Raw genomic sequence first — 61,811 nt, 5'->3', positions numbered from 1 at the left:
GGCCAGTGGGCGACCGTCGCGTGGTTAGGGGAGAGCTCTGAATTGGTTATTGACGCGTGCTGTGCGGGTTGCATTAACGCGCTCGCCGGAAGAATTGAAGGCGGTGGACGTTTCGTTTAGGAATTTATATTATGACATATTATGTTATTTTTACCGGATCCCGGCGACCTCTCTCACACACACTAAACATCTCACTTAAAACGTCTACCACATTAAAATATACCCCTTTATTACATCTGAAAAAGTTTGACGGCTTAGGTAGTATTAATCTATATATTATAGCGAAAGTGAGATATTTTAGATATGTTTATTGATTGTGATAATCAAAAATATGAAGAAAAACACAGTTTTCTTTTAAATTTAAGCTTTCTCCAATTTAACTCCTCCTAATTCAAAAATAATTACAGTTAAAAATATAATATATCATTTGTTGTATGTCTCTTAAAGAACGACATACTGATAATTCAGAGTTCTAAGTTAATAATTAAAGGCGTAACAAGTTTTTTGGGAAACTCATTAGACTTGTATTTATTTATAAATCATGCAATGCTTATTACTAATAGTCTTTACTTATGAGTGAGGGTGCAGAACAAGCGAGGTACACCGTAACTGTGCCGGAACCTTACTACATTATGGCTTAATGAAACACACATACCAACTTGCCCCGTGTGCCAAAATCACAAGATAAAATATCGACAGTTTTATTTTCACACAAACCACAACAGGAAAATGTTTAAATTAGGCTTGTATGATTATGGTAAATATATTAATTTAAGGAAAGGCAATTAAATTATCCATTTACCCAAAACAAACATTTAATTAAACTTATATTTGTAAATTCACTAACAGATAATTTGAGGGAAATTAATATTCCTCAAAGCGAAGCGGCCGAATACCTTCCATAATCCTATCACCATCGTCTTTGTTATCGGTGTTATATTTTCACTGTTTACCTCATGTTCACTGACACAGTCTTCCGACGAATGTCAGTCCCTCAGTCAAAATATTAGTAGTCTCTCTACAGCCTCCCCCAGCAATCATTCAGTGGTTCAAGCGTTATCAATAACTATTTTTGTATTCTCTACAACTTTCATCCAACAATCAGGCGTAGTCTTTTCCAAAGCTTCTTTACAAATTTTGTGATAGAATTAATAGTGAACGACTTATTATTTTTGCGATATGTAAATTAATTTAAGCCCGTATTAGTTCAATCGCGTGGAGCTTGACTGTCACTAGAAGTTCAACTTTTTCATGTCTAAACTAAAGTGACTCCTTTCTAGTAAACCATCCTGTAATTTCTGCCTTATATCTTTTGCTCATAGGTGCTTTAAATATTTATTTTGAATTATACAGTGTATTATACATAGCAATAACTACATCTTTCATTAATATAATCCACCCATAGGGGTAGAAATGGACTTGGAATTCTTAGAAGACCTTCCCTATGTCCATAAAATGTGGCACACACAAGCCTCATAACTTTCACAAAAAATCAATAGCGTCTTTATGAAGATTAACTACCATAGCGACTGAAATATCAAATTGCAAACCCTAGAAAAAGTATATTATAATTTTTCATTCTTTCCCGCTATCCGAAAAAAAGAATTAAGATTTTCAGCACACACACACACATACACACAACACACACACAGCGCACGCAACATGGCACGCAATCGCACACAACACACACACACACACACACACACACACACACACACACAGTTCTCGTCATATAAAAATTGGATTATACAAAAACGTATGTTAAAGAAGATAAACCTAGATTACTCGTTTTCCATGGAAGTAGTAACCCGCTATAAAAAAAAAAAAATAAAAAAAAACTAAGTTTTGCTTTTGTAATCTTCCCTCCCTTACATTCCTTGTAAACTATCCTTTGTAAACTCGGGGCAGGCCCATTGTCTTGATAATGTTTTTTTAGTCCTGCCTAGATCAAGGTTTTATTTCATGCAAACATCTTTATTTTTCTTTCTCGGATCGTAATGGGCTTATTTTAAATATTCAAAAGAATACTTTGTCTGAAGACAATCTAAAACCTTGCTAAATCCAAAAGTACAAAAGTGACACAATTTTATTTTAATTTTTCCAGAATCCCCTATTGATGATCTGACAAACCCTTTGTTTTCACATGATTGGAATGTCGTACTTAGTAATGGAAGAGTATTCCTCTACCCAAAAACTCGTTTCAACTGCCGCATATTTTTCTCCATTTCAGTTCATAAATAAACATTTTTACTCTACAGTGAAAAAACAACTTTCCACAGTTATTGAGATTAAAGATCGAAGTCAAAATTATTAGTATAGTGGGGAATTTGGACCAAAAATGAAAAGTGATTTTTGTTTTTGGAGAAATCGACAAAACTTTCTACTAGTGACAGGCTTCGTGATAACTATTTAAATCTCTAGAAATGTTTAATAAAAAGTCCGTAGAAAAGATTCGCGAACACCACAATTGTCGCAAAAATATAAAATAGCAGTAACCAAAATAAGGCCTGGGGAGATGTTTTTATAAAAACAAACGCCAATAAAAGAAGGCTTTTCCGGTGCAGCGATAAACGATAAATTACAAACATTTAAGGCCACCTCAATCGACATTATCAATAAATATCACTCCGGAGGTAACTAAAAGCCATATTGTTTTAATCAATTCGGTTTAACACCAAATAAAGGGTAGTATCAAAAAGCCCTCATGTTAAATAGAATGAACTTAATAAAAAATAACCATTTATTTTGAAAGAAAAACATTTATCCTTTGTAGAAGTCTCAATTGATGTGGTCATTAAGAGCTGTCAAAAGAAGTTAAAAACTCAGAAAGCAAAGACATTTGTAACAAATCTAATAATATATTTTAAAAAACGAATTTACCATAACGTTTTTTTTGAAACCCATTAATTAATGTATATCTGCCCGATTCTTAAGAAAGGGTCTAGGAGTTTCCCTGAGAGCTATTGGCCCTAGAGTATCCAGAAATTTAACCCTGTCCTGTAATAATAGAAAACTGGTTTTACCATGATGAACCTTTTGTGCGTATGTGGAAAATAACATCAATCTTAATTTAATTACAATAGAAGAGGTAAATACACCATTGATTTCAGTTTATTCACTAATTAGAGAGGTCCTTAAGAACACTTTTGAGATTAAAGCCTTTGCTCAGGTTATCATATTTTGACTTGAGCAGGGCCTTAAAAACTTAACTATTAATGGTATTAATGGGATCCCGGCTTTAAAAGAGTTCCTTTTAAAGACCAATTTATCCTAACCGCAGGGCGAAACAGTTTGTTTCTATTAATGGAAATCGGTCCAACAATTTGGTGATCGGTATTGTTGTAACCTAAGGGTCAGTCCTGGCCCCTATGTTTGTTTTCTATTCTATATAAATTAATTTCCTCCCGTTGTTAGGTTCAAATCTCTTTTATATGCTAACGACCAACAACTCTTTAAGAATATCAATACAACAAACTTTGAAAAACTAACAAGTTCCCCTTGTCCATTGAAATCAGTTTGAGAAAGCCTCAGTGTGGGTATAGATCAAATGGATCTTTACTAAATGAATTCAAAACTCAAAACATTTTGTTTACTTTAACGACAAACCCCAACAATTGACACACACAACCAAATTATTTCTTTTTCCCTTGTGCAAAATTTTCTAGGAATAGGAAGTAATTTTGGGAGAGTATTTTTTTTACTTAGACTGTATTATAATTGTGTGTTCCAGAAAAATAATTTAAATCTGCATACTATGGCCTATTTTTAAATCAATAACAAGGTATGTGGCCTAATACTATTGGGTAATTTAAGCACTAAGAATTTAATGAAATCGTTATCCTGAAAAACAAAGCTATCACAATAATAACAAAATCACAACCACTAGAAAACCCTGTGAAACCACTTTTTATTAAGCTTTGGTGGAAACTTTTATAAATTTATATATTTTTGACTCAGTATTGTATATTACAAAAACATGTCATCATTAATTTTGACTAGCAGCTTGCATAATTATAATAGCAGAAATAAATATAATATTGTTATTGAGCATTGCAGATTAAACAAAAATCAAAATAGGCATGTTATAATTACTCAGAAGACAAATTGCAATATTTGTTGTATTTTTCACGAGGCACTCCTGCTGCGTGCCTCGTAACTGTGCAGTGTGCCTGATTCAAAGGTCTACACATGTGGTCTTTCCTTGTGCCTTGTGCCAGTGCACCGAGTGCTGAGACACACTGCATGGTTGCCAGGTTAATCTCCAATGCCCGTTATGTAGGCAAGTGAGCCAGGCAATAATTAGAGTTTATTTCTGATAATTATAATTTTTATATACAATAAAAAACCGAGATTGAAAGCCTATTTTTGTTCTATATTATAAAATTTAATTTCGTTCCTATGTAATACATCCTGTATAAATATATTACAATGAAATGGATATGTTATTAATAGTATCATATGGAACATTTTAAGAGGTATTGAGATTGCGTCCTAAACAATTAATAACTTTGATCCTCAAAAATCAGGAAGATTAACTTTAACAAAAATCAGTCTACAAGTAGACTGCGGCAAACTTCTTACGACGCAGTGGGAGGACTGAGAGTAGTCGATCTCACTTATACCAGCGACAAAAGTGTTAATATACGTTTTGATATTGTCGTCTTGCACTGTATGTCATGTTATATGGGTCTTCTGAAGCCTTACTGTATACTTGTTCTCAGTTTTTTCAAGTAATGTTCTAATAGTCCTTATCTAAAAATACATAATAGAAATAAAATTTACCTCCCAGTGCACCTCAAGCCGCGCGTGCGGGAGTTCAGTTGAATCATAATTACAATTATTTTAGTGTTCATTGTCCAATTCATATTTCCATAACATTGTCTTTACTTAAACTAAATTCATAAACTAGCCAAAAGCAGTGTAAATCTAATAAATGGTATACCACGAGATTATTATAATATTACTTAGAATAAAGCAGCATTAACAATATATACAAAAAAATGTAATTATAAGCATTAAAAATTTATAAGCAATAATAAATAGAAAAAAATTGTATGGGCTCCTTAAATTCACCCATTTGTTTCTTAAAAGTAATATCATATTTTTCAAATTGAGCCTTAACGGTATCCTCCATTTTGACAAAACTTCTTCTTGCAATTTGACCAAAATGTCCTTAGTAATTGTTTATTTTTGCTATTTACTCTTACCTGAGCAGCAGTTCTTACACTTCCATGATTCACGACGTACTTGTCCCATGCGATTCCATGTGCTTTCTAAAATATCAGCACAAACGAAGAGTAGATTTGTTTTACATTGAGAACAAACAGGCACTCACATCAGGCAGAAGATCGTCGCAAACGGCACAATCACTCATCTTGATAACACGGAGAACACCATTGAGTTAAATATTAAAAACTAATATAATCCATTTTTGTACAGTTTGATTTTTTACTATAAAAAGCTCAGGTTAGTTTCGTTATTTTATGGAATGAATTATAGAAATTGCAGTTTGATTTATAATTTTTATATAGTAATTATAAAATAAATATATTTTCCAATGCAATGTAAAGAACCGCCTATTTATTAACGCTTTATGAAGAATCGAAAGGCTTTATTGAAATGGTTTGTTGTGCGTCCGTCTGTGCGATAACTCCTATTATAAAGGCCTATTATTGGTCTAAATAAGAACTCTATTGGTTTTAAGATAAAGAAGAATCGTCTGTGCGCTACCACTTATGTTACACTCTGTCGAGTCTTTCAATGCTTCTAACATCGTTCGGGTTATTTTAAGTAATCTCGTATTTGGTTCACAAAAACATCATATATGTATAGTACTTGTATTCATTATAACACTTATCTAGCAGTTTGGCACGAAATAGCTAGATTTTTCGGCTGAAATTATAAAACTCGTGAGTCAAATTTCACTGTTATAGAACATTGGGAGGTTAAAAAGCTAAACTATAGTTCTTCTAATGGTTGAAATTCCCTATGGATGTTACATTTTAATCCAAATAAATTTGCTTTTTATGTAAGTCATGATACTTACGTGTATAAAATATTTACTTTGTCTGACGTATGGAAATTGCAGAATAAGTGATGAATGATTTAAGGCTTTGCCTATTTTTATATAGATTTGAATGCAAATTATTACCGGTTTTCAGTGCACGGAATATAGATTTGTAATAATGTGTTGTTTTTCTGATCAGAGTAAAATGATTGCATAAATCACGGCACTGTAAAACTAAATGGTACACTGAACTCTTAGTGAAATGCCTGAATAACGCTATCTACTTTCATATCAGGTTTCGAGTCACCTGTGATTTAAACCATCTTTGTGATGTTTTGTGACCTTTAATTGAAATCAGACGCTAACGCAACAACAATGTTCTCTAGTACAAACATAGAACACCACTCTTAAACCGGACTCCTCGGCGTCAAACCATGGCGACGAGAGGCCACAAAGCAAACCGAGTGATTCATCGACACAAGGTCACACAACTCGAAACAGGCCTATTTTTGGGACAGGTTTAGACAATGCCTGCTTCAGGTTTGAGGCATGCTGTGATTCCTCGGAACGGTAATACATACAGTAGCATACATACTAGTCTAGGTTGACGAGTTTTGAAGTTGTGCCAGTTTTAGTGTTGTGTTTGGAGGGTTTTTACAATGTTCGACAAGATGTACTTATGGTGCTGAACTTATAAACTGCTTCTACCTACAAATATACATTCTTTGTTTGGGGGAAAGGAAAGTTCGAGGCCTCCTATGGATTATAAACTTACTAACAGAGAATGATGTTAAGTTACACTCCGCCTCTTATGCACACAAATGCGTGCAGGATCACACAACCCAGCTCCTCAAGCCTTAGCTTCAGCTCCCACTTTTGGTCATTGGGAGAATCCCAGATAACCGAGCGCAGCTGTTTATAAACGTAATATGCTATCAATAGCTTCTTGTGTGTTTTAATCGTGGCCCCAGGCATGTGCTAGCCAGCTTATAGGATGGCGCCCAACTATACTTTAAAGACTTGGCTTCACGTGCAATGAGTTTAGTATCTAGAAAGTAAAAAAATATTTGAAAGCGAACGGTAAATTTACCTTGAAAAGCAGCTATTGTCTAATCCTTAGACATAATTCTCGGGTATCACACCCACCATGATCTTGAATGTGAAGAACGGGCCCCCTTCATTAAAATAAATTGGTGTTCCTTTCCAGGGTGAACACGTCACAACGTCTCATTCGAAACCTAATTTGACGCATAGGTAGTCATTCGATTAGAAATGCCTTAAAACGGAGAGCGTCATCCGGGCGAAAACTTGTTTTCCAGAAATTTCAATAGCGGGGATAGTCTGGACTCCCGGGAATGGAACTTATATCATCAATGATGTTATAGGGCTCAACTCTAAATACTTTAAGGATGTTATATACTACATGGGTCGCCAAAGACAGCGTATGAGAAGAGGAATGCCTAGTCACAACGTTCATTAATATCTTGCCCGAAAAAAGCTCAGTGGCCCAGACATAGAAATAACAGCCCCCCCCCCCCCCCCCCCCATGGTTGCTAACCCTAGCTGAGAAGATGAAAAATGAACAAGCCCATTTTAATAATTGAAGGCAAGAAAAAGACCCAACACGACTCTCCTACCTCTTAACGAACTTAACGAAAATAGGTCGAGTACTAGTCGATGATCGCATCTTAAAGAAAAAATGTAAAATAAATGATATGGGTGACACAAGTGACCACCGACCTTGAAAAAGGATTTGTTTCAGTAACGATCAAAAATCGTTTAGAAAAAAGTCGTTAGAGGAGGCAATGTGACACAAGCATGTCCAGAGGACTCAGATCTCATGACGATTCAAGCAGAAAAAATTAGTTACGTAGAGGTAGAAAAAAAGCACTTTTAAAGGTTTGACAGCGACCAATTTGCTATATTGAGCGAAGCTAACCTGTCCGACTAGCGTGTATGATATGTGATGTGATCGTTCATTAAAGTATGGCGGCATTCATAGAAAGACTATGTGAGGAACGAAATCAAACACAACGAATGAAACCTTAACCATACTTACTTTTAGGGCATATTCCTATTACCGGATATCTTTAATGCCCCCCCACCCCCCACCGAGCCCTCTACTGTTTCTTGTTTCCCTCGCTGGCCTAGAAAAATTTTGACCATACATTTTCGGTAGACAATAATGCTTAAGATTTTTTACTTTTTATATCCTATTTCTCTTATACAATGTATGCTCCTAACAGTCCATTTACTCTGTTGTATAATATTTACTATTAATCAACTTTATACATATTATGTTTCATTATGTATTCTATCTCATGGGCCACCTTTTTACTTTTTGAAACTATTTAAAAGTTAATTAGGAGGTTTTTCAGTAAAATTATACCTTTTGAAATTAGATTAAAACATATTTTCTAGGTTTTACGCTCTTTACCGTATAGTTCCATTACGTACGCTTGTTGGTTACGCATATTACAAGCTTATATCAATTAAGGTTCATGTTCCCGATCGGATTAACCGGCCAAAACCGCTTTTTCTGACCCGAGCGGTTTTAGTACTCCTGTAACTGGTCCGGCGTTAAATCCAGGGCGCGTTCTACTGTATCACGGCTTACCTAAAGATTAATACTTACACGTCATAAGCCTTTGGAAGAATTTGTTTTACCGCTATTTATTACTCCTCCAAACAGATTTCAAGAGAACAAATCATGTTTTTTGCCTCTGGATGTATGACACATTTATAAAAAACCTAAGTTACCCTCTCAAAAAAAAAATTAATGCGTTTTTTTGTCAATTTGAGGAAAATCAAGAGAGGTTTTTTCACACTCAAAAGCAATAAAAAAGAAGTTTTGAATTCCAAATCCATTGCATTGCAATGATCTGTCAGGATTGTTGGACTCCCAATGTTTTGTCAAGCTAGAGAACCAAACAAAAGCCTTGAGTTAGGCACAAGGAACACTTGTCGAGTATCTAATGAACCCCTTGGATCAAGCTTCATATTTTAAATTTAATGCTGATAGATTAAACTGTGAGCACAGCGAATATTGTACCTATCCTCAGCCTTTTGTCTTTAAAAAAAATTCAGATCGCCAAGCCTACCATTATACGAGAAGTCAAATATGGAAACTCCATTAGGAGAAATCGCAAGCTACTAGAATTATCATTATAAAAAGTCAGTTTTATTTACAGTTGAGATAGTTTGGGTAGAAGCCTGTGGAACAGAGTTCATTGCGTGGCCGTAGGCCTTCTCAGCAAGGCGCTAGACTGAAAGCCGAAACAGAGAGGTTTTGGACGGGAACCCGATAGCATCTCCTCCAAACATTTCTCTAGCCACTCTGCTCGGGTCCCCTTCCTGCCAACATTGTCTCACCACTGAAGTTCTTGGTGCTTTAAGACTTAAGGGAAGTATAAATGATAAACTATATTTTCAAAAATTATTTAAACTTTTGTTATTAATATAAAAATAACATGTACAATGCGATTTTTAGGTCAATTCTAAGTGGACTGCCCTTTGCCTAATACTGAAAACGTATTTTATAAAATAATATGCCATTGGAAAAAAAATATTAATGTAGCTCGGCTTTATGAAATGTTCTCCTAGTTATCCTGATCTCGACAGTTTTAGGTGCACAACGGTATATATAGCAAAGGGATTTAGGTTGTGGTTTTAGTATGTTGGGTAGTCCTTACTATGATCTACAAGGCTACACGAGCAACAGTTTTATTTCATGAAGAAGCTTACTTATTTCACGTATACTCTACATGTAAGATAACTGGGTATATCCCCGCACAGGGCTCAATTCCCTGGGGCCTCAGTATGCTTATTTTTTAAGTGTACTTTCGATCTACTACAAGACTTACACATCTAGTTTAATTATGAGAAAGCTACTTCATCCAACTATAGCTTACATGTGAAGAACATGCGTATCCCACCAGGGCTCAATTCCTTCCGGGCCCAGTAATTATGAGGTTTTTTTTATATGTAAATGATTGAAGTGATTATTACCTGGCGTGTAATATTGATACCTAACACGTGTTGAGCTCTACTCTTGTTTGCAGATGGACCTGGCATGTACAAGTTTTCAAAAATGTTAATAAATATTTTCGTTTGCCCCCACTGACTTATGTCGCCTGTGCTAACCTATTGAATTTGAGGAGCTGGACAGCTTGGCCGAATTCCACTCTGTCTTCAATTAAGAGATATGATAAATCCCAGAACTCGTAGAATTTTTGGTTTTAATGCCTCACTAGGCTAACTATCGGAATGGTTGGAGCTATGTTAAATTATTTCTTAGGAGGTCATTCTTCAGAGCTAAACATCAAATGGAGGATATTGCCCCACGATTGAAATGTTATTGCACATAGAAAGTCGCGTAGCTCAAAAGGTATTGTTTGTATATTTAATTAGACTAACCATTTAACCTGTAACTATAGACAATTCCTTCATTACTGTCTACTTAAATTGCTTCCATAACCTTCACAGTTTCTTAATATTCTTAACGGGACAAATGATTGTAACAATCCCAAAAAATAAAAAACTGTTAATAATTTACTAAAAAACATGTCATTCAAATACTTAGATAGCTAATGTAAAACATACGAGGATTCAACTGAAAACCTTTACTTAAAAAAGGTATGGTAGTTTCTCTTAACAGCACTCGGCTCTGAACGTATATATTTCTAGATCTATCTATTTGTATATCAAATAAGAAAATTTACATTGCCCGCATACTTACAAATAGATCCTAGTTCCTATAACTAATATGACTAATAAAACCTCATAACTTCCTCTGTAGAATATATTCTCAAGTGGAATCTTATAAAACACTCTTTGAAAATTGTTTTTAACTTAAACCAGGCATGACATAAGTCTCTCCTCATCTTTCCTTCTCTAATCTTTAAGGATCGTCTTTATAAATTGAAAAATGTTTCAGAAAAAATCGTAAAAAAGATTATTAATCAAGCCCGATATTGTTGAAGGGGGGGGTGGTCATCAACTGATTATTTGTTTTGTTTTCTGCCATAATTGAGGATAAGGACACTTGCATTAGGCCTAGGCGATGTATATCATAAGATAGGTTGTTATGCTGAAATTTGTTTCTGACCATCTGCATTAATACATAGTAGAAGATTTTCTGGCAATTAATGGAATTTGAATTTGAGAAGTACCTTTGGGGAGATGTTATTATGCTACTGTATGATTGATAATGTGTTATATCACCCTAATCTTTTTAATGCTTAGAAAGGTTCTAAATGCTGTGTGAAGTATCAACAATTAAGAGATTGTGTTTGTTGCAGTAACATTTCAACTATAAGTTGCTCTCTTCTTATTCAGCCAAATTATTATTTAACACTCTCACGGTGTTACTTAATATTAAGAATGATTTGATCTATAAATAAGATTTTCTAATCTTTTCAGCTAACCTGAAATTCCAACTTATTGAATTATTGTATGGTTGCAATGATTGGTAAACCCAATCTGTCAGCCATCTCTATAATTCTTTACTCATGTATAGACCTAAAATATTATTATCTATTTGCATCAGAGTTGCTATGCTGGAAATAAAACGAGATAACCACAGACTTTAGTTATTAGATTGTCAGAAAGTGTTGGTCAAAAATGTGGTAGCTTTCACGCACTTAATCTTTAAGTGCCATGAAGTCATTTAACAGTGTATGCCACTTTCCCACTGATACAGTGCCAATGTACTTTTCCAAAAAATTACTAAAGAGTGTTGGGCACTTCACAATACACTTTATTAAAAAATAAGCTGGTACTTAGGGAGAATTAAGTTACATACTGGATACAGTGTGAGAACATTGTTTGTGTGACTTAGTTGACTTCAAAGAAGATAGCATCTTTCATGGACATATGTTACCATAATTAGGCACAATAAGTATAGTTAATGCATAAGAACCACGAAAAATAAAACTTTTTTAATGGAATGTTATTAACACTCAATAATTAAACAACTTTGTGAGGTCCTATAAGCTGAAAACTGAAGATTAAAAGGTGAGAAACACAAGACCCGGAAATATCATGAGACCTGTGTATGACAAATATCCAATTTCATTATTTTGCAATTAACTTTACAAAAAAAAAATATTGGTTGGGTTGAAGATAAAAAAGAAGAGATGAATTTATTCTTATTTTGTTTTCTAGATGCGGCGCCAAATGTTCATGCAATTTTAAATACACAAATAAAAACAACATAACATATTTGGGAGAACCCACTTGGAAAATTATTGTTAACCTTTAGAACAAAATATTTAACTATAAAAATAAAATTCAGAAACTACACAGTACTGAATTTACCTTACTCAAAATAATTGGGTAAGAACTCTCTCCTTGCAACCACAGAGGACTTGCCCTTGAGGAGGTGCATAACATCCTTGGACCTTGAAATTGCTATCCTTGGCTAGGCTCCCGTAAATAAAGGCTGCTAGTGGTTTCCTGTTCGAAAAGATTGAGGAGCCTTCTGCATGCTTGATTATATGCAACACTCAGCGAGTTCTGTCACCAACAAAATCCTTGATTAGTTAACAAGCTAGCTGTACCAAGAAAAACGATTTTGAGTTCTAAACCCGATAAGAAACATGTTAACTTCAATACTGAAGTTTAGTAAGCACTATTTCCCATAAAAATTTTTTAGTTTTTTCTTTGTAAATATTGTTGTTAGGCCTACTTTTTTAATATTTAAATCGTGTAAAGCCATGTTGTGATTTATTTTAACTGAATAAACTATTAAAAATTCATAAAATACATTTACGTGTATAGCCGTATTAGTAATATCTTTAAAAATGAGACATCTATTTTTTGCAGCTAAAATGAGGACATAAAAGTAAAGTTTAGCATTACATTTATGCGTTTCAAATCAAGATGGTCACCAGTACAGACAGCAAGCAGCTGTTAAGTCCATATCTCAACAGAAACAGCTTGACCGGCTACATGTTGTTTTTTTTGGACAGAAGATTTAGTAAGTAGAGGAGTAAAATAAGGGTTGTTTTAATGCTTTCTCATTTTTGAAGTAGGCTACATAAAGACATAATCTTAGTTTGGTGCATCATTTTTGTAGCATTATCAGGGAAAGCAGACTGAATGACAATCTCCAAAGAACCATTTTACTTGATTTTTTTAAAGTAATTTAAACTGTAGCATAAAATAAAATCATGAAATATTAAGCAAAGCATGAATTTCCCCACCAATTTTGGCTTTAAAAAGGGAAGATTCAATACTTGATCTGGTTTACAAAGGCTTTGGACATATGACATGAAACATTTTTTTTATCTGTCCACAGCCTTGTACAGTGTAAACCATCAACTAACTAAGGTAGACAGCCCGAGTCAACTTTTAATGGGAAATCACAATTATTTTTTAGATGTAATTTAATAATGCTTATGGATTTGAAACTATATTTTTTACCAATTAAACATTTTTATCATATGACAATTCTTGGAATATTGGAAATATTTTCATTTAACCCTTTTTACTGCCGACGTCCGACATATCGGACGTCGGCATTTTTGCCGAAAACGCCAACGTCCGATATGTCGGACGTCTGTTTTTTTTATCGTTACTGGCTACTGTTATGTTCAAATGCCAAAATATTCGTATTTTGGTTGTTTAGGAGCAAAGGATAATGAAAGAAGCCATTTGAAGAACTTTGGATATTCTATTTTTGTCGTCTTTGACTAGAAATTGACGAACTACCTAGACAGCTGTCAAAACCAGATGATCGGATTATGTTACTGAAATCTTCGTTCATTGTTGCTTGTTTTACAATGTTATCGAAAGTTTTTTGAAGTGTTACTTTTGTTGATCAAGGATAAAATGATAAAAGAGTTACATCTAACTCTCCTGTGAGTGAGGGAACAATAAGTAAGTGCAAGACGAACTAAGTGACGATTTCCTTACTGAATTTGTCAGATTCAGATGCCGAGAACGAATCTGATTATTATTGTTAGGGCTATTGATGACAATCAAAGTGATGTGGATGACACTGATGACGATTCCTGACTGTATCTTACCATCAGATAATGAGGAGTTTATTAGATAGTGAGGGGGATGTGGCACAGATAAGTTTACACCTTCAAATTCCACTGGTAGGCTAGAGGAGTCCTACCAGTTTTGGGAAAATCCCTCATAGTGCAGTTATGTTTCAAGGTAGCACCTTCAAATTTGGTATATGTTCTAAGCAATGCTCTAGTTTTATAATGATATCATGCTCATAATTTTAGTATAATTTTAAAAATAAATTATCAGATGCCAAACACAATTTTTATTTTTTTTATTTATTTTTTTATTTATATCATTTTTAAAAAATAAATAATGTGTTTGTTTCAAATTAAAATGTCTTTTTATTATTTAAAAAACAGCATTTAAATACGAGTAAATAAAATAAAAAATTCATGCAAATCTAATAATGAAAAATAAAAAAAGATACAGCATTTTTTGTAAATGAATGCACAACAGTGATTTTCCCTCCTTGGCAATTTTGACTGGTACAATAAAAAAATGGCCCGGGCAGTAAAAGGGGTTAATATCACTAGTGAATTACAACACATATTCCAACAATTATTAGAATATATATTGTAATTTCACTAGTGTGTCTTAAATTATTATCACCAAATTCATGTATGGTTTCACATGAAAAATTGACAATGTTAGTTAATACTTTTCCTTATTGCTTAGGAACTAATTACTAAAACAACAAATTACATTTTGTAGCCCTTAAGGTAATAGCTAACGCTCAGCCAACAATTTTGATACTGTCAAGTAATCTAACAGTAAAAACTATACTAGAAGCAATATTTTCTTTTTTAAGCTACACAAAAATACTCAAAACTCTATGGTAATATACTGCAATGAAAATAACAGGGATATGAATTGTGTAGAAAGTATTTTGTCACTTGTTTCCTGGAGATTTTTTCCCCCTTTTACTATTTATTTGACATGATGAAGAAGAAAATTAATTTAACAATGGATTTTTTTAATATCAAAACTTATTTGCAAACAACGTGAAATTTTTCCTCATGTTAGTGCATTTTAATTGTACTTGTAATTATTTTTAAATATTTGCTGCATGTCTAATGCGTAGGTTGTATTTTTTTACATATTAAACAATGGGATAGTTTGGGATTACCCTTTAGTTAGATTTTGGTATTCAATGAATTATATTATTCACAAGAATCAGGAATTACAACTTTATTTTTGTTAAGTTTAGATTAGATGAAAGTATCATTTTATTTTTTGGACATATTATCTCATAAATTGAATTAATTATTTGCTTAAAAATAATTACTTGCCCCGTCACATTTCCAAAATTCAATGTGAATTTTAGATGTTTTAAAGATGTAAAAAAGAATTTTTTGTTATTTATAGAAGTTCTTCTTAGGTATGAATAAAAAACAAGATGAATGATAAATGGCCAAAATACCACTCATAATTTATCTATGCTAAAAAACATCCATGGCCCACACCGGAAGTTTAAAGTAAAACAATATTTTGGCCTGAATAGATAAAAAAGAAAATGGTTTCATTGTATTTATTTATAATACTTATCAAAAAACTTAATATTTACGTTAGGTTGTGAGAATTTCCTAAAAAAATAGTTACTCATGACAAAACTCAAACTTATGGTTGCTCATGGGGTTTTTTTTTAAGGAAAAAGTTAAAACTTAAAAAATGGAAATGCATAGGGTGTGTTAGTATTCCATGAAGAATAAAATAGTTTTTACATGATTCATGGTAACATTGAATTGAACATTATTCTCTTATAATTCTTTTTTTGAAGTTTAAATATTTTTTTTTGGAATCAATAGAATTTCCCCAAAAAGTTAGCCTATATCACAAATGCGTAAGTATGTAGGCAAAATAAATAGTCTAGAACAGTATTTAGCCTTGTTACGAGTGGAAGTATATGGAATGCAAAACAAGTTGAAATAACGTTTATCCCAAAAATTTGATATATGTTTTTTCTAATTAAGACTTGATCAATAGTGACTAAATCCTTGCTGAAGTTATTGATACTATGCTCTTATTAGCTAATTCCAGAATGTTAATAAAATATTTAGTGGAAAAAATACAAAAGTTTACTTTTTTAAACTGTTTAGCTTTTTTAAACTGTCCATTGGAAATGAAACCATGAGCTCGCTATGATTATTTGAGTTGTCAGGAACCATTTTTAGATTGGTTTCTATTTTCTCTTAAAACATTAAGTGTAATATTGTAAGTAAAAAGAACAAAATGATGCCCCTCCTAAAATTTTGATTGGAGGTAATTTACATAAAGAAGAAGGAGCAATAGATCTACAACAGATACTTGTGATACCCCTTTATTATTAGGTTTCCAACAAGAATAATGTTTAACAGAAGAAACCGTCAGTGTAAACAACCTGCTATTTCCTATTCATTAAATATGACTAAGGGATTATTAATAGATCCTGTATTTAGGTTAGTACTTCAATCAATTGATTAGGCTTACATCAGTTTTTAAATGTTAAATAAATATTGTATTTTTACCAGTGTTTTCAAGTTTAATGTACTGATTTTTTCTGTAGTATTGAAAAAAAACTATTAAATAAATTTCAACAGACAACAGGTCATATTTATTCGATCAAGACTGTTGGTAAAAGAAATAAACTGCATTATACAGCTAATTAAGACCAATTTTATTATTTTAGATATAAAATACAAAAGATTTCCTTTAAAATGTAGTTTGAACTGTTTTTTTTTTTAAACTATTTTTGGGCACCTGATGAACATTTTTTGAAATAGTTACTTAAAAAACATGTTGACATACTTGTAATTATGATTTTAAATCTTTGCTTGTTTGATTCATTCTTAAAGTAGCCTTGCAATTAAAAAAAATAAAATTAGATTGAAACAAAAATTTTGAATACAAAAGTTTTTAAACCTTCCAGTTTTCTGAAACCTCCCGGATATTCAATCCCCCTCCTCAAAGTTTTACATGGTGACACTACTAATATTACAGAACTGCTGAAAAGATTAAAAACAGATACTGCAAAGGATCTTCATTATCATATTTTTTGCCATTGTTGACTGCGGCAGTCGCATTACGGTGCTGAGGTCAGAGCGAGAGTGTCCAAAATTGCTCAGTATAGATCCACAGTGAAGGCGTTATAGTTAGGCCTTTATTGTACAGTAGTGTAACACGTTGACTGCAACAGAGTCAGTAATGAGAGTTACTCAAGAATACTCAGACTAGCGCCATAGTGAAGGTGTTATATTAGACCTCTATTGTATGGTAGTGTAACACGCTGACTGCAACAGAGTCAGAATGAGAGTACTCAAGAATATTCAGACTAGCGCCATAGTGAAGGTGTTATATTAGACCTCTATTGTATGGTAGTGTAACACGCTGACTGCAACAGAGTCAGAATGAGAGTACTCAAGAATACTCAGACTAGCGCCATAGTGAAGGTGTTATATTAGACCTCTATTGTATGGTAGTGTATGTAACACCCTGACTGCAACAGAGTCAGAATGAATGAGAGTACTCAAGAATACTCAGACTAGCGCCCATAGTGAAGGTGTTATATTAGACCTTTATTGTACAGTAGTGTAACACGTTGACTGCAACAGAGTCAGAATGGAAGTACTCAAGAATACTCAGACTAGCGCCATAGTGAAGGTGGTTATGTTTACAAACTTTAATTAATGACTTAATTTCTCTTTAAAAAGTATTTGAATTAATTTGATTTTCTAATTAGTAAAGTTTGAATTAGCTAGATTCTACTGTATTTTGTTAATGTTACCTGCTTGCTTGTCATCAACAGTAGCGGGGGGTTGGCCGGACCCACAGGTAGGAGAATTTAGGCTCCACCAACTGGCTGAGGCGAGTTACACGTTTCTGACTCCACAACAATACGGAACGAATATAGTTTTCATCTAAGTCAAGTGTCTCCAACCTATTATGGATGAGAAAAAATATATATGATCAATGAATTAGTCACTACCTAAAAAGCCGCAAATTTACTTCCCATGCCTTATATGTTACTCCCATGGAGAAGCAAGGTTTTGTGATTTATATTGCAAAACAAATGTTTAGTAGTAAACTGTCATACCAGTACTAAGCAGAATTGGGAATATACAGATTTTGCATATAAAACCCTCAGACTCCAATCTGCTGTTTCCTTGAAAATTCTAACATTAAAATACACCAGATTGTTTTGGAACCCTGACTTCCAGCCCTATTACACCATTGGGAATAACTATTTTGCCAATAATCATACTTGATAGTATATAGAATAGAAATATCAGCATTGGGAGTGGCCACTCTATCCTGTACGATCCATTAAGGCATTGAAAACACACCACGAACCATGTCTTGACAGTGTCATTCCATTCCTGAATTGAGAATATTAATACTCCATCAACATAATATAATTTCTATAGTCAACTCTCGATTATCCATGGTAATCAAGGGCAAACCTCTCACTGTTAGCCCAAAGTCACAGTTTAAAAGGAAGGGAGCCATTAACAATGTTAAACTAGTAATTAATTGCTAAATAAAATGGTTTTCGGTTAAAACTGACCTAACAAGGGTATTTTTAATCCATTAATATCATATCTTAAGTTGATAATACAAACAAGTTACACAATACCGAAAAAAATTTATAAATAATGTAAAATATTTACAATTTAATTAATGAGTAATAATGACTTATTATTTAATTGGAAGAAATCGAGCATTGTTTATTGTAAAAATAGTACTAAATGTTAATAAAACAATACTTTTTCCAATATGGTTTATATTTTGGAAAGCCCTTTAAAAACCAAAGGGTTCATCATCAGGCGACTCCACAAATACACATAAAAGATCCCTATTTGTATTTGTACAAATATTTGTGGAGTCACCTGATGATGAACCCTTTGGTTTCGACAGTCCTCATTCAAAAAGGAAACCATATTGGAAAAATATTGTTTTATTAACATTTAGTACTATTTTTAATTTTTTTCCAATTGCTCAAAGAGCCCTTCAATTGTTTATTGTGTTTCTGTAGCAGCTTCCTTATTATTGTCGAACATAATTCCGCAAATGGAAAAGACATTTTTATACTTCCACATTAAATGTATTCCATACAAAAATTAAAAAAAAAAAAATTTAATGTGGAAGTATAAAAAAATGTCTTTTCCATTAAAACCTACTCACTTCCACCAAGAATACAAAGCAGATAATTCCGCAAAACCAGTTTGTCACAAAGCAAACTGTCTTCCTGCCCCTCTCAAAATATACTCAAACGTGATATTTTGCTGCTCTATGCGTGACCTTGGGCTCAGCTGGTAAACTCTCTCCCCCCCCTCCTAAAACAAAGGGGGGGAGTCTAAAAAATAGCCGCAATCAAAACATTTTACTATTATATAGTGAACAGGGAGATGGACACAGCGGACCCATGTCATCATAGTAAGGCTACATGTGTGATCTACATGTTCTTACTATGGTAAAGTCTACCAGAATTCCAAAATTAAAGATTTGGGCAATAGTAACCAAGTATCAATGAATTAAGTCTATAAATATAATTATTGAATGTTACTGCTAAATTTATTTTTTAAATGGGGCAGTCTGGTATATAACGCATCAAGTTTTGCATCAAGTTTATAACGTAACAAGTAAAAGGAAATTGTAAATTGTTAGATATAATTTTGAGTCATAAGTTTTACTTTTATATTTCACGGTTCTATTTTAGTATTTACATCATATGTAAATGGAATATTCATGCCTTAGTATTTGAAACCTTTCAAATCCTTTTGAAAATCATCTATCAAATATCTCAGCAACAGGATCTACTAATAATCCTAAGCCCATTAATGTGGCTCCACTTTTTGTAGGGCATTCACTTGTACCGTTATTTAGTTGTATTATACAGGGCCTTACTTCGCTTTCGTGTAGCTCCGGGTAAAATTGTCCAAAAAACCGGTCTAAGTACAAACCTAATAAACACATATATATATATTTTTGCAACCCTGTTACTCGTTACTGGTCATTATTATTTTTTCTGATGTACTTGGAACTAAATTATTAGCGGAATGATGACCTAATTGACATGCATAGTAATATTTTCTCTCTTGAAGACTGTCATAATAAATCAGTATTATCAGCCCTGAAAGGTCAAGATTGATTTATTAGTGTATAATCCCCTTTACTACAGTACAAATCATCATACAAGCGAGATTTGTAATGTGTGCCTCATGAATTATTGAAAGTAGCAATGGTAATTAAGTGAGGGATTCCAATTTAATTATGAATGAATACAGAAAAAAGTAAATAAAGAAGCTTGCCTGTCTTTATATGTCTCAATCACCAAGGATTGGAACTTGGAAATCAAAATTTGTCATTTCTGATTCATTGGCCATCTGACGGACAAGCTCTTCATGGTTAAAGTCATCCAGGGCGGTCGAGAGATACTCGACACGATGCAACACCTATTAATCCTGCGTCAAACTGTAATTTAAAATTTCACATACAAAAATTATGAATACAAATTTACTTCACCCATGTGCAATATAAATTCAATTCTCTAAAATATGTTTTTTTAAAAGAAAATTTATAGACTATCATAAAATATACATTGACTTCTGAACTAAAATTAATTATTATTTTGCTTTACTTTACCCATTCTTTATTAACCAGTTATGAACTGTTATATGAGAAATGGTTTCTAAACTTCAGGTCAGTAACAGGATCAACTCAATGATCGACATCTGTCTTGACATCTGTAACAGCCTAGTGGTCAATTTTGATTTTAATATGATCTTGACCAAGATGATAGGTCAATTCCCATCATCTAGGGTAAATCAACCATTCTGCTGATTTAGCTATGCAACATAGTGGATTTAAAAAGTAACAGACAAGTTAAGTTTCAAAATTTTGCTTGAAAGTATAAGAAATGTGATAGCTGTCCTACACTTCTGCTGTCAATGAAAGAGTTAAATTATACAAACAAAAATTTTCATAGAAAAGGACTTTGATGTTTTATATATTACGACCACTGATCAATCCATGCTTATTTGAATATTATTATGTTTCCAGTTTACGGTTCAGATTTAGAAAATTAATTTTTATGTTCTACTCCTTAAGATATGAGCAGTTAAGCATATTTAAAAAGTATTTATAACTAGCAGCACCGTCTACGTATATTACAAAAACTAACAAGGATTTTAGCATTGATTTGTAGCTAACTATTTTAAATTTTATCTACATATTGCACAGATAAAAACACATTGAAACAGATTATGAAAAAATATATGGAATAGCAAGTAGATATCTATGAAGAGTTTCTTGATTTTTGAACAGTGATTTTACATACCTAAAACAATTATTTTATATGATTATTTGATATCACTCAAAGGCTCTTAAAAACTCTAGATATGCCTTTTGTGGATATTTGAAATCCAAAGCCCACGGGGTTCTAAGGTTCCAACATTAAACTTATGAGAGTATTTTTTTTTTAGTTTAAAACTACTGATTACTAAAACATGCAATTATTTCTCATCGACTAACAAACTTAATATCAGCACATTGGTTATTAGCATGATAAATAAATCAAATATTGCACAACAAAAACCCAGTTAATAATTTAGTAAAAAGAATAACATATTTTACATAAGAAATTAATCAGTATTTTAAGATAAGTAATAGGAAAATATGATTTCACAATAATATATTTACAGGTGAATATTGTTTTTAAAAACTTGTGATTAACTTTCCTCTCAAAATAAAGGATTTGGAAACCAAAATGTGTGAAAAGGGAATTTTAAAGATCAATGTCAAAGGAGGAAGAGAGGTATTACACTAAGTGGCTCACCTGTACAATGTAAAATTATCAATACATCAGATATATACAACATTTTATTTAGTTTTTAACATATTAAATAGGTGCAAGTAAGTAGTAGTTCAATTTAAATACTATTAAAAAAAATTAGAGATGCCTACCTCAGATGCTAGCTGGTCCATACTGAGGCTTCGCACTTGGTCACTGTTGTCGCGATGGAAGCCCCCGCCTGAGAAGGTGACAAAATTCATGAGTGCTCGTGGGAACACCCCAGAGGACTTGTAATACTTGACAGTAACATCCCCTTGGCGCTTGGAGAGCTTGGTGCCATCAGAGTTGAGAAGAAGAGGTAAGTGGGCAAACACGGGTGGTTCCCATCCAAAACCCCTATAATAAATCATCCCCTCACTTAAAAGTTCAATGTGGTGAAATTAATTCTTTGCATTTTTAATAAGTACTGAATATTACTATTCTTGGTTTACTCATATTACAACAGCAAAAGTGGTAACTGACTTACTGATATAAAAGATTTCATTATTTCCCAGCAAAAACCAAAAAGAACTAAACTGGAGATAATAGGAAAATTCATACTTTGAAATAAAAATGAATAACCTTATCTTCACCCTTTTCTGTGTATGCCTGATATTAGAATGCTCCTAAGCACTACCTTTTATTTATATAATTCTTTATTGAATGATCAAAATATTTAAAGAGTTTTCTTAAAGTGATTATATCTTTTTTTTAAACTTCAAGGAAATATTTACCCAACTGAAAACCGACTGTACGACCTTCTAGATAAGGCATTAAAAGCACTTTTCAATGCCTGGTGAATTTTGGCGATTGCAGTGAATAAAAAATATTGTATGGTTTGTAAATTATGAAAATTGAATCTGTTTAGCTGATTCAGGGTTTTTTCAGTTTGCTACAACCATACCAACACAAGGCTACACAAATAATGTTATTAAAAGTGAACTTTTACTGTAAGGTAACACTTAGTTCCTACAAATAAAACATTAATAAAAAATGTAGTTGTTCATATCAAGTTCTCACATATGTATGGTATGATTGTATAAAACGTCAGTATTACTATACAGGTACAGAGTATACATGTACAGAGTATACATGTACAGGAAGATTGTTGTAATGAATTGACATGAACTGACAGTACTAAGAGCATGTAAATACTAACTTATACAGCATGATATGTTTAGGGGTGGAAGACTGCCACTCGACTCCCCTCAACACGTGGCTTATCCTCATGTAATGGTCGTCTACAACATTAGCCAGGTGATAGGTAGGGTAGCCATCTGACTTCAGTATAACTGGGTCTCCTCCTTCACTTGCCACTACATCATGTGTTATGTCGCCATACACGAGATCATGAAATCTCTCACAACCAGGGATCAACTGGAAACAATAAACACACCTACTATCTGTGTAAGCAAGTAAGTTAGATGTTGTGTTTTTGTAAGAAAGTCTTAAAAGTGTAATTGTGTTTAGTTATGTCTAGTATTGTGTGTGGCACCTTGCTACAAAATGTTTTACATTCCAACAATTATTAAAACCAGTATTCTGGGTTAGTGTCTGTATAATATGTACAATATTTTTTATAAAGCATTTATAGTTTAGTACTTAATAGTTTGAAACATGTGGTAAACAAAACCATTCTCAACCATTAAAAAAACAACATTTTTCTTTTTACTAACCTAAAAGTATGATTTTTCCAGTTCTTTGCCTTAATATTTGTAATAAACCAAATAAACACTTTTGTTAATTTTAGGTCATTACAAAAATTGTTAAAGGGTTTAAAGATAATTTATCCCTTATGTAATTTATCCTTTACGTGACCCATTACCGACTCACCAAAACACAGACAACTGACCCCTTCCAAATTGGATTACAACTGGAAAATATTCGGTTAGAAGAGGAACTTTATTGTGTGTCAGACTTCAAAAACACAAAACTAATGAATACTGACAACTCAAAACCAATTTTCAAACACTTCAATATCAACTTGTTGTTTAAAATTGAATTGACGATTGTACTGCTTTTGACTTAATAAATAAAAAACTATTCCATTTCTCTCTTATATAGACTACTATTATTGAGTTACTACATAAAATCTTTAATGTAAAAAACCAGAAATTGTATTTTAATACATATAACAAAAATATTCCTTAAAGTATGTGAATTACATGAGCTACTAAGACTGCAAGACAGAAAATACAATTAGATCAGCTCATTTGTCAAAACATGGCACTGACTTTGCTAACAGCTCTTCCTGTCTTGGCAACTGCAAGGTGGCATTGTGCAAATACAAGATTTACTAAAAAAATAGGAGTTTGGATAAATTTTATAATTCTAGTTAAAACCTAACAAGTTTTAATAAGAATAAACTAATAATAATAGTAAATTAAAAATGAAAATAATTATTGCTAATTGCTAATAATTTATGTAGATTTTTAACAATATTGAATTAATCAATGATTCTGTAAAGATGTGCAAAAGTACGTGCATGGTGCCTTGACAAGATTTTTAGACAAAATTATCATGTCACATACCAAAAAAAACCCGAGTTTATTATGAAAGTAAATATGAAAAACACTTTTCAACTTCACGTATGCAGTAAATATGGTATTTACATGAAACTCAATATTTCACAGAGTTTTAACTATAATTACTTAAGTTTCATTTTTACCAAAATTATTGGCTTAGAAAGACCTTTAAAACGTGTGTGTGTACGTGCATGTAAAAATAAACATGTATACTTGAAAAAAGCTATGAAGCATACTTTGAGGATTTTTTAGATTACGTATTACAAAATATTTGAAACAACCATTAAAACTCTTAGATTTTAAGAATTTTTTTGAAAGGATACTTTTATCTGAAATATAAAGTTTTAGAATAAACCAAATTCAAATGCCATTAAAAATAACTTACTTTTACTATCATTTTTATTGGGCCTGTGGTGTTATTAATGGCCACAACACATCATTCTGTTTCATTTTAAAATATTAATTTAAAATTTATAACCAATTTATCTAATGATCCTCTAATAGAAACTTACCTATTACTGGCACTGATTCTTACAAATTCAAAACTAAAATTGTAACATGTATATCACAAACAGAATATTTGATTATACCTTTAATCTGACACACCGCTCCAAACCTGATGCCAGTTTCTCTTGAATCTCCTCCTCAGTTAGATTTCGACACCTATTATCATATCTAGGAATTTGGCGTCTACGAGTTGCATCTTTTCTCAATAATTCAAGTCTATGCCCAGTGCAGAAACAGTAGTAAGCAGCACCATTTTCTATCAGCTTATCCACCGAAGATCTAAAAATTAAAAAACAGCGACTTTATGCTCAGAGTCTTTCTCATGGAAGCGAAAGATTGAATAACTATATTTGTTCAATTAAGAAACCTAATAGAGACTGAGAGGTTTATTTTATTAAAACAATATTCAAGATTCAGCTCCTTCTGTAAAAAGTCCTTAATTTAACATTGAAAATAAAACCGTAAATATATCGGTTTATATAGGTCTCATTATGCACCTATTGATTTTGAAAACGGTTTCCTAAAATAAAAAATATGACCACAGAAGTTGAAAATGATGGTGAATTAAGAGATACTTTAAAGGCATGGCAAGGCATTCTACAACAAAGGCATAATAAGTCTTTCTCTAAATGAAAAGTGCCTTCTTGTAGATATTTTGCATTATTTACAATAAAAGCAAACTCTTGAATTCTACCACAGAGATGACCTTCAGTGATGTGAGAGGTATAATAATGTAATATATTTATTAATGTCTTGTTATGTTGCATTTAACAATATATCTTATCAGACTCATCAGTCTGGCACTGATAATAAATTTCATTGGCAATAAAACTAGTATTAATGTTATGAGGACTTTCTTTCTGTTTTATCTATCACCACATAAATATAATTTATGAAATTCAACTTTTTTGTTAAATAACTTTATTAAACCCTGTAATGTATTAAGGTTAACAAATAAACAACAAAAACACAATTTTAAAAATAAATATAATTCATTAATAAAGGATTAAGTTAATTTTTATAAATCTGATATAGAAATAAACAATAAATATACAGTATATAAATTTTAATTTACTTGCGAAGTTCATAGTTTAATGATGTAAAAAATTAAAGACATTTTCAAAGGTCAAAGATATGGGGATTAAACTGTACCAAAATTATATATATATATATATTATATATATATAAGTAGATAGTAATATGGGGTTCCTGGCGCACTTTCGGAGCCGACCGAAAAGCAATGTAAAATACTGTTCAATGTACCATAAAGGAAGCTGAGAAATAACACAGCAAATCTCAATGAAAAATTAACCGAATCTACAGTCGTTCGTCTCCAAAAGCGATCGGTACATTACTATCTACTCTGTGGAATGAAAAATTAACCAAATCTACAGCTGTTTGCTTCTACTTTCTTAAGCTGTGCTTTGTAAAATGTTGTCAAATCTGCTACGAATAAAGGATTTATCTTAATAAAATTTAATCAATTTAAAACATTTTTACTAAAAACATACTGTACTTTAATAAAAAACTTTTCTACTAAATAAACAACATGAACTCACCAAGCTCTCTTCAGTTTCTAGCATTAAAACAGTGCAACAAAGATGAATTCAACGAATTACCAAAACATTTTAAAGAACAGTTGATACTTTCCTTAAATGATACAGAATTCAAAGAACTTGTAAAGTCTTTTGCAGAAAAAACGTCTAATGGAGTGTTTTACTATCGGCAAAAAACTAAAAAAGTAAGGGATTACATATTTAATATAATTACGAAAGATATTGAAAAGAAAGTAAAAAAAAAATAAAACAAACAGAGAGTTTTCATCGTTTTTTTATGACATTTTTCCCATATTATACGTTCTTTCAAGATAATCAAGACTTAATTGATGAATTTCTTAGGAATTTTTGTGAGTATCAAGATTTATCAACACAATTCATTAAAGAGCATTATAGAATTTTTCTTATAGAATATAGCCACATTTTGTGTGAAACAAAAGGTATTACTGTAGATAATATTCCATGTGATTCCTATGAAGAAAGACACCAACTATGGTTATCAAAACAGTACTATGACGTGGGGAGGGACTGCAAGTTTTAGAGTTAAGACTTTATTCTACAAAGTTAATTGTTATAATTTCTTTATCTTTTATAGTCTTCTTTCCAGTAACAATCAAGTGTAATTTTTCATTTTTGTTTAATTCTTTAATCTTTTTTTCATCCAAAACAGTCAAAAATCTGTTCGGCAAGTGTGTACTTTACAATCTTCCAACTCGGCAATTATTGTAAACCCGAATTTATCTTTCATTTTCTCCAAATTCAAGATTCTATGTTTCTTCCTTTCTTCCAATTCATTTAACTTCTTATACTTCTTTAAACTTACATTCTCCAATATCATTTAACTCTTTCAAGAACTCCATTTAAATAGAAAAAATTCAAAGTCAAAAAGTGCAAAAACCATTTCTCGGTCGACCTTTTCTCCTCCCTCTGTCTCTTTCTCTCTCCCTCTCTTTTTATGCCTATGACACGATCACTTCTGCCGTTTATAGGCTAGGATCTATATTCAGGCTAGAGAGAGAGAGAAGAGCGAGATACGGATAGAGAAATGGTTCCGGAATACGATCTGAATACTTCTGAACTTGGTGTTTCTTCTCCGCTATGGCCACTCGCATTGAAACAGTTCAGAAGTAAACTTCCTAACCGACCAAACCGAATTCGCGGACATATATACTCAGCAACACAATACAACATCCAATCGAGAAGTAAAAATTTAAGAAATTAATTTAAAATATAATTTGAAAATTACAAGTAACAAAATGTACGCATATTTAAAATAGGTAAAATTATCTAACATTTTGAAAAAGAAAATGTTATAATAGTAAACGGGAACACAATTTTTATTCTTAAAAGCAAATCTGCATTACCGACATTTTAGTTCCGAAAGATTGCGCTGTGTGTATCAATGACAGTCGAGGTGTGCTACTACAGACCGACCATCACGATAATCGCTTCGCCTGCGTCATATCCGTAGTGATATCACGCCGTGAGAGGCGCAATCGTTGGTTTACAAGCACCATTTAGTTAAATAAATTTTTCTATCTAAATGGAGCGCGAAAAAATATCATGTCCGTTCTGCAAAAAAGAAATTTTAAGAAAAAACTATGATCGCCATTATAATTCTAAAAGTCACGAAAAAAAACAAGCAAATTTACGATAATGAACTAAATTATTTAAGACAGTGGGCTAGAGAAAATAAAATTGCCGATCACGAAAACATGTTTAATATTGAGAAATTACGTGAATTAAAGAGAAATTTCAAAGTTGAAAAGAAAAATCTCGACCTATTTAATGATGAAAAACTTCATTCAATAGCTGAAAAAGTTGGCTATCGGTTACTAACGATAAAACCAAGTCTGAAATGATCGAAGAAATTGATAAAACTCTTAAAGTAAAAATCCGAAAATATCATTGATGTAGAAGTTTTATCCTCAATACACGGTCTTTTCAAGCAATACATTTTAACAAACTTGAACGACAATTCCATGTCAATTTACAAATATCTTTCAATTATGCTGTCAGAAATTAAAAGTTTAATCGAGAAATTTCAAGAAAATGTTAAAAATATGAAGGGCTATCTCTCTTTGGAATGTGAATACGAACGAACTTTAGTGAATTGGTGAACCGCAAACATGTCTAATGTATTTTACTATCAAAGCAGACGAAATCTTTGACGTAAACGACTTTATTACTAAGCAATTTAATAAATTAACACATCGAGGGAAACAAAACGAATAATCCAAATAAAGGTTCCGGATGGACATTTAAAAGTTGTAAACAACTAGTTTTGAGCCTTAACAAACACGAAATGATGAATGCAGGATCATACATCGATTTACCAAAGAATATCAAAGATAAAAAAGCTTGTATAAATATAAAAAATAGAGATGATTTTTGCTTTATTTACTCAATAAGATGTGCTATTGAAAAACCAGAAAGAGACTGTGAACGTGTAAAGAGCAATACGAAAAATTTGTGAATGACGAAATATTTTCAGGTTTTGAGTATCCAATGTCTCTGAAAGATATACAAATATTTGAAAAACGAAGCTACAATTCCAAGTATAAGTATCCAACAATGTCTATCAATGTCTACAGTTTTGATGAAAATATTAACATTGTTCCGTTACAAATTTCTGAAAAATATGACGCTGAAACAAACATTGATTTATTGTATGTTAAACAAGATGATAAATCTCATTATGTTTTGATAACCGATTTAAATAAGCTTGTTTCTTCGCAGTTGTCTAAACATAAAGAAAGAAAATTTTTGTGTAGAAGATGTTTAAGCCATTTTTACAAATCTGGAGATTTAACAGATCACTTAGAAATTTGTAAAAATCATGAAGTTTGTAAGCCAATTATGCCATTTCCAGGTCAAACAACTAAATTTACTAATTATCAAAAGAAATTTAACCATCCGTACGTAATTTATATGGACTTTGAGAGCATATTAGAAAAAATTCCGACATGCAAGAACAATCCACAAAGATCGACTACAACCAAGATTCAGAGGCACATTCCTTATGGTTTTACTCTATATTTAGTGTCGAATGTGACCAATCGCATGTACAAACCGATATGTTATCGTGCCAAAAATGAAGAAGATTTGAAAAAACGTCCCGACAAAATTGTTTGAAGAACTCAATAAATTATCGAAATACATAGCGAAAAAATATAATTCTAAGAACATGAAACCTATGAAATTGACAGAAGAAGAAGAAATTTCGTATCAAAATTCAAACGTTTGTCATATCTGTGAATGGTCTGCTTATGATGTTGGGTCAATTCAGTATGGTTTTACTCCTGATAGTTGGAAAGATAAGAGTTATAATAAAGTGAGAGATCATTGTCATTTAACCGGCAAGTTTCGAGGCGCAGCTCATGCATGTTGCAATCTAAATTTGAAATTTCCTCAGAATATTCCCGTTTTCTGTCACAATATGTCAAATTACGATACTCATTTGTACATAAAAGAATTGGCTAAACAATATGGAAATGTTGATTTGATTGCAAACACCGATGAAAAAATATATAAATTATTCTGTAAATTCTGGATATGGCTATGAATTCGAAGGTGATAAGCCAAGAAAATTCATCAAGTTTTTCGTTCGTAGACACGTTCAGATTCATGGCCTCGTCTATAGAAAAGTTAGCTAAAAATCTAAAGAAAGAAGACTTCAAACATACAAATCATTTTATACAAGATGGACTGAATGAGATAATAGAAAGACAGCCAAATGACGACGACGAGATTTTTAAAAATTCTATCTGGAAAAGGAATATTTCCCTATGAATTTATCGACAGTATTGAAAAACTTGATTACACAGAAGAATTGAGAATTCAAGATTTTCTATTCACTTTTGACAGATGAGAGCATATCTGAGAAAGATTTTCAACACTACTTAAATGTTTGGAACAAATTAAAAGAGAAAAATCTAGGAAATTACTCTGATCTCTATAACATTCAAGATGTTCTATTGCTCGCTGATATCTTTGAAAATTTTAGGAATATTTGTTTGAATTGCTATAAACTTGATCCAGCACACTATCTAACAGCTCCCAGTCTTGCATGGGATGCTATGTTAAAATTAACGAAGATAGAATTACAATTAATTAGTGATTATAATATGTATTTGATGATCGAAAAAGGTATTCGCGGAGGCATTTCTCAGTGTATTAAACGATATGTGAAAGCAAATAACAAATATTTAAAAGATTTTGATAAGACAAAGCCCGAAAAACTATTTGTTGTACGTCGATGCAAACAACCTTTATGGGTATGGTCTTATGCAAAAAAACTGCCGTTTAGTGATATCAAGTGGATGGATCCTAAAACGTATACAAAAGAAGAGTGGCAAGAAACAATTTTAGAACTCACTGGCGACGAAGATTATGGCTATATTCTCGAAGTCGATCTTGGATATCCAACAAATTTACACGAACATCACAAGGATTTACCTCTTGCTCCAGAACATTTTAAAAACAAACTTTGCACAACTCTACTGGATAAAACTGAATACGTTGTTCATTCGAGAAATTTGAAGTTCTATTTGGAACAAGGTATGATTTTGAAACATGTGAATAGAGTTATTGCATTCGATCAGAAGCCTTTTATGAAAGAATACATTGATTTTAACACAAACATGAGAACCAAAGCTACAAGCGACTTTGAAAAGGACTTTTATAAGCTGATGAACAACTCAGTGTTTGGAAAATCTATGGAAAATGTGAGAAGAAACCAGATGTGATATTAAGCTTGGAAATGAAGAATTTTCAATGAAACAAGCTAAGAAAACAAATTTCAAATGCTTTAACATCTTTGACGACAACTGTATAGCGAGTCACATGTACAAACAAAAGGTTAAATTTAACAAAAACCGATTTTACATAGGATTTTCAGTTCTCGACCTCTCAAAATTGCTAATGTACGAGTTTTTATTACAACAAATTAAAGAAGTTTGATCCAGATTTGAATCTGTGTTACATGGATACAGACAGTTATTTTCTAGAATTGAAACGAGATCCTTTTAAAATTATTAAAGAAAATATAGATGACTTTGATACAAGTGATTATCCAAAAGATCATGAATGTTTCACTACTAAAAATAAGAAGGTAATAGGGAAATTCAAAGATGAGTTAAATAGCGAAGTTTTAGAAGAATTTTGTGGTTTAAGGTCTAAGATGTACTCGTACAAATATCTAGATAAAAACCCAGTTAGGTGTAAAGGAATTAAGAGAAGCGTTGTAAATAAAACAATAAATATCGAAAACTTGAAGAGATGTTTGTTCGAAGATAAAGAAGAATTTAGGGAGATGACAGTCATCAAAAGTTATAAACATGAGTTGTACACTGTTACCATAAACAAGCTGGCACTGAACGCTAAAGATGATAAGAGAATTGTCCTAGAAAATAAGATCGATACAGTACCGTATGGCTATGAAGCAAAATCTGATATATTAGACGAATTAAATAAACTTGGAAACTTTGATATGTAAATGGAAGACGATTTAATTCACTGTCACAAGTGTAAAAAGAAAACGAAAAATATAGATTCTAAAATTGTTCAAACTCAAAATGGATTGTATAGAATTGCTGCAAAATGTTCAAAATGTAAGACAAACAAGAGTAAGTTTATAAAGAATCCAAATCCAAAACCTGTTAAGCAAGAATTGAAGACTAAAGATGAGATAGAGATTGAAGCTCGAGAAATTCATGCACCAGTACGAAAAAAGTTTAAAAAGAGAAAAATTATAACATTAGGAATTGACGATTTATGGGCAGCAGATTTTAGTTATAATGTCTAACTATTCGGATCAAAATGATGGATTCAAGTATATGTTAAATGTTATTGATACTTTCTCAAAATATGCTTGGTCAAGAGCTATCAAAAGAAAAAAACGGCAAGGATATTTCAAAAGCTTTCGAAGATATAGTAAAAGATGCCATAAGGATCAATCACAAACCTCCAAACCTACTTCATACAGATAAGGGTTTAGAGTTTAAAAATAAAGAATTTAACGATGTTTTGAGGAAATATAACATTAAGATTTATCATACTGAAAACGAAGAGAAATCAAGTATTGTAGAGAGATATAACAGAACTCAAAATGAGAGAATGAAAGTAATTTTTTGAGATTAATAAAAACTTTAAATGGATCGATATTCTTCAAAAAATCGTAAACAATTATAACGATACAGTTCACAGCACAATAAAAATGAAACCGAAAGACGTAGATAAAGATGCAGAAAAGGAGTTATTAGAGACCGTTTTCAAGTATATTCCACCAGAAATTCACACAAAAACTAAATTTTAAAGTCAATGATCATGTAAGAATTGTTAGTAAAAAACAAAACATTTTCAAACAAATATAAGAACAATTGGTCAAGAGAAATTTTTGTGATTTATCAAATTAATAACACAGATCCTGTAACTTATAGTATAAAAGATTTAAATAATGAAGAAATAACCGGAAAGTTTTATGAATATGAATTGAAGAAGTCAAAACTGTAATATAAATTTTCTATATATAAATGGCGCATCAAAAGAAATGTACAAAGTGCAAAGAATTTAAAGATTTAAATGAATTTTATAAAGATAAAAAATAGGAAAGATGGAATGCATTATAATTGCAAAGATTGTGAAAGGGAATATCATAAAGAATTATATGATAAAATAGAAAAATTAACTTTGGAAGATAAAGAATGTCTTAAATGTAAAGAAACTAAAAAAATTTCAGAGTTTAATAGTGATCACTATAGTAGAGATAAGAAAGACTCATATTGTAAAGATTGTGTAAAGAAGAATCTTCATAGATTATATTATGAAGATACTCAATGTGAATGTGGAAGAACTATAAAATGGTTAAATAATTATCAAAAACATTTACAAACCAAATATCATAAGTTAAGAGTTTAACATTTTCATTGTGTAATAATTTTTTCTATTTAAATGGAGTCTCAAAAGAAATGTACAAAGTGTCAAGAAGAGAATAGAAAAGACTGTTATTGTAAGGAATTATATGATAAAATGAACAAATTAACTTTAGAAGAGAAAAAGTGTTACTTTTGTAAAGAAATTAAAAATATTTCTGAATTTAATAACTGGCAGTATAGTAAAGATAGAAAAGATGCTTTTTGCAAAGATTGTGCTAAAAAAATTTTCAGCGAAAGTTATAAAAACGAAATGCCTTGTGAATATGAAAAAAAAATTCTACGATGGTTACCTAGTTATGCTAAACATTTACAAACAAAATATAATAAATCGAGAGTTTTTAGTAAAATTTAGAAACATTTTTCATCGTGTAATTTAGATATTCTATAAATCAGTCGAGATTCTGCCATATTTGTAGTAAAATGATTTCCGTTGTATAAAATATTCAAAGATTCTTTCATTTGGTTGTAGAGATTTATACTATTTGGATCTCCTTGTCTTAATAAAATTTCCATTTCTGGGTAATCAATTTCAAGTTCTTTCAATCTTTTCGGTATTTCTCTCTTTTGAGCTCTGATAACGTAATAAGGATATTCCCACATGTGATTCTTCTTAATTAATACAAAAACATGGTGTTTTTTCTTAGCAAAATCTTTACAAACAAGGTCTGGTTTCATTAAGTCAATTTTTACACTTTGTTTTGCGATTATTTCCGTTTTTATTTCATCTTTAATTTGCAAGTGTTTAACTTCGTCCTCTAAATATTTAATCTTGTTTTCAAGTTTGTACTCACCAAATTTACGAATACTTGGCAAAACTTCTTTTGTAACCCACTTTTTAAACAATTTCGATTCTGGCTTATTAGATCTCAAAATTAAAGAATATAAACCAGATTCATTAACGAAAATAGTATGTTTTTTGAATATTTTCTCGGGGTCTATGGGATAGACTCCTGTAATTTATACATTCAAAAGTTGTTTTATCGTCATTATCGACATTATTTATGATAGCTTGTCTCGTATTTTCATATTCTAATACTTCTGCAACATCTTTAGCCTTAAACCAGATCTCATTATTTTCGTCAACAATCGTTACAATGTCTTTATTATTGAATGTAAGTTGATTATTGAGTAGGTCTACAACTGACCTTCCTCCATTTAGATAGAAAAGAAATTTAACTAGTAATTTTTATTTTGAGTGTAAAGTCCAGATTCATTGATAAAAACAGTGTTTTTTTGAAAGTTTGAAGGCGGGGGCGAATCACCCCTACCTTCAGAATGTATGTTTTCGAAGCTTTTTTTATATTTTTCTTTGACATGTTCTTTAATTGCTTTCTTCGTATCTTTATATTCTAAAATTTCTGCAACATCTTTTGCTTTGAACCAAATTTCGTTATTTTCGTCAACAATTGTAAAAATTTCTGTATTATTGAATTTGAGTTGATTATTTATTAGATCTACAACTGTCTCCATTTAGATAGAAACATTTTTATTTCGAGAATAAAGGCCAGATTTATTGATAAAAACGGTGTTTTTTTGAAAGTTTGAAGGTAAGAACGATTCGTTCCCCCCTTGATTCATCATTCTTTCGACAATCTTAAATATATTGTTGTTTTACTCTCATTATTTAATAAATTTCCCTCAGAGTCTTGTATAGTTAGAACGATTTTTTGAATTCTTTTAATATTTTTTCTAATAGGAATATAATCGATTTCATTTGGTTTTTCACTGATTTTTGATCCATAAGCAACATTTGGGAAAAAAGTGTACAAAATTTCAGACTCTTTGTGAAGATGTTCGGTATGATTTTCAAAACTAGGTTCAACGAGATTACAATGTACTTCAATTACATCAAACGGTCTAAATTTTGGCATTTTATTTCCTAAATATACCTGATTTGGCTCAATAGTTTCTTGAACAAACCCTAATAAATGTACTATAATTGCTGAAAACATTATTCTTACTGGTGATTTTTATTTGAATTTTATTAGAGAGATAATTTTTTTGCATTTCAAACTTGTTTTCGTCAAAGTTTAAAGATTTATCTGATTGTTTGAATGTTTTCAGATAATTTTTAAGGGAATTTTTTATTTGATCGAAAGTATAATATCCTTTGTTTAAACCATAATATTTTGTTACGTTCTTCTCACTAAATCCTATACAATAAGGAGAACTTTCACTAATATTTATTACAAAATTATCAGAATAAAAGCCGCTTAAACCGATAAAATAATTTGATTCTTCCTCTAAGTGTATAGGATGTTCCAAGTTTAAAACTAATTTAGAGCTTTCTGAAGTCAACTTGAACAGCTTCATTTTCGCAAGCGTTGCTTCAAGATGAAAATCTTCTATTTAAATGGAGAAATTTTTAAAGCAAAAAGATCAGATAAAACTTCAAACGTTTGAAGAAAATAAGAAAGATCAACCAATCAGATTGTTAATTGTTGGTTCAAGTGGATGTGGAAAAACAACTTTATTATTGAATTTTATCTACAATAGGTTGATTCCTTATTCCAATTTGTATGTTTTTAGTAAATCTTTAGAACAAGACGCCTATAAAAAATTACAAGAAAGATTTGAAAATATTGAGAAAAACTTAAACAAAAAAATATCACATTTTTATAATGCTTCTGAGGACATAGTTCCGTTAAGCGAATGTAAACCCAATTCGTTAATCGTTTTTGATGATTGTATTTTGGAAAATCAGGACGTTATTAAGGAATATTTCGTAATGTCCCGTCACAAAAACATATCTTGTATCTATCTTTCCCAATGCTTTTCAAAGGTTGATAAACAAGTTATAAGAAATAACCTGAATATGTTGTGTATTTTTAAACAAGATGATCACTATTCGAGAAAGATTTATAACAATTATGTGGGATCTGATATGAGTTTTAACCACTTTATTGAGTTATGTGATAAAATTTGGAAGGAAAAGACTACGGGATTTTTAAACAATTAATCTAACTTTGAAGCCTAAAAATGGTAAATATCTGAATAAATTTTCTAATATAAATGCTGCTCAGTGGTCTGACAAATCTACTTGATAAAATATTTGTTACAATTATTTTTATATTATCTTTAATTTTTATTTACATTATGAAAATAACAGAAAAACGGTAAATCTGTTCACGTTCCACGTTCACGTTCATGTTTCACGTTCGTGTTTCACGGTCACGTTTTACGTTCCGTGTTCACGTTCCACGTTCACGTTTTACGGTCCGTGTTCACGTTTCGTGTTCACGTTTCCACGTTCCACGTTTACGTTTCAAAATTTTCCTAAATAAATGGCGAACGTAACTTCTGAAGAAGCGAAAAAACTTGATCAAATCGAAAAGAAATTAATCAAAGAATTTAAAGAACAGATTCGAATGGATGAAGAAGAACAAGAACTTATTCAAAAAATTAATCAACCTGTAACTTCTGCAATAAAAAATGTTGAGGGCAAAATTGAAAATGTTTTAAGCGATAATCAAAATTTGATGAATTTGGTTCCAGTTGTACGACAATTTGCCGATATTTCGATACCAGAATCTGAGTTTGAATTGCCAAAATTACCATCTTCAACACCATTTAGACCTCGAATCATTGAAGACTCTACCATAGTTGAACCAATAAGTCCTGGAACAACGGATATAATAATTGGTGAAATTGGTAAAAAATTTCTTCCTAGAGCAAAGGATGATAAATTTGGTTTGTATTGGGACAGAAAAAAGAAAAGTTTTATGATTGGAAATTTGCCCGTGAATTTTGAGCATAATGATATCATTATTAATGAAAAAAACATATGAAGGAACTCAAGGTTTATGGAGATTATTAACAGGCACTGATGTTCCAAAAGACGGTTTATATTCTGAAGAAGACTTGAAAAAGTATACAGAAATTTTATGGAAATCTGATTCAATTTACAAAAATAATGATCCATCAACTAAGAAACCAAAGTCAAGTAAAGGTAAAAAATATCTCAATTTGATTAAACCAATTTGGGAAAAAAGAATCGAAGGATCAGGTGTGAGAAAATACAGTGATAATAAGATTGAATACAGATATATCGACGATTTGACAAAACTCGATGGAATTATTAATTATATTTATGCTCAAGAAAAGGCTGGAAACAACAATTTTTTGAACGAAAAGAAAGCGATTAAAGATTTTATTTCGAACAAACTTGATGAAATGATTGAAAAACCTGATGGAATTAAATATTTTAAAACGAGTTTTGCCGGCAATAAGTTCATCTATGATTGAGGGTAGCGGACTTTTGAATGATTTTATCAACAATTTACCTTTTGAATTACACGTACCAACTTATCAGTATCTGGGGCCTGGCACAAAACTCGAAAAAAGACTAAAAAGAGGAGATCCTGGTATAAATAAATTAGATCAAGCTGCTATGGAACACGATATTTTTTATGCAAAACATAGAGACACAAATTCCAGACATATCGCAGATAAAGTTTTGCAAGATAAGGCAATGGATAGATTTTTATCAAAAGATGCTAGTTTAGGTGAAAGATTTGTTGCGCTTCCAACAGCTGGAGCAATGTTTTTGAAGAGAAAACTAGGAATGGGAATCGAAGAGAACTTGAAATTTTAACTATATAAATGGAGGTGAATGTAAATTTCAGCAAAAATCAGAAAGAAAAAATAAAATCCGCTTTTAAGAAGAAAATATCCGTTAGTATTCAATTTAAAATAGATCAACTAAAAAATGGCGAAGATAAGATATTTTTAACAAATAGACAATACAATAAACTCGAAAAACATAAGAAAAACAATAAAGGAACCAGAATAGAATTTTCTTATAATCAGTTGAAAGAACTCAAAAATGGTGGACTTTTGAAAGATTTATTAGATTTTGGAGAAAATATTCCAGTTGTTAAAAATGTTGTTCCTTATGTTCGTAAAGCTGCTCCAATCGTTAAAAAGGATGTGATTCCTATTGTTCGAAACATTTTAAATTGGTTAGATAAAGAGTTGGAAGATGTTACAGGATCTGGATTAGATGAAAAAACTTTGAATTACGTGAAATCAAACATCGGAAAAAAAATTTGAACCCTTAACATTCGGAGAATTGGAAGAAATCTGCAAAAACATTAAACATTTTAGAGGAATTTTTATGCGCGATACATTACCTGAAAAAGTTAAGAAATTTGAATGTGGAATTGTGAATTTAGACTCGATTATGGGAAGTGGAACGCATTGGGTTTGTTATTATAAGAATGATAAGAATGCCTGTTATTTTGATTCGTATGGAAGAATTGAGGACAAACCGCCGATAGAATTGATCAAATATTTGAAAAAATCAAGCGACGACTACTACAATGACTCTCAGATTCAAGACTATAACGATCCCCCAATTTGTGGACATTTGTGTATTTTTGTTTTGAATGAACTGAGTAATGGTAAAGATTTTAAAGAAGTTGTTAACAAATTATTGCTTAATAAATATGGATTCACAAAATATTTTTGACGTATTTGGAACACAAATTATTCAAAATGTAGATAATAGTTTGAATTTTGATAGTTTGAGAAATGAGTTTGATAACAAGTTAGAAAATTTATTACAAAACCTTCCAGATTCAGATACGTTTGCTGTCGAGATTGAAGATTTTAAAGCAGAATATGATAACAAACTTGCAAATTTCATGAGTTCAAATGAAGTTGCTGATAAAATAAAAACATTGGAAAAAGAAGTTGATGATGGTGTAAAAAAATTATTTACCAATTTAATGTCTCATATCGAAAAAGCTGATAAAATTACTGAAGCGATCAAAGTTGAAAAGAATTATGTTAGTTTGGCTAATAAGAAAAGAATTGTCGGTGTTCGACCTGGTATTGACAAACATGATGTTGTTGTTAAAGAACAAATTTTAAAACCTCTAAAATTATCAGAAAACATCGATATTGTTGATTTACATGATCCGAATGTTAAAAATGCCTTAGATTTTAAAGGAAAAAGAATTAGCGGTGTTAGTAAAGGAATTAATCCATTTGATGTTGTTGTAATGATTCAATTAGAAGATCCTATTAAAATGTTTAATGAACTAAAACAAAATTATGAGAATCATAAACAGCATGTTAAAGATTTTACAACAGAAGTCTATGAAAAACTTGAAGCGAGAAGTAAAAGATCTATAGAAAATTGTGATGAAAAATTTACAAATTTTGAGGAAAATTTCAATCTATATAAAGGCGATCTTTATGGAAAAATAACAAACTTTTTGGAACATTTCGCTAAATTTCAAGAGGGTTTTAATGAAACCGATAGAAAAAATGGTGAAGTTTTTAAAAGAGTAGTTACTAATCAATCTTTACTTCATGATAAATTAATTAAACTAGAAGAAAACTTTGGCGAAATTAATGAAAAAGTTATAAAAAATAAGCAGTCTTTTGATAAGTTTAGTTTAGATGCCACAAAAACTTTTGAGAATATTGATCATAAACTCGTTGAATACAACGATTTATATCTCGATAAAGTAAATAAACTAGAAGAAAACTTTAATAAATTTAAAGAAGATGTTAATAAAACTTTTGAAAATATTGATAACAGATTTAATGGATTAGGCGGCTATGATGACTAATTTTCCTTATATAAATGGCGCTCATATATTGTGTGAGATGTAAAGAAAAAACTGCAACAAATGATATAAAATACTATGCAAACATCAATGGAGTTAAGAGAATTTCTGGAAAATGTGCTGAATGTAACGCAAAAAAGAGTCAATTTATAAAAACTTGATTTTGAAATTTTTTCCTAATAAATAGAGATGGCGGGACATTACAGTGCTTTCGATCTTTTTATCATGCAACACGAAAGAGATTTGAAAAAAGAACATTGGGATGACATTTCTCAAAAATATGAATTATCCGAAGATATGATGAGATTATACGTAAACAAATTGAATTGGTATAACATTGCTAAATATCAAACTTTATCATCAGAGTTCATTCAAGAAAATATACATTATCAATTAAAAGATCATATGTCTGTTCTTTGTCTCTATCAACACTTGAGTATAAAGTTTTTGGATGAAAATAAAGATACAGTTGATTGGAACAATATTATAGATAGCGGTTACTATCCTGTGCAGATTTTATTGAAATATGTGACCGAGATCGCAAAATTTAAGGAAGAGAATCCTGAATATGACGAAGTAGATCATTAAAAATGACTCTAATCTTTTTAATTATTTTACTAAAATTTATATCTTTTCTTATAAAAACGTACATTAGATCGATGAAAAAATGATACACGATGTTTAAAATTTCTAAATTTTCTCTTATTAAATGGCGGACTACAGAAAATATGCTAGTGATATTGAAAGGGCGGCGTTTAAAAATTTCTATCCAATTAGTAAACAACATTTGAATGAACCGAATAAAAGAACTGAGTTTAATATTGATTTTGGAGATAACTTTTGCTCGTCTAACTTCCAGTTTTATATTCCTGGAACTTTAACAAAACAAGATGGTCAAGCATATCTTGGAACTGATAATGTTAGATTAATCGATAATTTTATACCGTTTTTATTTTCTAAGATTGAAGTAAGAAAACACAATAAATTGATAGAAGAAGTCGAAAACTGTGGCCAATTAAGCACGATTAAAGGAACTATTTCGTATTCAAAAAGTGATGTTATTTCTCAAACTTCTAATGGCTTTGAATCAGATTTTAAATTTTGGTGTTTTTGAAGCAGCTGGAAATTTATATCATTTTGGATTAGGATTTTTTGAAAATGTTACTATTCCGATCTATAAAGGAGGATTTTATCTAAGTTTTATAAGAGCAGAAGACGATGATGTGATTCTGAAGACTGCAACTGGAAATGTTTATGCCTGTTGATGGAAAAAATAACAATTACAGATTTTTTTATTAGAGTTCCAATGATTGATTATAAAACCACGAGTAAAATTAGGTTGATTGATGAAATTACAAAAAGTCAAAACATTATGTTTAATTTTCTAGATTGGCAATGTATTGAACAAAAAGGTATTTCCGGAACAACTTATTCGTTCGATATCACAAATATTTATAGAAATATCTTCAATCCCAAGTTCGTTATCATCGGTTTTCAAACAGATAGACAGAATAATCAAGAAAAAAATCCTTCAAAGTTTGATAGTTTGGATGTAAAAAATATCAGAGTAAAATTGAACGGTTCTTATTATCCAGATGAATTACAAAATTTAAACATTTCCGGAGGTCTTTTCAGAATCATGTATCAGATGTATCAAGATTTTAAGAAAGTTTACTGTAATAATAAGGAAATGTATTACAATCCTAAAGAATTTTTAGCGAATAGACCTATTTATGTCATTGATACAACAAAGAGTATGACAAATATTTCTGGTTCAAAGAACGATATAATTATCAATATGGATTTTCAAAAAGCTGTTACAAACTCGACATGTTATGTGGTTGTGGTTTCTGAGAAATTTTTAGCCTATGATGTGATTAAGAACGATATTAGAGAAATTCAGTAGTTAATGATGTTCATATTATTCTCTTTCATTCCTTCTAATATTTCAAAAATATACTCTTTCGCCACTGAAAAATCCCGATTTCTCCCGTAATAATCTTTATAATCGTACACATAATATCCTAAATAGTTTGTACAATAGAATGAAATTATTTCTATTTATCTCTGTTGTAGAAATGTAAACACAAACATTTGCGTTGAAAAATTTATATCTCTGCAGACTTAGTTCCATAATCTCCATTTAAACAAAAAATCTTTCTGTTTAAATGGAAGAGTATAATGCCAACTGTTACAAGTGTTCTAATAGAGGAGAAATTATCGATAAAAGATATTTAGTTTGTAGAGGTTGTAATTTAATTTTGTACAAAAGACCTAAACCTAAGAAATTTCGAAATAAACTAACACATTTGAATAATCTGCTTATGAAATTACAATACGGAGACAAGAAGCAAACAAAATTTGTTACAGAATTTAGAAAACAGAATAAAAATTTTTACTTATCTCTTGGAACCATTGACAAAATTATTTTCCTTTTCAAAGAATACATTAGGTTTGTAGGTATCGATACACACGTTTATTATGAAAAGATTTTACCTATAATCTTTCACTATTTGGATATTGAATTTGATTACGATTTTAAGCCTGAAATCTTTGATGATTTTATAGTACATTTGGAGAAATTAAACGAAGAACCTCGTGAAAAGAATGCGGTTTTTACTCACATTCTCCCCGACTTCTCGAGTGATTGTTAGCAAATTTCATTTTTTCCGTCTTTAAAATTTTTTCTATTTAAATGGAGTTCTTGAAAGAGTTAAATGATATTGGAGAATGTAAGTTTAAAGAGTATAAGAAGTTAAATGAATTGGAAGAAAGGAAGAAACATAGAATCTTGAATTTGGAGAAAATGAAAGATAAATTCGGGTTTACAATAATTGCCGAGTTGGAAGATTGTAAAGTACACTTGCCGAACAGATTTTTGACTGTTTTGGATGAAAAAAAGATTAAAGAATTAAACAAAAAATGAAAAATTACACTTGATTGTTACTGGAAAGAAGACTATAAAAGATAAAGAAATTATAACAATTAACTTTGTAGAATAAAGTCTTAACTCTAAAACTTGCAGTCCCTCCCCACGTCATAGTACTGTTTTGATAACCATAGTTGGTGTCTTTCTTCATAGGAATCACATGGAATATTATCTACAGTAATACCTTTTGTTTCACACAAAATGTGGCTATATTCTATAAGAAAAATTCTATAATGCTCTTTAATGAATTGTGTTGATAAATCTTGATACTCACAAAAATTCCTAAGAAATTCATCAATTAAGTCTTGATTATCTTGAAAGAACGTATAATATGGGAAAAATGTCATAAAAAAAACGATGAAAACTCTCTGTTTGTTTATTTTTTACTTTCTTTTCAATATCTTTCATAATTATATTAAATATGTAATCCCTTACTTTTTTAGTTTTTTGCCGATAGTAAAACACTCCATTAGACGTTTTTTCTGCAAAAGACTTTACAAGTTCTTTGAATTCTGTATCATTTAAGGAAAGTATCAACTGTTCTTTAAAATGTTTTGGTAATTCGTTGAATTCATCTTTGTTGCACTGTTTTAATGCTAGAAAACTGAAGAGAGCTTGGTGAGTTCATGTTGTTTATTTAGTAGAAAAGTTTTTTATTAAAGTACAGTATGTTTTTAGTAAAAATGTTTTAAATTGATTAAATTTTATTAAGATAAATCCTTTATTCGTAGCAGATTTGACAACATTTTACAAAGCACAGCTTAAGAAAGTAGAAGCAAACAGCTGTAGATTTGGTTAATTTTTCATTCCACAGAGTAGATAGTAATGTACCGATCGCTTTTGGAGACGAACGACTGTAGATTCGGTTAATTTTTCATTGAGATTTGCTGTGTTATTTCTCAGCTTCCTTTATGGTACATTGAACAGTATTTTACATTGCTTTTCGGTCGGCTCCGAAAGTGCGCCAGGAACCCCATATTACTATCTACTTATATATATATATATATATATATATATATAATATATATATATATATATATATATAATAATATTTAGCTTAGTGTAACTTATGTTATAATTAAGTTGTCTCTCACAAAAAGGAATATATCAAAAATAGGAAAATACGTAAACTAGTTTACAAGAAATAATAACTTGTAAATAACTTGCAAGTGTTTAATAACAACATAGTCAACTTGTGAATTTTTGTTATATTGCACTGTATTAATCCAATTCTAAAAATAGAGACAACTTAACAGAAATAACTTTTATTAGGATTTGCGAATCCAGGGACATATGCAATTTTGATGGACCTGTTACTTGGGGCTTCTGAAGAAGCATTCTGTTCTATGATCAATCCTATACCGTAAAATTATAATATAAGTATAATTAATTATTACAGTAAAACTTCGATGTATCGAACTTCAAGGGGAAAAACACAAATTTGATATAACGAGAATTTCAATATAAGGATGTTTAAATATATCAAGACCAATAGTCTTGGATCTAGGGTAGACTTCAACATATGTTAACAATATTGTTGTTCTGGGATAAGATAAAGTTTTCATTTTATCATCACACTTAAACACGAAATACTGTCACAGTTTAAAATCTTAAATGCACAGTTCACTGAGAGTTAATTTAAATTTGCTCGATTCAAGGTAATGTCTAACTGAGGATGGATAAATGATTCACCACTGGCGACAACAGAAAATAAAGAAGTGTCGGTGACGGGGATTTCAAGTTTCGACATGAAAAATACGGTACTGTACTTAAGTTTGTTGATTGGTAAATTAAAACTTCTATATATAGGGATTATTTATGTTTAACCTTTGATATTTAGAGATTAACAGTTTGTAAAACATAGAGTGAAAATTCAATATATATTAAAGTTATTTACGTTAAGCCTTTGATATATATATATATGTTTATTAATTATATATGTTATTTAATAGCCACGAGGTATGGCTATTAAATAACGGGACTGATATTGTAAAAAAATGTATTTTCATTTTAAACATAATTACTTATTATCACCTTCATTTACACCCCTTCTCTATCCCTGCAACGCTCCATGCGAATTTTCCATTGTTGGAAAACAATGCTGAAAGTCATCTTCTGTCAACTCTTTCAGGAGTCTTGCCGCTTTTTCTTGAACTGCTTCTACGGATTCAAATCTCGTACCTTTCAATGCAAATTTCACATTAGGGAAAAGATAAAAGTCGCATGGTGCTAGGTCTGGCGAGTAAGGTTCTAACACTGGGATGCTGTACTTGGTCAGGAACCGCTTGACAGATAACGCGGAATGAACTGGCGCATTGTCCTTGGTGCAAAATCCATGATTTGTCCTTCCACATTTCGGGTCGTTTTTTTCTTACTCTTTCACGTAGTTTATTAAGTACCTCAAGATAGTAATGTTGATTAATTGTTTGACCTTCAGGAACCTAGTAAAGGTACACAATCCCACGAATGTCTAAAAAAACAATCATCATTGCTTTAAATTTTGAATTGCTCATTCTTGCTTTTTTGGCTCTCGGTGAAGTTGAGGTCTTCCAATGCATGGATTGGCGCTTCGTTTCCGGATCATAAGTAAAAAACCACGATTCATCACATGTTATTATTCTTTCCAATAAATTTGGGTCATTTTCAATGGCATTCAAAGTGTCAGTACAAACATTTTTACGAGCTGCTTGTTGATCAATCGTAAGAATTTTTGGTACCATTTTTGCACACACTTTTTCGCATGTTCAAATTGTCATGTAAAATTTGCCGTACACATTCTTTATCAATGCCTACAGATTCAGCAACTGCACGAATGCTTAATCGTCGGTCAGACCGAATCAAATTAGCAACTTTTTCGACACTGTCTTCCGTTTTTGATGTTGAAGGACGACCTGGCCGCGAATCATCTTCCACGTTTTGTCGACCATCTTGAAAACGCTTAAACCATTCAAAAACACGAGTCCGCGATAAAAATTCATTGACATACACTTCTTTTAGTAAATTATAGGTTTTCGGTAGCGGTTTTTCCAAGTTTAACGTGAAATTTAATAACAATTCGTTGTTCTATTATTATGCTAACCATTTTTCCGGCAAAACAAAATAACAACACTTACATAAATGAAGGTTATGACACAACAATGTTGTTTACAGAAACGAGACTAACTGCATTCTGAAGAGGAAGTCTCAAACTATACAGCTGTTGGTCATTGTTGGTTGGCGCATGCACACTCGTTCCACTGCAGCGTCAGTCCCGTTATTTAATAGCCATACCTCGTATATATAGGTGCACTGAAGTAAAACGATTTATCAAGGAATTCGATATATTGAATTTCAACATATTAAGGTTCCATTGTACGAGGGGTATTAGAAAAGTAAGGTTCCCTATGCCGCCGAGACAGAATGCGATATGTTGGGAGAAATCTGGCAACACTGTCTTACTCATCAGCTGTCCTTCTCTCTATCCATACCACTCGCGCCTCGCTACGTCCAACAGTGCCGGCCTAGCTGCCTTCGAAGATGGAGCTCCCTATCATTGTTACCGCCAGATGTGAAATTCGTGCTGTGATACGTTTTTTAAATGCAAAACAGATTTCACCTATTAAAATTTATCGTCAGTTAATCGAAGTTTATGGGGAAAACTGCATATCTGTTCAACATCCCAAAACCAAGCAGCAATCACGTGAATGGCGTCACTCAACTTCGCCTAAGCCGAAGAAGTTCAAGCAAACACAGTCTGCTTGGAAAGTCATGACAACCGTCTTTTGGGACAGGAAGGGCCTGCTTTTGATCAATTTTTTGCCTCATGGAACAACAGTAAACTCTGACAGATATTGTGACACATTAAGAAAACTGAGACTCGCGATCCAGAACCGCCGGAGATGAAGATTGTCCAGTGGTGTGAGGCTTCTCCATGACAACGCTCGACCTCATGTCTCATGTCAAACTCAAGAACTGCTGACAAATTTTGGCTGGACTATTGTGCCCCATCCCCCCTACAGCCCAGACCTAGCCCCAAGTGATTATCACTTATTCCCAAAATTAAAGGAACACTTGGGTGGCCAACGCTTCAGTACCGGTGATGAAGTCAAGGAAGACGTTACTCGATTCCTCAAAGGATTGGCCGCAGAATTCTACAACATGGGGATAGAAAAAATTGGAGCATCGTCTACAAAAGTGTTTGGACAGAAACGGTGACTATGTGGAAAAATAGCTTAATTTTAAATTTTAAATTGATGTATAACACTAAGTAGAAATATAGAGCTGTCTATTTGAAAAAAAATGGGAACCTTATTTTCTAATACCCCTCGTATATACACTTAAAGTAAGTAGGTTTCGTGGGGGTTCACAGCACCTAATCTAATAGCACCTAATCTCACAGCACCTAAAATTTAACCATCTAATAGCACCGATTCTCATAGCACCTAATATTATAGTACCTAATCTCACAGCACCTAAGGAAATGCCCGAGAGTCGCACGGCACCTAAAGATCGTGCTGGAGTTTTATAGCACCTAATATCACACCACCTAAAAGGGAGTGGTGGGGATCGCCGGAGGGGTAGGCCGCCACCACTGTTCGTGGCCAGTGGGCGACCGTCCGTTGAGTCGCGAGGTTAGGGGAGAGCTCTGAGTTGGTTATTGACACGTGCTGTGCGGGTTGCATTAACGCGCTCTCCGGAAGAATTGAAGGCGGTGGACGTTTCGTTTAGGAATTTATATTATGACCTATTATATTATTTTTACCGAATTCCGGCGACCTCTCTCACACACACTAAACATCTCACTTAAAACGTCTACCACATTAAAATATACCCCTTTATTACATCTGAAAAAGTTTGACGGCTTAGGTAGTATTAATCTATATATTATAGCGAAAGTGAGATATTTTAGATAATGTTTATTGATTGTGATAATCAAAAATATGAAGAAAAAAAACACAGTTTTTCTTTTAAATTTAAGCTTTCTCCCAATTTAACTCCTCCTAATTCAAAAATAATTACAGTTAAAAATATAATATATCATTTGTTGTATGTCTCTTAAAGAACGACATACTGATAATTCAGAGTTCTAAGTTAATAATTAAAGGCGTAACAAGTTTTTTGGGAAACTCATTAGACTTGTATTTATTTATAAATCACGCAATGCTTATTACTAATAGTCTTTACTTATGAGTGAGGGTGCAGAACAAGCGAGGTACACAGTAACTGTGCCGGAACCTTACTACATTATGGCTTAATGAAACACACATACCAACTTGCCCCGTGTGCCAAAATCACAAGATAAAATATCGACAGTTTTATTTTCACACAAACCACAACAGAAAATGTTTAAATTAGGCTTGTATGATTCTGGTAAATATATTAATTTAAGGAAAGGCAATTAAATTATCCATTTACCCAAAACAAACATTTAATTAAACTTATATTTGTAAATTCACTAACAGATAATTTGAGGGAAATTAATATTCCTCAAAGCGAAGCGGCCGAATACCTTCCATAATCCTATCACCATCGTCTTTGTTATCGGTGTTATATTTTCACTGTTTACCTCATGTTCACTGACACAGTCTTCCGACGAATTTCTGTCCCTCAGTCAAAATATTAGTAGTCTCTCTACAGCCTCCCCCAGCAATCATTCATTGGTTCAAGCGTTATCAATAACTATTTTTGTATTCTCTACAACTTTCATCCAACAATCAGGCGTAGTCTTTTCCAAAGCTTCTTTATAAATTTTGTGATAGAATTAATAGTGAACGACTTATTATTTTTGCGATATGTAAATTAATTTAAGCCCATATTAGTTCAATCGCGTGGAGCTTGACTGTCACTAGAAGTTCAACTTTTTCATGTCTGAACTAAAGTGACTCCTTTCTAGTAAACCATCCTGTAATTTCTGCCTTATATCTTTTGCTCACAGGCGCTTTAAATATTTATTTTGAATTATACAGTGTATTATACATAGCAATAACTACATCTTTCATTAATATAATCCACCCATAAGGGTAGAAATGGACTTGGAATTCTTAGAAGACCTTCCCTATGTCCTATGTACATAAAATATGGCGCACACATGCCTCATAACTTTCACAGAAAATCAATAGCGTCTTTATGAAGATTAACTACCATAGCGACTGAAATATAAAATTGCAAACCCTAGAAAAATTATATTATTATTTTTCATCATCCCGCTATCCGCAAAAAGTTTAAATTTCACACACACACACACACACACACACACACACACACACACACACACACACACGCACGCACGCACGCACGCACGCACAGTTCTCGTCATATAAATTGATTATACAACGTATGTTAAAGAAGATAAACCTAGATTACTCGTTTTCATGGAAGTAGTACCCGCTATAAAAAACTACGTTTTGCTTTGTAAAACTTCCCTTCCTTACTTCCTTGTAAACTTCCTTTGTAAACTCGGGGAGCCCATTGTCTTGATAATGTTTTTTAGTCTGCCTAGATCAGGTTATTTCATGCAACATCTTTATTTTTCTTTCTCGGATCGTAATGGGCTTATTTTAAATATTCAAAAGAATACTTTGTCTGAAACATCTAAAACCTTGCTAAATCCAAAAGTACAAGTGACACATTTTATTTTAATTTTTCCAGAATCCTCTATTGATGATCTGACAAACCATGTGTTTTCACATGATTGGAATGTCGTACTTAGTAATGGAAGAGTATTCTCTACCCAAAAACTCGTTCATGCATATTTCTCCATTTCAGTTCATAAATAAACATTTTACTCTACAGTGAAAAAAACAACGTTCCACAGTTAGTGAGATTAAAGGTCGAAATCAAAATTATTGGTATAGTGGGGAACTGGACCAAATGAAAGAAATTTTTGTTTTTGGAGAAATCGACAAAAACTTTCTACTAGTGACAGGCTTCGTGTTAACTATTTAAATCTCTAGAAATGTTATAAAAAGTCCGTAGAAGATGCGAACTCACAATGTCGCAAAAATATAAAATAGCAGTAACCAATATAAGGCCTGGGGCGTTTTCGGTGCAGATAAACGAAAATACAACCATTTAGAATCTCAATCGACATTATCAATAAATATCACTCCAGGTAACTTAAACCATTTGTTTTATCAATTCGGTTAACACCAAATGAAGGGTAGTATCAAAAAGCCTCATGTTAATAGAATGAACTTAATAAGAAATTACCATATTTTGAAAGAAAAACATTTATCTTTGTAGAAGTCTCAATTGATGAGGTCATTAAAGCTGTCAAAAGAGTTAAAAACTCAGAAAGCAAAGACATTTATAACAAATCTAACAATATATTTTAACGAATTTACCATACGTTTTTGAACCCATTAACTGTATGTATATCTGCCCGATTCTTAAGAAAGGGTCTAGGAGTTTCCCTGAGAGCTATTGCCCAGTATAAATTTTACCTGTCCTGTAATAATAGAAACTGTTTTACATGATGAACCTTTTGCGTATCTGGAAAATAATATCAATCTAAATTTATTACAATAGAAGAGGTAAATACACCATTGATGCAGTTTATTCACTAATTAAGGAGGTCCTAAACACTTTTGAGATTAAAGCCTTTGCTCAGGTAACATATTTTGACTTGGTTCAGAGCCTTAAAACTTAACTATTACGGTATTAATGGGAATCCGGCTTTAAAGAGTTCTTTAAAGACTATTTATCTAACCGCAGGCGAAAAGTTTGTTTCTATTAATGGAAATCGGTCCAACAATTTGGTGATCGGGATTGTTGTACCTAATGGTCAGTCCTGGGCCCTATTATGTTTTTATTATATATAAATTAATTTCCTACCGTTGTTAGGTTAAAATCTCTTTTATATGCTAACGACACAACTCTTTAGAATATCCATACAAACTTTGACAAACTACAAGTTCTTGTCATTGAATCAGTTGAGAAAGCCTCAATGTGGTTTAGATCAAATGGATCTTTACTAAATGAAGTCCAAACTCAAAACATTTGTTTATTTTACGACAAACCCCTACAATTGACACACCAAATTATTTCTTTTCTTGTGCTAAATTTCTAGGAATATTTTGGTAGAGTAATTTTCTTACTTAGACGTATTATAAATTGTGTTACTGAAAAATATTTTAAATCTGCATACTATGCCTATTTTTAATCAATAGCAAGGTATGGCCTAATATTATTGGGTAATAGCGCTAAAATTAATGAAATCGTTATCTTGAAAAACAAAGCTATCAGAATAATAACAAAATCACAACCACTAGAACACTGTGAACCACTTTTTAATAAGCTTTGGTGGAAACTTTTATAAATTTATATATTTTTTGACTCAGTATTGTATATTACAAAAAACATGTCATCATTAATTTTGACTAGCAACTTGCATAATTATAATAGCAGAAATAAATATAATATTGTTATTGAGCATTGCAGATTAAACAAAAAACAAAATAGGCATGTTATAATTACTCAGAAGACAAATTGCAATATTTGTTGTATTTTTCACGAGGCACTCCTGCTGCGTGCCTCGTAACTGTGCAGTGTGCCTGATTCAAAGGTCTACACATGTGGTCTTTCCTTGTGCCTTGTGCCAGTGCACTGAGTGCTGAGACACACTGCATGGTTGCCAGGTTTAATCTCCAATGCCCGTTATGTAGGCAAGTGAGCCAGGCACTAATTAGAGTTTATTTCTGATAATAATAATTTTTTTATATACAATAAAAAACCGAGATTGAAAGCCTATTTTTGTTCTATATTATAAAATTTTATTTCTTTCCTATGTAATACATCCTGTATAAATAGATTACAAATGAAATGGATATGTTATTAATAGTATCATATGGAACATTTTAAGAGGTATTGAGATTGCGTCCTAAACAATTAATAACTTTGATCCTCAAAAATCAGGAAGATTAATTTTAACAACAATCAGTCTACAAGTAGACTGCGGCAAAACTTCTTACGACGCAGTGGGAGGACTGAGAGTAGTCGATCTCACTCAGTATATACCAGCAACAAAAGTGTTAATATACGTTTTGATGTTGTCGTCTTGCACTGTATGTCATGTTATATGGGTCTTCTGAAGCCTTACTGTATACTTGTTCTCAGTTTTTTCAAGTAATGTTCTAATAGTCCTCATCCTCTTTTTAAGATTCACGACTTGTTTAACATGGTCTCATACATTCATTTTTAATCTATGAATGTTCAGCTTTGACAATGTAATTTAAAAATTAATTTAAATTTGTTATGCAATCGTTACTAAGAGAGATATTCGCGCCAATACACCAAAATTCAGAGATAGCAGGCTGATTAATAATTTTTATAAAGACTCATAACAAGTTGTTATTTTCTTTGAACAACCAAAACAAGACACGCTCTTATAAGTGCGTTACTGGCGCAATCTGTAATAAGATATATATCCCACTAATATTATAAATGCGAAAGTTTGAATGTTTGGATATTTGGATGTTTGTATGTTTAGATGTTAAGATGTTTGTCCTCGAATCACGCTGAAACTGCTATAACGGATTGTGCTGAAATTTGGAACCGGTATAGCTTTTGGTCTGAATTAACACTTAGAGTAGCTGTTAACACTTTCAGCTGAAGTTTATCAAAGAGGCAGAAACATGTGTTTACATTTAGATTTGAGTAAATATTGAATTATTGTAAAGTGCTTAATCAGTAGTGTAATGTAGATTGCAAATACGAAGTTATTTAATTTTAAATTTAGATTGCGCCAATGATCAATAATCCATCTAATACAATAGAAATGCTATTTATACGCTGTTATAACAACTACCTTATTGTATAAAGCTGTGAATGTTTGCAACATAACGTAATCTAATCTGGTTAGTTCCTTTAACATTGTGTATGGCCTTTTTACTGTAGTTATTGAAAATCAAATGGAGATAATATTGCCCTAATACTTGAAGCATATACCCCTAATACATATTTAGCGATCGGTAAAAATATCAAAATCACTTAATCATAAAAATTTAACCAAAGTTAGATTCCGAAACCAACGTATGAGGACCATTGTTTTGGTTAGCGCAACAGCATAAACCAATTGTGGAACTGTAAATAGATTAGACCGGGGGTGAATTTAAACGACCAGAACAGACCCATATTGACCGCAGCAATTTTTGAGTTGTACGATACACTTTCGTCATTGGGATAAAAAGGCTAACTCTTATTGTTACTGAAGCCATCGAAGAACGTCAATAAATTAACATGGAATGTGGGAGGGAAATAGTAATCTTATAAAAACTGTTTCACTTTACGACTTCAGGATCCCAAATCTCTGTTCTTTAAACTTAAATCTAAATTGGATCAGGAGATTGGAAATAGCTTTGAGTGACTATCGATTATCTCTAGACTGTTTTATTATGTTATAGAAAAAGAATACATATATATATTGTCCAGTTTTTCAACAGAAAATTGCGTGCGAAGCCGCGGGTAACTGCTAGTATTATATATAAATTTTGCTGTCTACGTATCTACTGATCAAGCACCGTTCTGAAATTTTAATTTGTATTAAAATGTTTCTGCCTGTTTTACGAACATGAACTGAGTGTCAACAACTTTTAAATACTCAGTTAAAATTCGATTATGAAACAATATTAGAATAGTTTTCAAATTGTAAAAATATTCCAGGCAACTATTTTCATCCACCTTTTCTTATAAAATTTCTTAACATTTCAACGGATTACTAAAAATTTGTCGAAATAAGAATATGTTGTGATTCATTTTTATGTGTAATATGTAGGTCTTATTTGTAATCGTACTATGGCTATTATTTCATATAAGCCCATAAGCCAGATTGAAAGAATTTAGACATCTTCACTTTTTTTAAATGTAGCCTATACTCATGCCATTTATAGACAACAATATGCAATTTTTAATAGAATATTAAAATAATATTCTTAAATCAATTTTTCAAGTTCAAGTTAAAGTTCAATCTTTTTTATTATCTAAAAATACATAATATAAATAAAATTTACCTCCCAGTGCACCTCAAGCCGCGCGTGCGGGAGTTCAGTTGAATCATAATTACAATTATCTTAGTGTTCATTGTCCAATTCATATTTCCATAACATTGTCTTCACTTAAACTAAATTCATAAACTAGCCAAAAGCAGTGTAAAATCTAATAAATGGTATACCACGAGATTATTATAATATTACTTAGAATAAAGCAGCATTAACAATATGTACAAAAAAATGTAATTATAAGCATTACAAATTTATAAGCAATAATAAATAGAAAAAAATTGTATGGGCTCCTTAAATTCACCCATTTGTTCCTTAAAAGTAATATCAAATTTTTAAATTGAGCCTTAACGGTATCCTCCATTTTGACAAAACTTCTTCTTGCAATTTGGCCAAAACGTCCTTAGTAATTGTTTATTTTTGCTATTTACTCTTACCTGAGCAACAGTTCTTACACATCCATGATTCACGACGTACTTGTCCATGCAATTCCATGTGCTTTCTAAAATATCAGCACAAACGAAGTGTAGATTTGTTTTACATTGAGAACAAACAGGCACTCACATCAGGCAGAAGATCGTCGCAAACGGCACAATCACTCATCTTGATAACACGGAGAACACCATTGAGTTAAATATTAAAAACTAATATAATCCATTTTTGTACAGTTATGATTTTTTTACTATAAAAAAGCTCAGGTTAGTTCCGTTATTTTATGGAATGAATTATAGAAATTGCAGTTTGACTTATAAGTTTATATAGTAATATTATATAAAATAAATATATTTTTTTAATGCAATGTAAAGAACCGCCTATTTATTAACGCTTTATGAAGAATCGAAAAGGCTTTATTGAAATGGTTTGTTGTGCGTCCCGTCTGTTGCGATAACTCTTATTATTAAAGGCCCTAGTGACTTCAAACTTGGTACATATGCTCTTATTGGTCTAAATAAGAACTCTATTGATTTTAAGTTAACGAAGAATCGTCTGTGCGCTACCACTTATGTTACACTCTGTCGAGTCTTTCAATGCCTTCTAACATCGTTCGGGTTATTTTAAGTAATCTCGTATTTGGTTCACAAAAACATCATATATTGTATAGTACTTGTATTCATTATAACACTTATCTAGCAGTTTGGCATGAAATAGCTAGATTTTTTCGGCTGAAAGTAATAAAAACTCGTGAGTCCAAATTTCCACTGTTATAGAACATTGGGAGGTTTAAAAAGCTAAGCTAAACTATAGTTCTTCTAATGGTTGAAATTCCCTATGGATGTTACATTTTAATCCAAATAAATTTGCTTTTTATGTAAGTCATGATACTTACGTGTATAAAATATTTACTTTGTCTGACGTAGGGAAATTGCAGAATAAAGTGATGAATGATTTAAGGCTTTGCCTATTTTTATATAGATTTGAATGCAAATTATTACCGGTTTCAGTGCACGGAATATACGATTTGAACACATTTAATTCCAATGACGATAAAAACTTATATAAAAATGTAAAACACAATGAACAATTAGATGAACCAAATAATTTACATTATTGGATTATGTGCAAGATTTGCGGTTTGGCCTAAACATTCATTCAAATTCAAGGTAAATAATTTTTGGTGCCATTATTAGTTGTAAATCAACAACCGCCGCACGCCATGCGCACGGATCCTTCTCTTGTTGCGAGGAGACAATTGTCTATCTCGGGTCGCCTCGCCTTGTGCTGTCGACTGCTCGCCCTGCTGTAGAGGACAGTAAGTAATGGCGGGTCGTCGGGGAGCGGGGTGAGTGGGGGGGGCAAGGTTGGATTCTCCCTCCATCCCTCTGTCCCCACCAAGGCCCCTTTGGAACAAAGCGAGAGGTGCTGTGACACTGAAAACTTGAAACAGTCTCACGGCACTAAAACGAACGTGGATCGTTGCACAGTACCTAACCCTTATAGCGCCTAATAATCACAGCACCTAAATGACGACTTTTTTTCTGTAGGTGGTATGAGATTAGGTGCTAAAAGATTAGGTGCTATGAAGCCGCACCGTTAGGTTTATTAGGACTGTCTTACTTTAGTAAATGGATATTATATCAAAAACAATATAACATTTCTTAATGTTTAAACCAGTTCTTTAAGAATGTTACATGTGTAGTCAAATCAAAGAAAGTGTGTTTTATTGTAATGTTTAGAAACATGTCTCTACACCCTTACTTGTACAGGTCTAAACGCTGTGGACTGAAGATATGGTCCGAATCGACCTCCTGTCATCGGTCCCTCATCAGGAACGATTCCTGCCCATTCCAGATCCTTATGAAGTTGTTCCACTGCTCCTTCAACAAGCCTCGTCTGATCTGTATCCTCTATTCTTAAAATAAAAAGTGCCTCCCTTTGAACGTGCAAACAAGTAATTGTAAAGTGCAGTTCTTAGGCCTCCAAGATGCAAAAAATCCTGCAAAAAATTAATTACAATCTTTTAAAATAAACTTGAGTGGTAATAATGTTTGCTCTAAAGATAAATTATAGGAGAACTTCACACATTCATACATAATGTATAATATTCAAACTTATAGGTCCAGTTTAGACTTTAATCTTACCTTAAATTTAAAAGAGATTAAGAACAATCGATAATTTGGTAGGAAAATGGGGTTTTCAAGCATTTACCATTATTAATGTAAAAAAAAATAGAAAACTATGTTTTGACGGATTGGACTCTATCTCTTCATAAAAAAAAACTTATTGAAAGGCATACACCAAGAATAAAAAAATGTAGTGTGTGCCTCAATTAGTTGTCGTTTGAAATAATTTCTCTTCTTGGTGTATTTGAATTGAGCAAACTTTTATCAAAATATAAAGAAAAATGTACAATGTATCATGATTTATCTCACTGCTGTGATCTACAACTGATGTAATGTTTTCTTAGTAAAACCACTTACTATTTACACTATGAATATTAATCAGAAGTAACAAAACCATTATAAAACAAACTCTACAACAAGCATTAAAAGTATAACAGTGTTTGTAGTCTAAGAAATAAGGGCGAACTGAAGGGACAGTAAATTAGGGAGACAAGTGGACAAAAACAACAATAGAAAACAAACAACTGTTCCATGATATTGGCATAGAAGAAACACAATTTACATTGTATGCGATATGACTGCACGGAATGGGATTGAAAATTTGATATACACACTGTTAAATTGTTAAATAAGAAAAACATTTGAGCATAAAATGAGGTTGTCCATAGAGTTTTCAGACCATAATTAATAAAAGTAGACCATAGCTCAAACAAGGAAACACCAAACAAACTTGCTAACTTATCGGCCGATATCACTGATACCAACTTTTTCTAAAGTTATGGAAAAATTATTTTTGAGCAGATTCCTACAACACTTGTCAATGAACCAACTGCTTACATCACAACAACACGGTTTTCAGGCTGGAAGATCAACAACAACAGCACTTATTAGCCTTGTCGAATTCCTAACAGACCAACTGGAAGAAGGCAACACAGTTACTACTATCCTGCTCGACTACTCTAAGGCCTTCGACTGCCTTAGCCCTTACACATCTTTTAGACAAACTGACAAATCTTGGAGTGAAAGGACAATCATACAACTGGATAAAAAGCTTACCTAACAGAACGAAGACAAATTGTCGAAATAAACCATACCAGCAACGTATTAATACAACAGATAAAATCACTTCCACAGATCATTAATCGTGGAGTAACCACAAGGATCTTGTACTAAGGCCTATTTTGTTTATTTTATACACAAAATGACTTCCCTAGCTACATGCAAGACTATAGCCATACACTGATGTATGCTGACGATACGGTCCTCCTCCTTGGTCAAAAAGAACCTGAACAACTTGAAATTAGCAGCATACACGCCACTAAACCATGGCAATACAATACAGCCAAGGAAATGATCTTGTTATAAATGAGAATAAAACGAAAGCAGCAGCTTGGTCCTAGGAAGACACAAAGAAACAACAGGAAGGCTACCAAATCTGGAGGAAATCTACTAATTCAAAGTACCTGGGTATATTAATTGATGACCGTCTTGCTTGGACTGACCACATAGATTCCCTTTTGCAAGAAGCTCAGCACAGCACTTGTATGTTAATCCACAGAATAAAAAAATATTAGTGACACAGCAACAGCAAAAGATAGCTTACTACGCCCTCTATGAATCTAACCTCCGGTACGGGATTGCGGCAATGGGGGGGCACTACAACAAGCAACTTGCAACGGCTCCTTGTCCACCAAAAAAGAGCAATCAGGGTTCTAAAGGGTCTCCAGCCTAAAGAATCCTGTCGTCAAGCCTTTGCAGAGTTGAAAATACTCACTGTAGTGAATCTTTACATTCTGGAAGCAGTCTCTTTCCTCACACCTCAAGTCACCCGCAGCAGCAAGAACCAGTGCCCAAATTCACAGCTACAACACCAGACATGCTCTAGCTACCAACTCCCTGTACACAGACTGACAGCCACAGAAAAGGAAACCGACCCTACGATGTGGCCAAGTTATGGAATGCCCTTCCAGAGGACCTGAAGATGACCAGCAGGCTGCAGTTTGGACAAACTCCTGAAGTACTGGCTTACAAGAACATCCTTTCTATCAACTTGATGAATTTTATCAATGGACTGACAATGCCTAACCACTGAATTTTAACATGTAATTTCTATGACCCTTGTTCTTATCTCTATGATAATGTACAAAAGAATATCAATAAACAAAAGATTGTTTTATGTTTCCCGATTTAACCCAAGTTTTGACTTTGAGGCTGTTCTGTGAGTTAACCATTGGAGATAACCCCCCCTAACAAAAAGTGGACTAGACCTTTTTTTGTAGGAAATTTTATTCTTTTAAACAATTTTGACTTCAGATTTTTAGCTAAATCCTCTGGTTTTCTCGATACAGAGTGTGGGAAAAAAGATTGCACTTGGTCAGCCCATTCTGAATTATTGTTATGGTGGTTTAAAATTTAAAACTGACCTACTATCAAATATTTTTCTGGCAATTGACTATATATAGATATTAGAGAGGCTGTATATATATATATACGTATATATAATATATATATATATATATATATATATATAAATATTAGCCTCTGTTTGTTGGTTATGCCCAGTAATTTTTACTATGTATATGAAAATTTAAATTATTATAAACCTTTTTCGTGTTTAGCACAGCACTTATTGTGGGTAGAGTACAGTTAAGTTTTTTACATCCCAGGTTTTTTACATCAAAAAAAGCAATTAATATGCTTAATACACCCTTGAATATAAACTACCAATACCGATTAATCAAACTTGGAAACAGTCAAAAATAATCGCCACCAAATACCTAAAACAAATTTTCACAGACTTTAAAACATCATATTTTATATAAAAGTTACCTTCATTACTACATACTACTAAAAAAAAGAAAGTTCACTTTAGAAAAAAAAGCAAAATAGCATGCAAAAAGAATTAACTGTGTTTTATTGGTTTCGATATGTTTTGTTTTGGTATTATGGCTTCTCTATTAAAATAAATAATGTATCAAACTATTGAAAACTTATTGTATACAATATGAGGTTGAGGGGTAGAGGGGGCTTGTTAGCCATGAATCCACCTCTTTAATAAAAGGCATTTCTCATTTTATTTGAATGAGATTTTTCCTATTATCTGTCCTAGGTAATTAACTTTTCTGTATTAGTTGTTTGATGGTTATTATTCCAAAATTTCTTATGAGATTATGTCATTGTATGGTGTCTAATCAATTCTTTTAACCCATTAATGATTGAAGCCTTAAAAGAAATCTGTGTTACCGCAAACAACGTGGTTATTTTTTACTGTTCGGAGAGATTTTAACATGTTATTAATGTTTATTAATGTACAAGTTATTACTATACTACCTATCGGAGTAGGAACGTAATTATTGTTTTAGATGTTTGTGAATTTAGAACAATGGGTTAGTATCAAAGTCATCAACCGGGTTTATTAATAGAGATGTCTTAGAAGAATAAAGCATTTTCACTGACTGATTCTGACGTGGGCATGTCTAAATATATCGTCTTATTTAACTGTGATCTGTGCCAGAGTCCGCCATCTTAAGTAGTTATAACAAAACATATAGATCAAACACGATAAAACAAACAGCCCCAATGTACAATTCAACTTTACCAATGATTGTTTAAATAACAATGACACACATGAATGTTGACATTGTTGTCTGAAAATACGCTGCTGGGTACCAATACAAACTATCATCCAACTCCTTCCTTAGCATACACTGTACAAACATTTTCACCTAAGAGTGCTGCTCCACGTGCTTGACAGACCAAAATAAACATAAAAGAAGAGATCTAGGTCAAATGACAAAATTAATTAAAAAATTTTTAAAAAAATATATATACAAACTTGTTGATTTAGTAAAAAGTAGAAGAAACAAATTTGTGTTATTTGTTTGCCTGATGGAAAACCCTAAAAATCTAGTAGCCAGTGAAAACAATTACGACAAAACAACAGGTAAGTTTTATATAGCACCAAAAAAGAGTTCATGTTAGTATTTTACATATTTTTGACCTGTGATGATAAGCAGGTCCAGTTTTTATATCATCGATACTTCCATATATCGAATCACAAAAATTATTAACATATCTAAAAAATTAAATAAAAGTCGTATGTTCAAAATGAAAAGGACTAAATTACATGCATAAAATGACATAAATCTCATAAAATAAGTAAGACTCTATAACCATTCACCCACTCATCAAACAATACAGAAAATTTATACTAGGGTAATTGGAAAAATCTTATTTTAAATAATCATCTTTAAATGCTATTTTGCTTAGTTTTCTAAAATTAACTACCTAACTTAGATCAAGTCTTTTTTTCATAAAATATATGTTTACAAACTAAAAATGGGTTTTATAGTTTTTGTTAAATTTAAGTCAATTAATTGTTCAAGTTTATTGATTAAACTACTGGCTGCTTATATAAAATGGGTATAGCCTGATTAGGACATATTGTTTAATTAATATTAATACTAAAACAAGGTTCGCTTATCATACTCTATCTTTAAAAGAAACTAAAAATCTTAAATAAAACGCTAAAGGAAAGTCAAAACTACTTTAGCAATAGACAAACAATAAGGAGTTTTAAAAGCAATGTTACTGTTGTCAGAAACCTGTTCATCACATCATGTATTTATTAGTATAATGTTATTTGTTACTGCCATGTTGTTACAGCTTTAAGTTATTAAATTTGTTATTTCATAATATTTTATATTAGCATTGTTTACTCTCACTTTATTGATGTTCTATAATTTTAGTACAGTTACTAGTTGGATCGGGGAGACTTTAATAAGCGGCCCTACACTCGTCATCAATTGCCATTATCGAATGGTTCGATATTCTATCCAACTTTGATATGTAAAAATTGTACACAATAAGACCTAAATAAATTACTGTAACAAGAAGGAATTTCATTACATTACAAAAACCAACTATGGCCTAGACTTAGATATCAAAGAAACCTTTCAATATTCATAACTTGTCCAGCTTGATATCAATGAGTAATCACTTTTGTGAAATGGAGGAAAGAATTTTTCCCCATGTGTTACCAGGAGCGAAACCCACATGGTGAAGCCACTTAAACAATTTTGTCACTTCTGAGAAATATCTCACTCATTTTCCTCATATTTATCACCATTTTTAAAGTCTCAAAAATATTAGTTACTTCTTGTTGTTTATTGTTTGCATTAAAATTAATAAAACTAATAAGTTGAAGTCATGCTAAGAATAAATAAATTGTAATATAGAACTATTCCTTTAAATGAAAACAATCGAACCATTTGATAATAGCAATCGATTAACGAGTGTAGGCCGCTTATTAAAGTCTACCCCGTTAGATCATTTGTTTACTTATTATATTTCACATGCAAAGCTTCTTTTAAAATTGGATTGGTTGAACCGTTGGAATGTGAATAAATAAATAC

The 61,811-nt window shown here is 31.7% G+C and overlaps 1 protein-coding gene across 1 annotated transcript; it reads right to left on the bottom strand.

The window, feature by feature from the left end:
- Nucleotides 1–17,800: 17,800 nt before the first annotated feature.
- LOC124371860 (probable glutamate--tRNA ligase, mitochondrial) lies at nt 17,801–57,904 on the bottom strand. Its single transcript, XM_046830227.1, is given in 12 exon segments — nt 17,801–17,939; nt 20,311–20,360; nt 20,362–20,421; nt 20,423–20,473; nt 21,965–22,190; nt 22,993–23,210; nt 24,949–25,144; nt 56,033–56,052; nt 56,054–56,197; nt 56,199–56,270; nt 57,616–57,715; nt 57,900–57,904. Coding segments are annotated over 12 exon segments (1,281 nt in total).
- Between the last annotated feature and the right edge of the window lie 3,907 nt (nt 57,905–61,811).

Source organism: Homalodisca vitripennis, unplaced genomic scaffold (assembly GCF_021130785.1).
Source record: "Homalodisca vitripennis isolate AUS2020 unplaced genomic scaffold, UT_GWSS_2.1 ScUCBcl_2156;HRSCAF=6630, whole genome shotgun sequence".
Taxonomy (NCBI): Eukaryota; Metazoa; Arthropoda; class Insecta; order Hemiptera; family Cicadellidae; genus Homalodisca; species Homalodisca vitripennis.
This window is presented reverse-complemented; position numbering and strand designations above follow the sequence as displayed.